Source organism: Phaethon aethereus (genome assembly GCF_964289735.1).
Source record: "Phaethon aethereus genome assembly, chromosome: 3".
Classification (NCBI taxonomy): domain Eukaryota; kingdom Metazoa; phylum Chordata; class Aves; order Phaethontiformes; family Phaethontidae; genus Phaethon; species Phaethon aethereus.
Window position 1 is genome coordinate 73,796,751 of NC_138576.1, and position 71,548 is coordinate 73,868,298.

Sequence of the window (71,548 nt, forward strand, 5' to 3'; positions counted from 1 at the left end):
TAGAGTGTGGAAGCCTTTCCCACTGCAGCTCCTTAGTTAGCCCTCAGCAACTTTACTCTTAGGCATGACTTGGTTTCCTTTAGCTCTGCGAAGGGAGTCAGGGAGGTAGTTGATGGACACTGTTACTCAGATAACTATTATTTGCAATTACTATCAGTAGTTTGTAAATTACCCTTTCACTCCTTGAGGACATACTCCCTTCTCAAGAACCTTCTGGTGCATGGCACCTTGTGCATTTTGCTGTTGAAAGTGATCACATGCTTTGTTTTGTATCACTCCTGTAACGTTTTCATAGAATCCTAATGTGTAAAGAAAAAAAAAAAAGGAAAACAGAAACCCTTAAAGTATTATTTCCCATGCCGCATATAAGTATTTGGTTTGCTTTGCTTAAGCCTTGTAATTGTAAGAAGATCACCAAGAATTAAGAGTACTATTCACTCCTCAGATTTAATTCTGTTTGCTGCACAGGTTGGATTGTCACCAGAAGCCCGAGATCAAATGAGGAAAATGTTGTGCCAGAAAGAGTCTAATTATATTCGTCTAAGAAGAGCTAAAATGGACAAGTCGATGTTTGTAAAAATTAAAACCCTGGGAGTTGGTGCATTTGGAGAAGTTTGCCTAGCAAGAAAAGTGGATACTAATGCACTATATGCAACAAAAACTCTGAGGAAAAAAGATGTTTTGCTTAGAAATCAAGTTGCTCATGTTAAAGCTGAGCGGGATATCCTTGCAGAAGCTGATAATGAATGGGTGGTTCGCCTGTACTATTCATTCCAAGATAAGGACAATTTGTACTTTGTAATGGACTACATTCCAGGAGGTGATATGATGAGTCTCCTAATTAGAATGGGTGTCTTTCCAGAAAATCTGGCACGGTTCTACACAGCAGAACTGACCTGCGCAGTTGAAAGTGTTCATAAAATGGGCTTCATCCACAGAGATATTAAACCTGATAATATCTTAATAGACCGCGATGGTCATATTAAATTGACTGACTTCGGGCTCTGTACAGGTTTTCGATGGACCCATGATTCAAAATACTACCAGAGTGGTAAGAGAAATATTAAAGGTTTCTTTGTTATTTTGTTGACATGTCATTCTTTGTAAGGAATTGAATAATAAATGAGTGGAAAGGTGATACTGCTGATTCCTTTCTGAATAATCATCTAACAATATGTCTGCACACCACTCAAATTATAGAAGGCAATGTTTAGTTAGGGAGAGTTTGTGAGCATTGATTCCTTAAGGGAGAAGGAATGAGCCATGCTGCTGTAAGTTTGCCGCATTAGTGGCTTCTGAAATTTGGAGAGAGAAAATCACCACAGTAGCAGAATAATTAACACAGACAACAGCCCTAACCCTAACAACAGCTAAAAAAAAGTTAGAGCAAAAGAATTGTCATTGTTCTAAGAGTTACAAAATACGTATTTTGCAATAACCTATTTTTAACTTTCAAAAAATCTTCAAAAACATTTTTTAAATTACTTTTGCCTTGTTTTTATCAAAATATCATGTATCTTAGTCCAGACTGTTACACAGTCTCTGGAGAGAAGTTGAAGATTTAAAATCTGATTTTATTTTTTGATTATTTAAATATTGGGGTTTTTCTGTTTACAGAGGAGCAAAACCAATATACACTATGTGCCCCCAATGAGGTTGTTAAGGAAAAACTGAGAAAAGAGCAAACTTGATAACTTCTTATTGTCAAAAATTAACTTAAGCTAATGTCCTCAAAAGTTTGTATTTTATACCATAAGCAAAAAGTCAAAAACCTGATGTTAATGACCTTTTTAGCTCTCAAATTGAGTGTTGAAACAGATTCTGTCTTATGAGAAATCTTAACAGATAATGAAAATTTCGTACTAGTTAAGGACTAAAGTAATCTTCCTCAATTTTGGCATCTTTCTCACTTATAGGTGATCATGCACGCCAAGATAGTATGGATTTCAGCAATGAATGGGGTGACCCAGCAAATTGCAGGTGTGGAGATCGGCTGAAGCCACTTGAACGGAGGGCTGCACGTCAACATCAGCGCTGTCTGGCCCATTCCCTTGTTGGCACACCCAATTATATTGCGCCAGAAGTATTGTTACGAACAGGTAATGTATTTTTGTACTGCAATCTTGCTGCAAAGTAACTAATACTCCAGTAGCTTGCTTCACCTTTCTTACACTGCCACTTTTCCCCAGTATATATTATTTTGGCAAAAAATAAATTGTTGTTAATATGGAAATCTTAAGCAAGTATTGAATAGAATTCTCGTGTGAACCTTTTTTATTCTTAGAAATATAAGGCTAAAATTATACTAAGGCATTGACTACCTTGTTTGGACTTAATTTCAGGTTACACACAGTTGTGTGACTGGTGGAGTGTTGGAGTAATTCTCTTTGAAATGTTAGTGGGGCAGCCTCCATTCCTGGCACAAACACCACTGGAAACACAAATGAAGGTAACTTTAAGAGTCTGGTATTAACAGTCTGAAGAAACAGGCTTGAAACTTACATAGTCTTCCTAATTTGTAATGGAATCAAAGGTGATTTTTTTTTGAGCATGCTGCTCTATCCAAGCATGTTATAAACTAACAAGATTTTAAACTTTACATTACTGTGGCAGTGCACCTAATTTGCAGAGGGACTTCAAGGTTTACGTTCGTATCTTTTATCCAGTCATGCAGTAAACATGCCAGCTAAAAATCATGTTTCACATCTCAGCTGTTCCCTTTCGCTTCTTGCTTCTCCTCTTCCAGCATCTGGATATTCTTTTCCCACCACTTGGCTTCCATGCCTTCTCACCTGCAGAGGATTTCCTTTGGTGATGTATCTGCAGGTGCTCAGCATGCAGAGGTGGAGGAGCAGCAGATGACTGTGGCTGTTCAGGGTGACTGGCAGCTCAGAACCATTGGTCCCTCCCCTCCTGAGCCTCAGCTGTTTCAGAGAAACCACCAGGGCAGTCTTCTACAGGTGCTATTTTTGCAAAACTGCATTCAACTTGCAAGATACTACTTGGCTCAAATATAGTGCAGTATTGTTTTTTGGGGTTTTTTTAAGTTTAAACCTGCTAATCTTTCCAGTGCATCAAATAAATCAGAATTTGTTTGCCTCACCTTGTTTTTAAGATTGTAAGCCATGAGCCTAATCTCAAGTTCCAGGTGCTGGATTTTTATGGTATCCTTGTTGGTTTATAGCAGAGGTAGTCCATGCCAGACTCTTATTTAGATTTGGAATGTGAGTAAACTTTACCTGGATTTTGCCAGATTTCCAGACAAAATACGCCTTGTGTTTCTGAAAGAGCAGCTTCCTGTTTTCCCCTCTATAGTGTGAAAATGTTTACATGTGTTGAATGATTGTTTGTGGCTGTTTTGTTTTGTTTTAATTTTCACTGTGTTCTTTTTATGAAATTGTAAATAGAGTAACACTTCTTTTTGCTTTAAAGGTTATCAACTGGCAAACTGCACTTCATATTCCACCTCAAGCTAAATTGACTCCAGAGGCCTCTGACCTTATTATTAAACTTTGCCGGGGGCCAGAAGATCGTTTAGGCAAAAATGGTGCAGATGAAATAAAGGCTCATCCATTCTTTAAAACAATTGATTTTTCAAGCGATCTACGGCGGCAGTCTGCTTTCTACATTCCCAAAATTGCTCATCCTACGGACACGTCAAACTTTGATCCCGTTGATCCAGATAAATTGTGGAGTGATGATGATAAGGAAGGGAACAGAAATGATACGCTTAATGGGTGGTACAAAAATGGAAAACATCCAGAACATGCTTTTTATGAGTTCACCTTCCGAAGGTTTTTTGATGACAATGGCTACCCATACAACAATCCAAAGCCCATTGAGTATGAGTATGGTAGTTCCCAAAACTCAGAACAGCAGTCAGATGATGATGATGATGATGATGAACAGGCAGGTAGAGGAGTTCAAAATCGTGACCTGGTTTATGTTTAATAGAGGAATAAAGATTAAAAACTAAATAAACTTATTTTACAGCTGCAATTTTTGAAAAGTGTCTTCTCTTAAGAGAATTGAGAGAAGATTAGTAGGGTAAATACATGCACATTTTTTTTTTTTCTAAACACTAAGAAAATTGTGTCTTCTCTTTCCCTCTGTACATTTTGTTTCCCCAGAATACAGGGCAATCCTTCTCAAATATTAATTTATTCCAGCATTGTTAATTGTTTAATTTAGAAGAAATTTGATGTTAGGTGGGGGGGAAAAAAAAATTACTTTTATCATTGGTTCTCTGTACTCTAAAGTACTCAAAATAGAAAATAGTGTTTTGCTTTTGTTTTTTTCCCCCTAAGACAATGCCTGGTATCTATTTGTACATATACTGAATAATTTTAGAAAAGAAATCTCTGCATCAGAATTTTTAATGACAGTTTTTCCTTGCATTGACCAAATATAAAACCTACTTTACACTAGTAAAGCTCTCTGATACATTTTTGAAGGGGGAGGAGGGAAGGCTGCTGTACCTGTGCTTCTCACTGTAATTACTGTAATTATTCACAGTGTTGGAAAAACTGAGCCATCTATCTGGTGAAATGTTTCCAGCTGCTGTGGTAGTGGCATAGTTCTCGGCTTTGGAACAAGAAAGTGTCAGTCTTGGCTATGTTATGATTGTAAAGTGATAAAACATTGGAACTACTATTTTATTAAATAGTAATTGAATTTGACATCAGTAGCGCCGTAACATGTGACTGGTACTCAAAGCAGAAGGACTGCTCATTCAACTTGATTGTCTCCTGTCATCAGTTCTCCTATAGTTATGAGAGGAAAAGAAGCTTTTAAAAAACACTTTCTGAAATCTAGTTTAATTTTTTGACTACAACCAAACTGTAAAGTGTGTACAGCTCTGCTTTAGTTGGAATTTTTAGTTTGAAAAATAAATTTTAGAATACTTTCTTGTATTAAATGTTTGAGATTAGTAATGGGAAAAGATTATAAATTATGGCTTTTGAGACTATTGTGGAGACCAGTTTCACTTGGCTTTAACAGTTTTCGTCCTAGTTACACAGGCAGTGAGGAGAAATGTCATGCACCAGTCCATCTGAGCTGTCGATACAGTTTCAGTGGTCAGTCTTTCACAGCCCAATTCAAAACAGAATTAAGACCTTTCGGCTGTATCTGCTGCCTTCTGCATGACTTTTCATAATTTCCCCCAGCAGGTGAACAGGCATCCCCGTGGGTCTTATGGGTGGGAGGGTATGGAACCTGTTGAGGTTACAGGGAGCAGGGAGGGGGGTGACCCTCTAAGCAGCTTCCCTGAGACAAGACCAGGAGTTACAGGTGAGAGGCAGAAAGAATTACGTGTGTTCTCTCTCATCCTTTCTCCTGAAGCTAACACAGTGGTAAAGAAAATGCACTATTTTTAGTAAACTTCCTGTCTCTTAAAATTCCAATGGATAATCTAATAATGTGCCTGTAAGCATTACTGCTTTCTTAAATTATTATTTGTGCCATTGCACTGGCATTGTGACTATCTAAACATCATAAAATTGGTGTTTATAGCTGTTCTTGCAGCAAACACCAGTTACTAGATTACTTTTTCTTACCAAGCTGGTTTAAGAAATTCTTGTGTGCTACCAGACGCTCGTTCCCTTTCTGTGTTCCAGTTCAGTGTCTCTCTTTGTGCCAGTTCAACTGTCTGTAGTGCTGAGCTAAATACTGGATGAGTGAAAAAACTGCTTGGTGTTTAGTGTTTGGAGGTTTTTTTCTTGTAAGCATGTTCATGTGAGGGATCCAGTTTCCAATGTGGTCCAAAAAATTATTTCCACTGGCGTGACTGAGGAAGGCGTGAACTGCAGTAAAGAGGGTTGGCAGTGGGGAAACTTTACTTAAACGGACTTGATCAGAGAAGAAAACATTTGTGGAAATTCACCCTTCTACTGCGAAGTACTTATTGTGGTTAGAAGATAGTTATGAAAAATTATTTTCTTTTCTCAAACAGGTAGTTACTTTCTATAATGAAAATGGGTTTGTAGCTTAATAAAACAATTCATGTTCTGTCTGCCTGTTCCACAGCTGCTGAAATAGACTAGCTTTTAAAATTTCATTTAGCTTAAATATAAAATGGCTGCAGTGTATAACTCCTCCATTTTATATATTATGTAAAAAAAAGATTGTTTTCCTTGTAAATAAACTTTAAAGATTATCCTCCTTCATAGTAAGTATCCCAGTAAAACTGGTCTACTTGTCTTGGAGTAAAGTATAATATATTACTGTTTAAAGGTAATTTAATCAAGCTTGCCTTACCATTTGTGAAGTGTGCAGAGAAAATGTCAATTCTTCATTAAATTGACTGTTAAAATTGCCTTTTTATCTGAGTATATTTCTCCTCTGCCTGCAGTGTATTATGGTATATTCCTGTTTAACACACCAACTGGTCTTTAGCCAATGTGTTTAAGAAAAAATGAAGGAGGGGGAAAAAAAAAGGTCCTGTAAAGGCACTGTGGTTTTATACAAGCAAAACCCATTGCTTTTATTAAAGGAAATTATTGAGTCTTTTAAGGACGTGCAAATACTGAAATATTAAATATTATGTTACCTTTTTTAAACAAATATAGGAAGAGCTCACATCTTTAGGATTTGGTAGATGCTTCTGGCATTTTCTGTTGTGTTAGAAGTTGTAATATATCTTGTTTGAAATTTGCCACCTATATGCTGCAGTATTATAAATTGCCTTGCAAACATGCAGTGTGTTACAGTCCAAGTTCTCTGAGAAAGTGAGTTATACATAGATGTCACAACTCTCCAACATGCTATGCCTTACCCATGTTTTGAAACTTCATGTTTCATACATAGATTGAGTCTATCGAGATTCTTCATAGCTGCTGCTTAAAACATGGGTGTTTCACTGGTTACCTATGATGGGGATTAGTTTGTACAGGCAATTGAGAAAAGAGGCTCCTAACCAGCAGCTGTGGAATTCTGCAGTAAGCTTTAGTTCAGGTTACTTTCTCTTTGTAAAGCATGAAAGCAAATTTCTTTTATGTGCCCTTGTATACATATTAATTGTATTTATAAAATGTTCTATAATCCTATAACTGTACTGTAAATACTATTTGATATTCAGTGGCATTCTATCCTAGGGCAGGCCCTCTTGCTGTATCTTTTCTATCCTCGATTTGTAATAGAATCTATAGAATATATGGCTAGAAAGTCTCTTTGGGACTAACGTATCTTCTGTTGCAAAGCTGTGATTTATTTAGACTCCTTTTAATATTATTCAGCTAATAGGCAGTGCAGTGGGTGGGTTCTTAGACGATGCTGCTGTCACCCAAGATACTATTAGGCTTTGGCTTCAGATGTCTTTGGTGTTTCAGATCAGACCTTTTTAATCTGTTTGCTTTAATTCAGCCAGAGCAAAAAATAAATTGAGTCAATGTCATAGAAAAATGTTTGAATGCCTTAAGATACTCTTGATAAAGGCACTATTCAAGTTTACTGATTTATATATATCTATATAGATATATTCTCTGTGTGTGTGTATATGTATATATAATGTCTTTTTTGTATTATAAATATCCTTCTGACTGACAGTTCTTTTGGATCTTCCGATTAAATACGTAGACCACCGCACAATTCCGCTTAAGCAAATTATTCATTTATTACATGCCTAGTTAGTAAACTTAACAGTCTTCCATTATCTCACAGCCACAGTAAGTTACTCACCAGTCTCCTGAGTATTCTTCACTTGTCTCTGTCATGACATGGGCATCCCCTTTTGCCAGGTCTCTGCATAGCTGAAGCCCAGCGATGTGGTGTGGTATTGCGGTATCTGAATGCTTACTGGTATGTTTGGGTTTTATAGGGTTACGTGGTGGTGGCATGGACTGTAATCTCCAAGTCTCCCTGATATTGGTATGAAAAGAACATGCATCTTTTATGCTGGCTTTTCCAGTAGGTACCTTGGGGCATCCGTCCCCTTGGTGCAGGAGCACCAGCTTCCCTGTTTGTCTGTGCCCGATAGTTGAGGAGCTCAGGCTTCCTTGCCCCTGCTGAATGAGCTGTTAGTGCAGCCTGCCTGTTTGATCTAGGGGATGCGCATGGATGGTTGCATTGACGCTTATTTAAAAGTTAGTTCAGAATAAGGGAAAGAGTTCCAGCGCTTGTGAACAGTCCACGTGAATTATCAGCTACTGGTAATTGGTGACGTTCCTGAGTTTTACAAACTGTTTCTGTTTTCTCAGAATCGGTTTCTGTAGCGTAACACCTGCTGGGGTAATAAAAAATACAATGAATTTTTGTAAGAAGTGAAAATAACATTCTTGTTTTGGCTAATCAAATATGAAATGTAAACATCAGTTGCCCAAATGCATTTTTCTTCCCTTCTTCACACCCCTCTCCATTGAGTCCCCTTTAGGCTGCAACAGCTTTACCGATTAACAAATTGCATATGTTTAATAGCAGAACTGTTGTGATACTTAGCTGTCATGTCATGTTTGTAACCTGTTCTCCAAAGTATACGTTTTGATGTTCAAGAGTTCAATTTATTGGTTCTCTTTCTCTGTCCTCTGCTCTTTCATCAAAATAATTAAATGTTAATTATTTTATTACGCGGACATTATGTATCGTGGAGCTGTTCCTTGAGAGAGATACGACAACATATCACAGCTTTCATGTTTATTGGGAGGGAAAATGGTCTTTGAGAAAGTCTTCCTAACTTTTAAGTGCACCTCTCAAAGGGCTGGTGCAGGCACTGGTGTCTCTGCAGAGGCTGTACTGTGTCCCAATTCAAACCCCACCTTGGGTTTGGGGGCTGGGGTGGGTGTACAGCACCATTTCTCGTTCATTAGCCGCCTGTAAATGGACTCTTCCAGGACAGGTAATCCCTCCTGCTGTCATCAACCAAGTGATGTGATAGAGTAACCTTAGAATTTTAGAAGCCAGGCAACAGCTTGCTTTGCCTTACCGCTAATGTGGAAATGGTTGTTTTAAATTCAGACACCCGTTGGAGGGATAGACGAAAACTGACAATTTAACAATGTCAAACGGGTAAAAATACAAGCGCACAAGGGTAAGAATGGATGCGATAAATAAATGTAAAGACTACATATGCGGGAGGTCTCTTTAGTTCACCCTAATGGCCGGTCATGAGTTGTGCCTTTAGCTCCCCTTTGTTGCTAAGCAGCCGATTCTCTGTAGGCCGTAGCGGACGCGTTTTCGTGCCCTCATCAACGGCCGTCGCAACGGTTTGAAGGGCCGGAGACGGGCACAAAGCAATGAATACGTGGATAAAAATGGATACGTGCTACTCGCTAGGCAAGACTCCTCTTTGAGAGTTACGGGAAGTAGCTGGAGGAAGAGCCGCCGCTGCGGGCTTTCAAACGGTCGCGGCGGGGCGGACCCGCCCCGCCGCGACCGTTTACAAGCCTGTGGCAGCGCAGGCGCACTCCGCCCTTGTTACCTTCGACTAATGGGGGCGGAAACTGCTCAACGCAGGGGCATTGGTGGTTCAGTGGTAGAATTCTCGCCTGCCACGCGGGAGGCCCGGGTTCGATTCCCGGCCAATGCAGCTGTGGTTTTTGCTTTTTTCCACGCCCTGATTTCTTCATTCTCTCCGCCTTTTTTTTTTGTTGTTGTTGTTGTTCTTCAAATCTAAACCGAAAAAAAAAAGGGCAGCTCAGCGCTGTCACTAATAATGCTAAAACAGGCACCGACGTGGTATCGGCCCTGTTGGGCGGACCTTCAGCTTCGCCGGGCGGGAAGTGACGCAGCCGGATTTGCTTTCAAACTGCCGCCGGCGGCGGCGGTGGGAGGAGGCGGGCAAGGCCGGGGGTGGGGTCAGCGTCGCTGGAGGAGGAAGGGGGCGGAAGAAGCGGAGGGGTCGTGGCTGGCTGGGAGTTGCTGCTTGTTGCTGCTCCTGCTGCGGTGGGGCCGAGCTCTGGAGAGGAGTAAGTGAGAGATGAGCGGGAGGGACCCCCGTTATCTTCCCTCCTTAATGGCGGCCAGACTGCCTGCCCCGCGCCCTCTGCCCCGATGTGGCCGTTGTGGGGTGTCCCCCCCGCCCGGCCTGAGGCGAGGGGTGACGCCCGCGGGCCGCCCTTAGGGGAGCCGGACAGCTCTGCGCCTGGGCGGGAGGAGAGTTCCGGCTCCTCTGTCCCCCGGCCCAGGGACCGAGCGCTCCTTTGGAGAAGTGAGTCGCCCCGATCGCTGCTGTCGTGACATCCGTGACCATTACACCGTGCTTGTCCGCCTTTATGTCACTGCCGTAGCTTACTCATGGGCCCGGAGCCGCACGGGGCATCGCCGTGGCGTCCCTAAAGTCATCGGAAGGCGCCTGCCGGCAGGTGTGTGGCCGCCCCGCCCCCAGCCCCCTTGTTTTCTAAGTCTTTTGAAAGGCTTTGCCTTGAAAACATAAAACCATCCGCCGACAGCGTATTTCTAATTTTTTTTTTTTTTGTGCATTAAACAGCTAGGTATGCTTACGTTCGTGGTTGCTGATGGTTTTTCTTTGCTACCGTTACTGTTAAAGACAATAAGTGGATGCGAACCAGTTTGTTTAGCATCCAGTAAGTCTGACAACTCTTCTATTTCTCAAGTAATTAACACAATCGCTTGTTGATACTGTATGTTGCTAGAAGTGGATGTTATGAAGAAGAGTATTAAAGCTGGAAGGGAGCTCAGAGGTGGTGCAGTCCAATCGCAGGCCATCATGATCAGTAAAAATTGATTCCTGAAAGCTATTACTTTGGGGTTTTTTTCTCTTCTAGCTTGCTGAGAGAACTTTCCGAATTTTGTATGGTTACTTAAATGTCAGAGCCTGTATAGCAGGCTGAAATAAGGGAAACATGTACAGTCTGCCAAAATTCAGGCTCTGCCTTAGTCCAAGCATTAAGGTTGGACTGAAGGACCCTCTGGAAGTTTTTTCCTTGTATGGCTTGTGCTGTTCTCCGAGTCAGCAGAGTAGCTGATGTGTCCCCCATAGTAACTGAGAGACCTCAACTTTAATCATCCCTCCCGACATCTGCATATTGATCTCTTATTTTACTTTTTAAAGTTGTGGGGAATTTCTTTGTGAAACAGGATTGCTACTATGTTCAGTTCCCTATTTCTAATGTATGAATGTGAGCAGAAATTACTTACAGTCATTGCTTATGATAATACTTTAAAGTCATTATGGAAAACATTATTTATCCCCAGTGTTTTCTTGATGATGGTCTTTGAAATAAAATATAAAAATAAGTTCTAAAACCTCTCTCTCAAAAATTGTAGGGATCTTGAACCTTTGTTAGATTTCAACCCCTGCTGCTCTTGGCTGTTCCAAACTCTGGAAGTATTTTAGGTGCTTGGAGCAAATGATAAAAACATGTTCTGTTACTAGGGAAGGGTTAATACGGTGGGTTTCTATTGTGTTAATTTCAGGGAACCATATATACTCACAGGTGGTGTAGAGAGTGAGTATTCTTATTGTGAAGTGTGTATGTTTGTACACAGTGTAGAATTAAACTTGCAAGACAAAGTGCTTATGTTATTTTCCTTATATCCTGTTTGTTGTAAACTTTACAAGCTCATTACTATCTCAGTTGCTGTTGGAACATAGATAACTTCACTGGGCATGATTCATGGAAAGGTCACAGCTGATAAGTGGAGCCTTGCTGCTTTGACAGCCTGTTATGTGATAGTACTAGGTATTTGTAAATACTTTAATAATTATTAAGTGGTGCAGGGTTAGTTTTGTGTTTTGTTTGGTTTTTTTTTTTTAATTCCTTCAGGTCTGGGTTACCTTACCTCCGGATTTCTGTGTATCTATGCTTCTCCTGCATTTGTTTTACACCCTACTGTGAGCTGCCACAGTCTACTATGACTTTCTGCTGCAAACTTTAATCTGGTTTCAGATTAGTACTCTAACTCCGTTTTTTTTTTCCTGTCTTAGAACTGCTTCAGCATCTTCAGTTACGTGTGCAGTAAGCCTATAGACTCGCATTAGTGTATCAGCTCTGACATTGCCTGTGTTCAAGTGGCAGCAGCGGTGGCATGTCCAGGCATAAGCAGAGCCAGCAGCTTTTTCTGCCCCACTTGTACACAAGAACATTGTATTTGGAAGCCACTTCAAGCTCTTCTGCTCTTATGAGTCAACATGAAGCAACAAGTTAAATTGGTTTTCTAGTTTAAATTCTCTTGCATTTTCAGCACTACTGGTGAAAGAGATGGATTCCTGGGTTTTTGTTGGAGTTACTACTTTTGGTTATGTTGGAAGCATTATGAATTTAAGTGAGCGTCTTCTCCTCTCTCCCTCCCCAATGAGATATTGGCTCATTCTTCCGTGTACATTTCGCCTTTCTGTTCGTTCTTTCTCTGTCTTCTCTCACCTGAAAATCACATTTACTCTTTTGTTACGTCATTTTGGTTCCAAGCTTTCATATCTTTTTGACTTAGCCTCTTTAGTTTTGAGGTTTTTTTATTCTTGCTATGTTCACATTTCCAGATGAAAACTGTTCTTACAGGCTGTTTTTTTCTTGGATATTTAAACAGAATTGCTTTTCTGCTTGGATTGCTCTATAGCATTCACTGTAAAAGTTATCTGTGATTTCTCTCTGTGTTTGAAAATCTAGTTTGGCTTTAGTAACTTGCTATTACTTGATTTTTAAAATGCTTATTAGCATCTTGCTCAACTTGTGATTTCAGTTGTGTTAGTCATTGGTTTGAATTCTGAGGACAGGCAAACAGGTGTATCTGGTAGGATGAGCAGGAGTGGAAAAGCTTGCTCCTAAACATAGCAGGGAAAACTTTGGTAGTATCTGTGTGATGATCCATACAGCAGTTGACAAACATCTTCAGGCTCTTTCTCCTGAGGTAAAAACCAACAAAACTCCCAAGTCAAACAGTGTCTCCAAAGCCTAATTAGACTGGGATATGGTAGTCTTTGTAGTTGCTGGTCACATTAACTATATCAGCTCATAGACATCGTTCTGGCCAGCTCAGCAAGTCCCTGGCTGGAGTGAGATTATACAGAGAAGGTTCTTACCTTCTCAACCCGAGTCCCTTCTGTGTGGGTGGGTGTGGGCTGTCAGAGGCCTGTCCAGCTCTGCTGCTGCCAGAATTTGGCTGTTTGGGCTGAAACTTTTCACAGCAGCTATCTGTTTCAAGGGAAACTGGGGAAGGAAGAGCAAGGAAAGAAAAAGAAGACAATGTTGGCTCAGGAACAGATCAGCTGTGTGTCTGTGCATAAAGCTACTCAGGAAGGGGACAGAAGAAGGACTGGGAGTCTTAAAATGTTCGATTGTAGTTAGCAGCCTCTCTTCACTATGGGGAGCTAATACTTTAGCAACAGATTGTCTGGTGTGTGCAAGAGGTGGCTTCTGAAACCTCTGATAATGCATCCGAATTTGACCATGACCTGGTCTTGAAATGTGTTCAGTCTTAAGTCTGTTTATTGCGCATGTGAGTTTAGTACCTCTTACATTCTTTAAATAGTTGATCTGTATCAAGTATGCTTCATCCCAGGGCTTAACTGTAATTGCTTGTCTGCAATTGCTTCTTGCTGGTACTGGGTACAGGTACTGAAATGAGAGCAAGACGACTCTCTTGCAGGTGTGTGTGTTTGATTATTTTAATGTTTTCTGTGCTTGGTTCTAGGAAATTAGGAGGAAAGTGGGGAAATTCTTGGTGTGCAAGAGACAGGAAAAGTGGAGACAGTGCTGGTATCTTAGAGAATAAGGGGGTGGGATGTATAAGCAATGGATAAGACCATAAGATGACTACTATATGGACAGTGGCTTTTCTGTAAAGAATAAGTCTACTGCTTCTACTTATTACTGTATTTGTATAATTAATTAATAGTTCTGTGCTGTTCTAATATAAAAGCACAGATTCTGCTAATGCTGCAAAGTGGAAGTGGTCACAGTCCATGAATTTTGCTCAAAAAACCCAAAAACCTCTCACAGGAGGGGAAAATGAGCGTGGTTTGAACAGTATGTTAAATACATCTAGTGTGTAGCTACCCAGTTTTTAATTGTGACCTTTCCTTACCTTTCACTGATAACCTAGCAGCCTCAAGGTTTTTAAAGAGTCTCTTTTCAGACGTAAAAATGAAGGTGATAGGAAGGTGCAAGCTGGGCACAGAAGGTGATATTCGTTTCGAAGAATCATTAAATAGAACTGAAGAATGGTAAAATCAAACAAATAGAAAAATAGTGTTCTCCACAAGGCAAAATCAGACTGTTAAACTTATTTGCATGGAATGTTAAGGCAAAAAAAAAAAAAAGCATCTGGAAGAAGGGCTTTGGTTTATTGTTTGTTGTTATTTTTAAACCACAGGCCATTATAGTATGGATGATGTTGTAGTGCTAACAGTAAAATACCAGTTTATTTTACAATAGAATACAGAGGGAAGGAGAGCATGCAGTTGTGGCTTGCAACAGTGCATTTAAATGTGCATCTCTTGTGTATGCTTTTCGACAGAATCTTCATTGCATGAAACAATTCTGTGAAGAGTCTCCTTTCTAGTAATAGAGAAACAGTTATCTCTCTGTATGGATGACATTTGTTCTAGGACCTTTTTCTAACCAGTGTATTTCCAGCTTCTGTATTTTGATATGCCAGATGAGTTAATGAGTATATGAAAATAGTTGCAAAAAATTGTTCTGGTCCTGGGATATTTTTTTTCCCCTTAATATTTCCTGTTTTTTTCAGCTTCATGTTGAACATGAGCCTTGTTATGATCAGTGAGAATGTAAAGCTGGCCCGTGAATATGCCCTACTGGGAAATTACGATTCTGCGATGGTCTACTACCAGGGAGTTCTTGACCAAATGAATAAGTACCTCTACTCCGTCAGAGATACGTATCTGCAACAAAAATGGCAACAGGTAAATAGTACTTTTCTGTGACATTTCAAAAAGCATTGAAGTAGCAAAATTTCCTATCTTGTGGTAAACAAAAGTATAAAAATAATTACACCATTCTCTGATAAACTGTAGTGCTGTTATATATAGTTTTCTTCATTATTATATGGACTTATGTAATTATTCTTTATGACTTCTTGCTCTGACAATGACAGAACAGGCAATGGAATACAGCCCTGGGGAGCCAGTGCACTGTCTGGCTTGTCAGCTTCTGGCTGATGAGTGCCCCTGCTGTGCTGAAGGTTTTTAGGCTGCTGCCATTTTGTATAGTCTTATTTCCCTCTCAGTATTTTAATAATGTGACTTACAGATCCTTAATGGAAACTGAGTTGTGGCTACCATGTTAATTTATCTTTAACACAAACCATCATTTTTGTCATTGACATTCAATCTATTAGGTTGCGCTCTTTTCTGTCATACTTGTTTAATATGCAAAATTTGTCAAAAGTCCTTTTGGTGTTAAATCCAAAATCTATTTGTTTTGCTGAGAAAGGCAGAAAAACCTTCTTAATATCTGATGTGCATTTTTCTTGTCTATTGAAGTGGAATCAAGTAGCTTGTGAAACCTCGTGGAATCCATCCAGGCATTACAAGGGCTTGAACAGAGGAGTGTTAGAAACTTACTTGCAGTGTGTTTAATCTACTTTTTTTTACTTTTTTTTCAAATCAGGTTTGGCAGGAGATAAGTGTGGAAGCTAAACATGTGAAAGACATAATGAAAACACTGGAGAGTTTTAAACTAGACAGTACTCCATTAAAAGCTTCACAACAAGAATTGCCAGCTCATGATGCAGAAGTCTGGTCTTTGCCAGTACCTGCTGAACGTAGGTAAGAGGAAACCTGAAGACCTAAATTAACGTTTATCAGAGCAAAGTGTGCTTTGACTTCAGCCTGTTCCTGTGTAATTTTTGTTTTAGAACTCAGATGTGTAACACTTAGACCACCAGCTTGCCACCGTTTGTGGTGGAGACAACGCCATTTTGAGGCAGCCTACTTCAGAATGTTCTGGGGCTTTTATCTTATATAGGCTTGAATAATAGCAAGTTTCTTTTTATTTTTTTCCTCCTGACTTAAGATAAACTTGTCATTCCGTGGAAGCTCAACTCGATTCCTGAACTGATCTTCTCATCAACTTTAAAATGATTCTGCATGTAGCTGATATGAAAAGGGTGAAGAAGTATTATCAGAGTAACAGTAAAATCTAGGAGTGTCCAAGCTCAGTTCCTTTTGTGTATCAAGGTGGTTCCCTGATCTCCTTCATGAACTGGTCAGGCTAGCAGTAAAGCTTAAGTGAAGGGGTGGAAATAAATGTCTGCAGGCAAGCCTGCTTATTTCAGAAGCAGTTTTGAATTATGCTGGGTTAGTGTCTGTGAAACCAAAGGCCTTGTGGTGTGGTTTGACAATGTAGCTGCTGCTGAAAGAGTAGTCCTACTCTCCACAGTTGCCTGTTTTTTTCACTTTTGTCTTTGTTGGTATTGATTAGCTGGTTCAGGATGCTAAACTGGCAAAAAAAAAGACCCTGTTTTGTGGGGCTAGTGGTTTTTTGTTTGGCTTTTAGTTTGTTTGGGTTTTGTTGTTGCTTTTTTTTTTTTTTTCTTCCTGAGATTAGCTGTCTGAACTGGTTAATTGGAGGTTCTAACATATGCCACTGGTAGCATGAAGGAGGAAACAGGAGTGCATGCAAAGCAGACGTAGAACTGTGCATTTTGACAGAAAGTGACTGTTAGATCAGCTTAGCTGTACTGTCAGACTGTTCTTTGAGGCTTTGAACTTACAAGCTGTTTCTTGTAGATGGATAACTTCAGTATTTATGGGTACATTTTTACATTTTATCTATATTTATTGTTTTTATTTACATCATTTATTTATTTATTTATTTTAAGCCTGCTTTCTGAAAGAAATTAGTCTTGTGTGATCACACTGTTTCTATTTATCTCATTTAATAACTTTGGAACACTGAATTTCATTCAGACCTTCTGGAAGAATAGAGTCTGGGAGGTAGAACTTTCCTAATGTTTTGAAGCTTTCTAGAGAAGAGATGCATGAACTTATGTTTCTAAAAAGGGAAAGACTTGAGAGAACTTCCTCCTTTCCATTTTTCTTGCCAACTAGTGAAGTACTGAGTTGTGGTAGTATGAAAAAGCCACAGTGAAAACTTGTGCCATGTTGCATTGGAGTAACCACAGTATACTGAGAACTCACAAATTTAGGTGGAAATTAGATGTATAATCACACTATTCCTTTATTTTGAGCTTTGGGGTGAAATTTAGAGGTGGCTAGGTGTTCATAAATAAAAGTATAGGTTGGTAGATAATTCATTTGGAGAGTCAAAAGACTTTAACGCTTATGATCTTATCACTGGCATATTCATGTTGCCTAATATGCATTTCACCCTGAAGAGATATGTACGGTTCTGACAAACTTGCTGCTGTGAATCAATTATAGACAACTTTTAGGAAGGTACTGGATCCTGATGTATCTTGAATAATATGTCAAAGCACACTTTTTAGTTGGAAGTAAATGCTCTCCAAATCAGAGTCTTTCATCTTCTGTTCTCTAGAAATATCCTTGAACTTAGACTTGACTGATAGCTTATTAATACTGGAATTTTAGGAAGGCCCATAGAAAAAAGTATATCTGTGTGAGAGTAATGGATTTGTATGGGGAAGAAACTGAATTTGAAAAAAGAATTCCATAATACCAGTCATGATACTGTTTTTTTCATATGCGCTTCTAAAAGCAGTCTAGTTTCAATCAACTGGAGGCCTCACATACACATTTGGTTTCCCAAGAAGTGAAAATAAAACTGTCATTCCAAAGAAAACTTTACATTTCTTTGGGTGGGAGAGTGAGGACCATTCTGATAAGGAGAAAATATATTGGGGGAATTTTTTGTTTGGTGTTTGGTTTTTTTCCCCAAGATTCATAGTACTAGGATTACTATTATTTATGGAATATACAAAGCAAGGAGCTTGTTCTAGGCAAATGAGCCCTGAGCTTGTGGCAAAGGGAAAATGGATTTTTAGTGACTATCTAAAAATATCTGCCTTGTTTCTGACATACAGATTTTTATCTTGAGCAAAATGGCTTTTCAGTTTGTAACCACTTGCTTTGGTTATGTAGTGCTCACCAGTGACTTTACACTGAGGCTTTTTGCATATGTTACAACTAATTAGACCTTCGCCAGGACCCAGAAAACGTCAGTCTGCTCAGTGCAGTGATTGCAGAGGTCATAATAATCGTATGAGTGCAGCTGTCAGAGGCCCTCACCGTCCATCCTCTCGAAATCCCAATGATAAAGGGAAGGCAGTCCGCAGCCGGGAAAAAAAGGATCAGCAAAATAAAGGAAAAGAGGAAAAGGTGAGCTTTTTAACTTAACAGTTAACTTCATGAAGTTGAGAAACTCAGTCTTGCTTTCTAAATATTGAGTGTATTATAAAACTAGATGCCTATAAAATGGTTCTTCATTCAAGTTAGCGTGCTGATTTGAACCTTGCCTTGCAAGGCATCTTTGCTTTATGGACAGTCTTGGTTATGGGTTAATAAAAAAACAGCAAACCTTCCTCTCGAAGAAGTGATCTGGTAAATGCAGGCTTGTTTACTGCAACTTGGAGATAGTTGTTGAAAATTATACCACTGAATTACTGACACTGAGCCTGATGGAGCTCATTCAGATGGGATGTCCTTGTGGGTTCTTGTGGAAGCACAAATTGCTTTTGTGTATTTTAGACTGAGATTGACTTGCCTGTTGCAAAGCATTTCAAGACTTAGTTAACCTTAAAGGGAGACCTTTACTTATTTTTTTGTTGACATCTGGTATTAGCTCCAGACTCTTTTCAGTTTAAAGCAAACAAAGCCCTCAGCGTACTTCATGAGAGAGAATGATCTTGTGATCTATTCTTTGCAGTCAGAGTGCTTTAATTTTTGCTTGTGCTCTGGTCTCCATAAATTTAGCTAATGACAAGAGTAAGAGAACATACTGAAGACACTCAATTCATAGTTTTCCAGAGTCTGAATAAATCAAGTGTCCACGTAATAAGAGTTTGTTAGCTTCAGCAACCTAATGTTGTGGCAGGGTGTCATGGCCTGTGTAAATAGTAAATAGTATAAACTACAAGGGTGTAATTGTTTAGCTGTGTAAGCTGTTACTTTCATTAGGAGCCAAACTGCCTTGTCTTTAAGTGATAATCCTCTCTCACTAAGGATATATGTGCACAGAGACACGATAGGTCTTTTTTCTTTTTTACGGTTGTTCTGTCATCACCAGTGCTTGCTGTTAAGTGTATTAAAAATGGGGTATGTCTAGTGCATTTTATTTCCTCTCAGTTGCATGGTCTCTGCTGTTTGAGCCCTTTCAACTGTGTAGCTTCTTTGCTTCTGCTGTGCTGCAGAACTGCTTCTCTGCTGTTCAATTAATTAGCTCTTTTTTACTTCTGTGGTCTTCCTGCAGATCACCTTTGCTCATCCTACATATGGAAGTCCCGCTTAATATTTTTTGTCCCATATGTATGGCATATTTATGACACAGCATTTACTCTAGCTCAGCGTGACACTTTCTGATCCAGCCTCACCTAATTCCCCCTACCCAGTTACTGTCTGAGATTAGTTTTTGATTTCTCTGGGAGAGGAGGTGAACACTGTTATACTGGGATAGGTGTGTGCAGTTTTGCTTACCTACTAAAGCAAAGAAACTGCATCGGTCCAGTATGTTGACTTTGGGGAGAAGGAAACGGGACCAGGGCAGTACAGAATTCTTGATGAACCATATAGATCCTGTAGTGCAGCAGTAATATGAATGCTTTATAATTTTCATGCTGATTTATGTTGCTGCCTTCTAGAAATACGATACTATTGTGGACTTGTTATAAAAATCCATTAGTAGCATAACCATTGTTATGTATTTACATTGTTATATCCTTTCTATGTAGAACAAATCCACATCTGAGATTTCAGAGTCTGAACCCAAGAAATTTGATAGCACTGGATATGATAAAGATTTAGTAGAAGCTTTGGAAAGAGATATAATTTCTCAGAATCCCAACATTCGATGGTAAGTTTGAATACTGCTGCCAGTCTTTCTGAGATGTTGTTTCTTTTTCTTCTGATACAATATGAGAAGAATTAAGTATTTTATCATATGGTTACATAAAAGTACCTGCAGGCTTTCTTTACTCATTAAATAGACAACTAAACTTCTTGTGTAGTGGAATATTTTTAGAACTCTTTTTTTCCTCCTGTAGATTCATAGAGTAGTTGGGGTTGGGGGGACCTTTAAAGATCAGCTAGTCCAATCCCCTGCCACGGGCAGGGACATCTTTCCCAAGATCAGGTTGCTCAAAGCCCTGTACAACCTGACCACAGAAAGCTTTTCAAGCTTTTCTAAGAGTCCTGAAATCAATTTTTGAGATACTCTTTTGCAATGTATAAGATTCTAGCGTCTGCCAGTGTCTCTTCATTTAAAAACCTGTTTTGCTACCCAGGGGCATACCAAGATAGAAAACCAATTAACAGAGAAGGTATGTCAATATAGGAACCCTTTGAAATTTTGCTGGATGTGATGTGACCGCCAGTATAAAATATAACCACGTGTCAGTACCTTTACATAATTGCGTTAAATATTAAACCTTATACAAAGGTTGTTTTGTGTTCCCAATGTTTCCAAGCTTAGGTGATTTTGTGAGGATTAAAACAGCAAAAATCTTCTGGCAAATAAAGTAGGCTTTTAAAAAAAACCTGAACAATCCTACAAAAAACTTTGTGTGCATGCAACTGTGAAGTATTTCAGTTTAATATGTAACTATATGTTCCAGTTTTTATATTGAATCTCAGATTACAACTTCAGATTTGAAACTAATTCTCCATATAGATATGTTTTGAAAACAAAATATTAATTGGGCACGTGCTGTTAAGTGGAATACCCTGGGTTACCCTCAAGAAAATAAGACCAGCCTATAAGGTATCTAAGAATTAATACGTTTGTAACTCTGGAAGAGAATGCTAAAAATTCTTTTTAATTCAGCTCCATTTACTAGTCTTCAGTAAATTATTCTCATAATGATGAAAGATAGTATTCAAGTTTCAGGGATAGCCAGCCTCTCGGCAAAAGAAGAAAGCATCATCTGTAACTAGCATAAGTTTAACCAACTTGCTGTATTCTGCTTACTCTTTCTGTGAATAACAACAGTGCTCTAGGGAAATAGTTAATGTGTCTCTGCTTTTGCATCCAGCTGGAGTCTACTAGCCAGATGTCAACTGTAGTAGTAGGCTTTTGCCACTAGAACGTAAATAAATCCAACTCATTTTCCTGAATTATGGAAGAGCCATTACATAGCAACAAGTTTAATTGCGTATTATTTTGAGCTGTGGATTGATTCTTTTGCAGCCTGAATCTGTCAAACAATTAATTTTTTTTTTTTTTTTTTTTTTTTTTGGCAGGGATGACATTGCTGATTTAGTAGAAGCCAAAAAGTTGCTTAAGGAGGCTGTAGTTTTACCAATGTGGATGCCGGAGTTTTTTAAGGGAATTAGAAGACCATGGAAGGTATGAAAGAATCTGGTCCTGTGATCGTAAGTAAGATTCTGAGGTTGGATCTTGGCAGAACGAGAAATTTCAGATATTTTGCAGTTCATATAAATTCTTTCCACTTTTTAGTAACAAAACTTACGGTAAATAGTACCAAAAAAAATAAAGATGTCAGCCAGATAAATACACTGTCTGCAGCTATATTGTTGCAAGTATGCAAATTACAAATTAGTAATTATTACTTTGAATAACTTTTCAAGGGAAAGTTTACATCTAGCATTTTAATATTAGCTATTAAACAAACTGTGAAATTGTCTCTGTTTTGATTCTTGGCCTAAAAGTGGTTCTTTTTCATTTTAATAGGGTGTGCTGATGGTTGGTCCTCCTGGTACTGGAAAGACCCTCCTGGCAAAAGCTGTAGCCACTGAATGCAAGACTACTTTTTTCAATGTTTCTTCTTCCACACTTACCTCAAAATACAGAGGAGAATCTGAGAAACTTGTTCGTCTGCTGTTTGAAATGGTGATTGAAGTTTCTGAACATAAATATGAGATAATGAAGTAGAATTACTTCTGGAATAGTGAAACCTTGCCAAGATGTAGAACTCGTAGCATACATAAACAGCTCTCCAAGCTTCAAACACTTTAGGACCTTCTGATTTGACCATGTACATTCAAGATCTGGTTGTACCTGAAGAGCTTTATAAAAATGAAAAATTAGGTCGTCTTTATTTTCAGGGTTAGCTTGTTACACTGGAGGTAGCTCACTATAAGCCGATGAGTGCTGTAGAACATACTTGAATGTAAAACTGGAGATAGAATCTAATTGCTTTCTGGGTGGGAACCCTACTTGGGCTTTGTGTGTTTTGTTGTTGTTGTGGATGGTTTTTTTGTTTGTGCTTAAAATAAGTGGACTTCCAAACTGTAGTTGGCTTCAGAGCACATGACACTTGAAATTGGCTCAGAACCATGTAGTCGTTTTCTCATGTGTTACCAGGTTTGCATGCAGTATTTGCTAGGGGCCCCAGTACTGAAGGGGGCAGCAGAGTTGCAATTACAGTAGTCAGAAGAGTCAGGAAATAAAAGATTTCTTACAATATCGTTTGATCATATTAAATGAGTTGATAACATGCCTGTCAATCAAAAATGCATATACATAATGGACAGCATCTCAACTGCTGTAGGACAGTAGCTTTTATCGCAGATCCTTGTCTTTGACCTCAGGTTTTCAGAAAGATTATTTTGCAGTTGACCTGTCTCTTGGACAGGTTCCATATCACAGTGTCCTAGCCTAATGTTCATTTTAGCTTTAACTGAGTTCCTAGTCAAGCATTCTGTGATGACTTTCACAGTTACAAATGTTATTCCTAATGTGTAAAACTGCCTTTAGCTTATTAGACATTTGTTTATAGCTCTAACAATTACAGGACTTTGTCAGAAACTGTTCTGCTCAAATATTATTAATGAATGCACAGCTGCTCTACAGTTGTGTGCAATGGCCAAGGAGAGGGAAGGTTAGGTATTGTTTGATACCTGTAAACAGTTTCATTGGGGTAAATGTGTCATTTTTCAGTTCTGAATATGCTGCGATTTCTTAAATGTGAGTAGACTGCTGTTTCAGTTTTCTGCTTTGTCTTTTGCTTTCTTTAGGCTCGATTTTATGCCCCGACAACTATATTTATTGATGAAATAGACTCTATCTGTAGTCGCAGGGGAACTTCAGAGGAGCATGAAGCTAGCCGACGTGTGAAGGCAGAACTGCTAGTTCAAATGGATGGTAAATAACCTGATCACTGGGAAGTACTGGACTGGAGGCAACTTGGGACAGGGGGAATCAAAACTTCATTCCTCAGAAGCAATTTGTGTGAAAGCCTTACATAAAATTGGGGTAAAAAGATACAAATGCACTATTCCAACTGTCAGTGTGGAAGGGAAAAAGATACCAATTATTTAACAATCTTTTAGCATCTGAGCAATGACCTTATATTACTGGGCCAGAATAATGAAGATTCAGTGGAAAATACAGGATTTCAAAACCGCAGAAGAAGAAATGTATTAATCGTTCCTGTCAAATCTTTACCTAGCATTAGGTTGCTTCTTCTTCACTTACTTCTTCAAAACCAAGTAAAAAGTGGTTCAAAAGACCTTTCACCTGTTCCAATTTAAAGACAACCATTACACTTAACTTCTTTGAGATCTCTTTATTTCCTCCTAAAGATATACATGAAAAGTGAAGACGTTTTTATAGAAGTGGTTGGGAGAGTTTTCTTCTTAAAACTGAGTTCATTACAGCTATTTGTTGATTTGTGAAATATTAACCAAAGTTTAAAAGTAGGTAACACTGTGCAAAGTTGCTATAGAGGCATCCTTTTTATACTCTGGTAAGCAAGGAGAAGGAAAGGAACTGAACTGAACTAAATCTATGGAGTAATTTCTGATAGAATTCCATGAGTCAGAAGATTTGTATATTTATTTCTAGTTCTCTGATGTTGATACCCTTTTATGTTTGACATTAAATAGCAGCAGAGCTGTAATACTGTCCTCGTAACTCAAGTATGTACATAAGCTAGTTTTATTAGTCACAACTATTTGAAGTCCTTTTACTTGAGCGTTCATAAATGGTGTTTTATATGCAAATTTTCAGGCAGACTGGGTACAATGGCTATTCCACAGCCCAATCCTATGGTTATAAGCAAAAACAGTAAATGCAGAGGGTAGCAAGTTTAATGAAACGAACTTCATGTAGCAGCAGTTTCACAGTACTTTAGAGACTGAGGTGTTCTCTCTGCCTTTGAGAAGCTGTGATTCAGTCCACCAAATTTAAACATTCACTTCAGCAGTTAATAAGAATCCATCTCTGTGTGTGAAACATTTGGCCTGAATTCAGAAGTGAAGAAACTTTGTGGGAGAGTAATGCTGCTTTTGCGTGGCTGTTCATGAATGCTGTTGGTGGGGCAGGGTGTCTGTTGGTGTGGTGATGGCTTTGGGTTTTGGAGGGTTGTTTGGTTTTTCCTCACATGCTGTTACAGGATGCTGATGTGAAAATTCAAACACTGTAATGGCAGAAATACAAACAACTCTGCTGTAAAAACGTTCCAGCCATGATAGAGAGGAACTTCCTGATCTGAACTTCCTTATTAAACTGAGTCTCCATTTTTGCTAGCAGGCTGTCTTCTAGATGAAAAATTGAGCTGTATTGTGCTTGGACTCACTAAAGTGCAATAGAGAGCTGCTTGAATATTATAGAATTGTGGATATTGTCCTCTTTATACACAAAATTTCACAAAACACATTTTGCGTTTTACTTTCTCCAATGCAGGTGTTGGAGGGGCTACTGAAAATGATGATCCTTCCAAGATGGTCATGGTACTTGCTGCTACTAATTTTCCTTGGGATATTGATGAAGCCCTGAGACGGAGACTAGAAAAGAGAATTTACATTCCTTTACCATCAGGTATGAAGACTTGGGGAGAGGAGTGGTTGAAAAAACTAAAATCTAAACTTTATCAATATTCCTTTAGTTCTGATCACCTGGCTTAAAAATCTAATTGATACTTGTATGCAAATTTATTTATGAGTTCAGGCCCAGGTTAAATATAACGATTGAACATCTGCCTTTGTAGCAAGTGTAGTGTCCTTTTTCTTATTCTTTCCTCTTATCCTTCTTCAATTCACTATTTATCTTTAGAAAGAAAGTTGTATAGACTCAATTTTCTATTCTTTGATTAGCAAAAGGTAGAGAGGAACTCCTCAGAATAAATCTGCGAGAGCTGGAGCTGGCTGATGATGTTGACCTTGCAAATATAGCTGAGAAAATGGAGGGTTATTCAGGTGCAGACATTACCAACGTATGCAGGTATGTTAACATTGCATCATTTGTGTTACTACTGCTACAAACTCTGAGAAAACTGTTTGTAAAGTAACTAATTTACATGATTAAAGTTGTTGGATAAAAACAGAGAGTAACTTGTCTTTTATGTATGGCTGAAAGGTGAAATACTGCATTAGTATTTACCTAGATTTCCATTTGATATTTTCGTACAACAGTGATAAAGAGCAGTTGCAACATAGTCATTTAAACAAGCTGTGGTTTAGGTAAAATTCTGTGTTCTTTCATGTACACTGGTAGACTTTAATTTGTAGAGTTGCAGTCCACTGAGATTATACTACTTCAGCAGAACATCCATGTGTAAGAGGCAGTAGTGGCAGAAGCCACAATAACTAAAGAAGGAACGCAGAGTGTTCTTCCTTCATGCCACAGAAAAGGTATGCCATGTTGTGTGATGGTGCAAGAACTGTGTACTCTGCACATTGGCTTTAGTGATGAGGCTGACTTAAGTTTTCTTCTATCTCCTCCATCTCCCCTTCTCATCCATACTGTTTGCATACAGTCATTTGTGGGCCTATTCTATAATTTAGATTCCTGAAATAATTGACTAAAAATATCTTTTAACCCTTCCCCCAATCTGTTCTTTCCAAAATTGAAAAGGGAAGGAAAGGATTGCTCTTTTAAGAAGCTAATATCAGTCATCTGGTTTACATCTGAAGATTTGCACTGGCACAGTTGCAATGGTGGCAGTATGGGATGAACCAAAACTTCTTAAGATGATGTTGTCATCTAATAAGGACCTGTGTAACTGTGCCTTCAGGCATTGGAGGTAGCACTAAAGTGTGACAGTGCAAGGCTTGAGCTCCAAGTTGTGCCAGCACAAATGTTGTGGGGCCGTACTTTGAACAGGGTAAGAGAACTGTTCTGGATTAAAAACATCTTCTCATTGCTTTCCTCAAACGCAGATCCATTTCTTGCCTTGATTCCTAGTACAGCTCTGCAAACGCTTGTCAGCACAACTGGGAGGACAGTGGGCTGTGCTGCAGGGATGAATGCGAGTGGCCTGTATGCAAAACTGCCACCAAAGGCTCTTATCAGCAGGGTCACTTGAAGCTGAACTAAGAGTTTGGAGACTCAGTACTGTTTCCTGAGCAAACCTTATCACAGTGTCTGGGAAAAGAATGGTATGCTAGTTGCTGTGAATCGGTGTTGTGCACATTTCTTTCACTTGCAGGTTTGTGAGATGAATTTGTGGTGGTCTTTTGCTCGGTCTTGATGGTTGTGCTTTGAAAGGAGTATGTGCTAATAGACTCTTGTTATAGGAGAGTTTATTTGGCCTGCTTCTCTGTGCATTTTAGCTGCAGTTTGTCTCCTCTGGTCTGTTCAGTGTTCATTATTTGCAATTAATTTTATACTGAATACCAATATACTTGTTTAAAAGTCAGAATACTTGTAATGTTTTTGAGTGAATTTCATATATATAGATATACACACACACGCTGCTGCTTTTTATTGTTTGATCAAAGACCATTTGTACAAATACTACTAAAAACACAAAGCAAAAACAAACAAACAAAAAACCCACAAAGAAACATCCCAGTCTCATATGTGGCCGTCTCCTTAGAGATGACTGAGGTGGCAGCAACCAGAAATCCAGAGAAACTGGGGTTTGGATGTGCATGATTTGAAATTAGTAAGAAAGTACTCATACTGGCCTGTATATTTACACTTGTTAATGGTGTTAGGAAAAATGGATCTTAAACATGATTGTTTCATTTACATTGAGACAAAAAGACATATGGCTCATTTAAAAGTGCTTTTGTATGGTTCAGACATACAGTATATAAACACAGTAAAGTTCACACTTGCAGACTATAACAGTCCTTGCTAGTGACAAACAAGCAAAGTGTAAGAAAAAGTGAGCCAAGAACTCTGGTTTGCTCAAATTCTTCTACCTTAAAGAATTTGAGGTGAAATCCAAAGTTTGCTGAGCCAGAGTGAAAATCAGAGATAACAGTACAGTTCTTAACAGTCAGCATGTAACTATGGAAAATGAAGGCGAAACTTTATTTTAAAAAGACATTCAGGAAATATAAAATGCATCTAAAGTGCATATTAGATGTGAGCATGAACTGCCTTCGTTGTTCTGAGCGGACTGTGAAGGTTGAAAGGCCTTTGGAGAGGAACTGACCCCCGCTATGTGTTCCAGTGGGTGTCTGCTTATTTTTTTAATATAGCTTTGGTGGTTCTCCAGGCACTAAGGGTGCATTTGAGAAAACAGCAAGAGTTGATGTCGGAATGATGGTCAGTAAAATGACTTCACAGAAGGAAGTGGTGGCAGCTGCACTTGAATTTTGTGGCTGTGTTGGGGTATGGTGTGGTTTTTTTTGTTTGGTTTGTTGGGTTGTTTTTGCTGGGAGTGTTTTTGGTAAATTGCTGTCTGGAGGCAAATTAGATGCATGGGATGCTTCCTCCCTCTGCCTTGTGTAACGCTGGCTTTTAGTACACAAATGAGGATATAACAACAAAGCCATTTGACTAAGATGAGTTTCAAGAAGGCAACTTTTTGGAGCTGTTCTGAAATTCTAGTTATTGTATCATGCATTCTAATTGCCAACAATTATTTAGTAAAACCATTAAGTCTGTCAGTTGTGGTTTCCTTTGCAGGGAGGGGGTGGAATTGAAACAGAATACGCTGAAACCATCTTTCTAAATCCTCCTAGAAGACAATGTATAAGTTTTTCTCTTTGATTTTCACCTACTAATATGATATGATAGTAGTGTGATATTGCCAGGATTATCCTTCCATCTTTTTTACTGCTAGACAAAATAAGTAGCATTTTCTTCTTATAATAAGCTATGTAACAATGAATTACCAGGAACTTTAGTCTTTCAGTGTTATTCATTTATCACCTGCTGCTACTGATGTTACTGTTGGAAAACCAGATGCATTCAAACTGAATGCAGCAAGAAAATGACTCACTTGTAAAGACGCTTAATGCTTATTGAGGCCAGAAGTTTGAGGAGCCACAGGCTGAACAGACTTTGTAGTTCAACATTTAGCTGTGAATGTATAGGTTGGAGGTAGATATTGCTGGCCTCTCATGTCTTTGAAGTGGGATTCCTATTTGGACCAGGAAAGATTCAAACCATTCCAGCCACTTCTCCTATACACAGGAGGAGTGAATCCATTACTTTGTCTTGTTCCCATTTAAAAATACTATAAACAGCAGCTACATCATAGGCATTAGATAAATCAGGTAGTCTTTGTCTCTTTTGCCTAGCCTGTGAACAGTAGCTATTCAAAGATCCAGTGAGGATAAATCCATGTATGAAAAATATGGATGGCATGGTATTGTAGGTTGTACAAGCACTTGGAGATCTTCCTGTAAAAGTTTACAATTCTTTATTGTATCTTTTTGAATGCACAGCTTAACTGGAATGCTGTGTTGAGCCTTTCAAACAACTCACTATCCTGTATTGAGTAACAACTTTTTTTTTTCGCCTACTTAATAGAGATGCATCGTTGATGGCTATGAGAAGGCGTATTGAAGGCTTGACACCAGAAGAAATAAGGAATCTTTCCCGAGATGAAATGCACATGCCAACAACTATGGAAGACTTTGAAATAGCTTTGAAGAAAGTTTCTAAATCTGTATCTGCTGCGGACATTGAGAAATATGAGAAATGGATAGTTGAATTTGGATCATGCTGAGTTGTCTTATCTTGAAGAAGCCACCTTATGTCTTAAAACAGCTTTAGAAGTACTAAGTAGTGTGTCAGCGCACTGCGTGCTCTTTTTAACTTTTGTAATTTAAGAGCAACAGATGTCTAAATAAATTTTTTTAAAATGCAAGTTTTGTCTAGCTCCCTTTGAACTAGCTCAAAAGTTACCCGTTTTTTCCTGAATGTGAAACTGATGTTTTTTTAAAGTCTTGATCTTCAGGACTTTAAAACAACTAAATTTAATACTTGACCTCTTGCATCAGAGGGTTTACTCTTGAAAAATAACTATTACACCAAAATCCCCCAAACTAGCTCAGCAAAATGAGTAAGGGATGCTGAGAACTAGAAAATGGGACAGACAACATACAGTTATGTAGATGGGTTTGCTAGCTGATCTTGGAGAATTCTACCCTTAAACTGTTTCTAAGGTATTAATAAAGAACCTGTTATGAAGGCTGAGATTTAGAACAGCAACCCTTGTGCTACTGACAGTCGGTAGATTCAACTGAAGTTTAAGCAAGGTGGGATCATCACTGGTGTACAGTACCTATTAAGTAATATTAAAATACATCCAGCCAGTGTAAACTAATTCTGTGCAGCCAGCAGCGATGTAGAGTCACATGTGTAGTCACCTTCGAGGTCTGAGAGAAAACGAAACCTTTCTGGCATTCTGAATTACGTTTTTCTTCCATGACTGTATGGTACTGTAAGCTTCAAAACTCTGGATGGGTAGGTTGGGCCCATGTTTATTCTGGTAAGGCTGTTCTGAGAAAGCAGAAAGCAGTGTGCGTGTTATGCTAGTGCTCAATCAATTTCTGTTCATAACCCTGACTTTACAACTGATGTAAAATCTAAATTCTCTTTTTGCGTTACTTGACAAGTGGAATGGAGAAGCAGTTCTCTGAGAACGGTTCTACAGTGGCCATTTAGGTCATCATTTTAGATTTTGCTCAACAGTGGTCATTGTAAGGAAAACATCTATCATCTCCATCTATTACTTTAGAAACCCTTCTTCTGCTAGCTCAGCTCAGAGCAGCCAGCTGTAGCTTTGCTTACAGCTAAACTTCATGCTTTCTCTCAAATCAAGTATGTCCAGACTTGTTTCAGCAATGTTTGCTGGTAATCGATTTGTTCAAGATTTGCACCTTTTTTTAATTATTTAATTTCATTAACCTCATGGTAGTATTTCTTTCCTTGTGCTTTGTAACTTTATAGAACACAATACAGCTGAGGACTACTTAGCTCATGGAAGTCAGCCAGGTTGTGAAAGGGTACTAAGGCTTTTTCAGGCTTAACCACTCATTTGCTTCTGTTGCAGCTGTTTAGAATAGAGTTAACTCTCCTTGTTGCTGTGCAGGTGCTTGGTTTCCAGTTTCGTAAGTAGGGAGACAAAGAGCACATGCTAGCAGCTGCTGCATTTCCATCTGCAGTGCGATTCACACTGTGCTTCTGCAGTAAGGAAGAATTGCCATGTTTTGTGTCTACCCTATTCCTTGTTGTTTGTTTTTTTTCCCCAAAGAAGCTAAACTTCAGCCTTATACATCACTTCCATTTGAACTATGTTAATAAAGGGGCCAGGGCTGTGTTCATAAAGTGGAAAGAACATTAATTTCCACGTTCATAGAAGAGGAGTTTGCCAATGGCTGTTTGAAGACCGTGCTGTTCAGTTACCATTCCTGTGCTGGAGTCTTAGCGGTTTCCCATTTAGCCATGGATGATGACAACCCCTCTGTCCTGTGTTTTCTTTCATGGCATCACATTCTTAATTGATGCCTCTGCAGCTTTAGCATCACCTGTGTGGTACATGATTATGGTAGCTCCCTTGCGGTAGTGTCCTGGGAAATGCTGGGACGTCGGTCGCTGCCGCTTGCTCCAGACCAGCAAAGCAGCTGCCCTGCTGCAGCGCTTCCTGCCCGAAGCACCAGCCTTACTCAGCTGGATACCTGGCAAACGTTTGGGATCTCAGGCTCTGGTGACACTGAGCTTGAGGAAATAAATGCAAAGTACAAACCCACAGGGTGCTAGAACAACAACATTTAAAAAATAAAAAAAGAGGAAGTGTGAGCAGTGTCACTGTTACCTTGGACTGATGTATACCACACTGCGCTGCTGGGTTTTGTTTTGTTGGGTTTTGGGTCTTTTTTGCAAGGCAGTTCCGTGCTAGAAATGTTTCTTCTCCCACTGCAGTACTGTCAGTTCAGTGAGACAACTCGAGTTGTTCCTGTCACAGCCCAGCTGTGAGGACACATACCTGAATAACTTGGAGATCTCATTAAACTTACGATAATCTTTCCTTAAGGGTGGAGGGGAAATCATAGCTTTTCTCCCTCACTACAACCACTTAAGCTGAACATTGAGAATTCTGATCACTCAAATGATGACTGTCTAATGCCAGGTAGTTAAGGTTCTTTTTTTATTCCTAGTCATTCTTCTGACAAAAAAGTTTGGTAAATAAGAACAATGAAAAGCTAAAACCCAAACAGTACTCTGCATCTAACACATTTGGCAAACTGCTATTTTATGTAACTAAATATACATGAACACACATGAACACAGTCTAATAAACAATTTAAATGTTTATTTGAAAAATGTTAACAGTACAAATCGGCATGGGTAGACTGGGCCTACCTAGCAATAGTAAGCCAGTACTGTAGAATTTTGTAGAATTTTCTTTTTGATTTTGAGACTTCACATAGCACTGCTGTCACAGATACAAAAAGAACATTGTTTAGAAGTGCTAACAATTTTTATGAGTGGAAGGGGCCATAAAAGTGTAAAGTGCTTGAAATATAAGTCCGCCTTTTTAGTTTTTGTTTTGCACATATAAAATGTCAAATTACTTGAGTAACACAAATGTTTGGTAGTGATATTTTCCTTGCAAGGCACACTCAACCCTAAGAGACCCGAAATCAGGCTGGGCAGCTTTGTTTAAGCTTTCAGACACAACTGATGGTTGTGATACTCCTTCGTCTTTTTCTGAAGAATGCTATCTGGAGACTTCAGGACACCCCGAATGTCATCATCTCGGTGTTCGGGATAGCTGACCTGGTTTATTTATGGGCATGAAGGCAGCCAACATCCTGTCCAAGGTGTGGAAAAGTGACTTCACAGAAGTTAAAACCAACGGTAGCCCTCAGGGTGGAAAGCTGTTTTATTCTTAAGCTTCTGAAAAGGCTGCATGTTTACAGAGAGGCACAGGGAAGTCAGCTCACTTGACTCACAGTCAAGCTCGGCTTGAGTGTCCCTTTACCAATTAATCAACTGACTTAGTTTTCTTAGTAGGAAACAAACAAGGTAATAAGATCAAGTGCCAAATATCAGGTCAACTAAAAATTTGTTTTTAAAAAACAGTAGCTCCAAAGTAAACACAGTATTAAGTACATGCTTTCTCATCTAAATTATTTTTCCTGTCTGGAAAATCTGAAGGCAAGCTGATGGTAATCACAGGTACAAAGCTGACTTGATCCAGGAGAAGGATGCCTCTGAAAGGTAAGATTACCTGGCGTTAGAAACAATACACAAAACAATTCTGTGTTCTAAAAATTAGATTTATTCTTAAACTCCCCAAACTTAGTTTAAATCAATGCACCAAGTAAGTATTAACCTCGTAATACCTCTTTTGTAAAGCTAGAGTGAAAACTTGATGGAAAACTGGTTCCACAATGTACTGGCTGTGGTTTTAGAGGGGTCCCGTCACGCTGTTTCTACATCTGAAATAAGAGCAGTGTAGGCTCTATATGCTCAATTTCATAACAGCCTAAAACTGGCTGCCATCAGGAGCTAGTGTCAGGCTCTTGCACCTAATTCTCCAAGACTAGCTAAAGCCTCTAGTTTTATCAGCATACTGTAAAACGGCATTAAAGACTTGGGACGAGGTCCTGGATCATATCTGCAACTGTGTCATTCACCAAATGAGATCTACTCATTCTTGCTGGGTTAGCATTAAACCTTGAGCACTTTATACAGGTAGCAAGAAAATGACTATGTGGTTTTTGGGGAGGTTTTGGGGGTGCTTTTTTGGTTTGGTGGTGTTTTAGGTTTTTTTTTTTAAAGGCAGGGGACGATGAGCCTTCCAGTGTTAACTATTTCTTGAAGTGCTCTGACAAGCTCAAGCACAAGCTCCATGTTCTCCAATTAGAAGAGAAACTTCTGCAGGCTGGTTCCTCTGCTCTCTGCTGACCTCTGCCATGGACAGGCCATCAGACACTTTACTGAACAGTTTATGCGGATTAGGATCTTTTTCCTAGTTCTACTTAGTTTAAAGTTTCACATGTGGCAGTGTTAAGCTACTTACTACCCTGGGGGTACAAAGTGTTTCTCTTAACAAGTTAGTTACAAGAAGTACTCCAAACTGACAGCATGCTTTGTGAAGCATCGGGGTCTCTTTTGTCACTGCAGTTTCCAACCTTCATGATCTTCCAACTCTCTCCCTTTTCCTAGCTGCCTTAGAAGCACTAAGGCCACTTGCATCCCTGGGTGGATACATAAATTAAGCACACTCAGGGCCACTCAGAAGCACAGCTGGTCAACTGGATTTGAAGACACCAGCTGTGCTTGTGGGTGATGAAGCACACCACACTGTCAGTCACTTCTCCTGAAAGAATGTGTGGTTCCAAGGGTTAGGTCTTCCACAACTGACTTGGGTTCCTTTAAAATGTACATGCTTGCCCATTCCAGTACTAAATCTATACTGATTTCTGAGCTGCAGTTATTAATTCATCTTTTCACCACTTGTTTTGAGAGCTTGCATCTCCAAAAAATATTAGTGTTGCTGGTAACAGACCAATTGAGTGAATAACGCCATCTGCAATCAATCAACTTTATTTTGCCACCAATACTAGCACCAATTGCTATGGCTTGTAAGCTGCCTACATAGATAGCTCCTCCTTGGGGAATTCCCCTACAAATTTGCAAAGCCAAATTTGAGCCTTTCATAACTACTATAATAACTCCAACACAGCAGGGATATGAAAAGGTTTAGAGCTGTTGGAATTGTTTAGCTCTAGCTTCTACCCTTCTCTCTCGGAGCTATGTTAATGATGTCGCACAATGTAGTCCTTAGAAGACTTGATAAAAATTTGGCAGGATGACAGCCAAGCTAAAGACATTTCCAATGAAAGATTTTCCCATGCTCCTCTGAAATGCCTGTGTGTCAAGAGGTCACCTGGAATGGAAAGTTACTGGCGCCTTTTCACCAAATTGCTGCCATCATATTCCTAGAGAATGGGGCTGCTTCTTGAAAGATTTTTTAGCTAATGTTTTGCCTTCATCAGAAAAAAAAAACAGCAAAAATTACTTACTTGTTTTCACAGGAAGGAAAAATCACCTTTAAGACTTTGAGAATAAGAGCTGCTCCAACAACTCCAACTACAATGACTTCCATGAAACTAAAGAAGATGGGTAAAGATCGAAACCAGAATCTGCATAATCCTTTTCTCAAGTCTTCCACCCACTGGCACATCACCTGCAGCCAAATAGGTAAAAATAAAAAGACAGGTTGCAAAACATAGCAAGTACCGTTTTTGTAGCTACTGGTGAATCACATTACATGGTGATAGTTTTACTTGAAATTATGTATGCTTAAGCATACATAAAAGCAGGACGGAATTGACTGGTGACTCAGACCTCTTTTTTCCACAGAGTTTGGAACAGGTGAAGGTTTAGTTCTCTGCTCCTCCTAGCAGAACTCTCTGAAAGGAAAAGACACTTTGGAAAAATAAAGGACACTCCAACAAAGCAGGTGAAGGGTGAGCTATGTGGCCTAGGCGTAGAGCAGCCATGATAGCATGGCAGTGTACAGCAGGGAAAGGGTTACCCACACCTGGGGAGAGGTGTAGCTCCTTCTCTAGCCTACCTGTAACTTTCAGCCTACTACTTTGACCCTTCTGTCTCAGCAGTAAGTTATAAAGTGTTTCCTTCTGCCACAGAAGCAGCCATCAAGCCCATGCCTACCTAACCTGGGACTGAAACTTTTCAAGCCATTCCTGTGTTTCTTATGGCAGGTGTGATCAATGGCCTGTCTCCCAGAGGGGTAAGCACTCAAGCAGAGTCAGGAAAAAATGATGTAATTTAAAGGTAAACAATATTTGAAATTGTTATAAATGCTTAGCTTGGTACAATGTAAATATCACAACTCCCTGTCATGAAGTATCTGTGAGGTCAGGACATTGCAGGATTTAGAAACCCATTTGATTTGTACCAGAGTTAAAAAAAAAAAACAACCTAACAATTTCTCACTGCTAACGGGTAATTTAGGAAGGTTTTCGTTTTTTTAAGTTTCCTAGAGTATGTCTGTAAAAGTCTGTTCTTCTTCGTGGTTGGCTGGGGGGGATTTCTTAGATTTCTGTGGAAGTCAGTTACTGTCAGATACCTCACACAATAGAAAGTCCCAGTCTTTAACAAATACAAATGAGCAAAACAGCACTCTGAGAAGTCAATACTAGGTTAAACAGGAATGGCAATTATCTCTTCCAGAAATGAGTTATTACATACTATGTTGCTTTTCTTTTTTTCCAAATTAAAAATGAAGGACCAAAGACAAAGGCCTAGGAATGTTATATACCTTCTTACTATCTTTAAATGGATATTGTGTTTGGTCTTTACACCAGGAAAAACCATTATCTGAATCCTAACAACGCTGCGTTTGGTTTGTTCTGTAAACATCCACTAGGACGAAAATATAATATTTGTATGTTTCTGTAGATAATACTAAAAGTGGAGAAGGAAGTTTCTTCCCTCAAACTGTAATATTGAATAACAGTCAGCTCTATCTGCAGCATGTCACTACAACTTTTCCTCCTAGAAATGTCACCAAGCTGTATCCATGTAATCTTTGGGGAAACAGGTGAAAAAACAGAGGAAACCTGTTTCTCCTTTTTAGACCAGTCTTTAAAGGAATATACTAATAATTAAAAGAAACAAACAAACAACAAAACTACCTTGTATGATGATGGAGGTTCTATCCTAAGAGGGGTCTCTGGTAACTTGCCAGGTAACGTCTCTTCATCTACTGTAGTTTCTACTTGCCGGATGAGGTACTGACTGGTAGTTTGCAGTGGATCTTGAATATCTGAAGAAAAAAAGCTAGATGTAGTGGGGGGCTTGCTTTTTATTTGACTCATTATTCAGGAAAACAAGGACATGCTGCATTTCTATACTTACAGCACAGTTCTCACAGGTTTACAGTGAGAACACAGAAGGCTGACTTTTTTGGTTTTGACTTGTAGTGAACTTGATAAGAAGCAGAAGCAGTGTTACAGTGCAGCCCTTAGCTGTAAATTTCAGCTGTCGCCAGATTAAAAGGTGATGAACTAGATAAAAATATTCACCTCCTATGAAATCCTTGAGAGTGTTTGATTAAACAAAACTGAAATAAGACTAAGGCATCAAATAACTTCTCTTCCTTTTAAGTTATTCAAATTTAACAACATAAAACTATTCTCTGGTTTGGAAGTGACCCAGACAGGTATTTCCTCTCCAGTTTTCTCCTTCATCCTCAGGAAAAAGAGGGAGATTTAGAGAAACCTCCATCATAGCAACGAGAGAGAAATTTATTCCTGTGAGATGTCTGGGTTGCAGATTTACAAGTACCAAGTGCTTCAAAGGAGAACAGAGTTGAAAACAAACAAAATACCTAGAATGTAGAAGAGTTGAATTTAGGTGCTTCAAAAAAACCAAAAACCAAACCACATAAAGCAAAATACTTCCCTGTTAATGAAGACACCGTTTCACTATGTAAAACACAGGAATAATGATGATCTTGTGCCCTTCTAAAGCAATACATCAACTACGGATAAAAGTATGTAACAGCTAAGAGAGATACCTTTTCCTGAGAGGTTGGGAAGTGTAAATAACATGTCATTGTCCCTTGGTATAGAATACAGCATGCTCTCTTTCAAGGGGACAGTGTAGTTGGAGTGTCGAAGTACTCTCAGGTCCTTTACTAAAATATCTATTTCTGTTACTTCTTCCTGTTGAACCTACGAGAGACGCAAACACGTTGATATTACTGAGTTTAAAGTAAGAGTGAAGTAGGCTGGCAGAGAAAACCAATACATGTCACAAAACTCCAAGCCGTTAAGATTTAGACATAGGGATGTTATAATATGAATTAGTATTATTTATTTTTACTTACCACACTTCTATAGACTATACCACATTAGAAAATATGCTGAGCAGACTAGGGGTCTCTCCCTGCAAAAGCATGTGGTAGTCACTCCAAGGGCTTTTAACCAAGTCTTAAATAGCTCATTACAATCCTCTTTCAAGGAGGCATTTTAGGGCATGGAAAACTCAAGCACATAGTGAAAGAGCACCTGTAAACATTGAAAGTGTTGCTAAGGCAAGACAGACACTTCTGCTTTTGCAGTAAGGTTGTTTTTTTTTCAACAACTTGAAAGAATAGGGTTTTTCTTCCTCTTCCAGTGATGCACTGGACCCATTTCATTTAATAATCGCTGCAGGCGTCGCTTATATAGAACACATTCAGCATAAGTCCTAGTGACTTCAATAACTGTATTGTGAGGCCAAGAACTGACAGAAATCCAGAGTGTTTGTGACCATTACTGTAACTGCTATGTAGAAATATAATTATCAAAAGAGGAATGCAGCATGTGATACAGTTTCACTCATGCTTTCAGAGCCATAGGCTAGCCAATGGTCTCCTTTTGCTTCAAACATGCGCAGAACAGTGCAATGAAACAGATGATCGTTACTGTCAGCTGATAACTAATGAGAACGATTGAAAGCTTCTGACTTAAAGGAACAATTAAGGAAACAGCATTAGCTTTCTGGTTATTCTTACCAGGTCCCTGTGAAAATCTGAAATGCATTTTCATGTCTAGTTTGAAATCTGAAATACAGCACTACTATTGTGTAACAACTTAATCAAACCAGGACATATTCCCCTCCTAGCAGTGGGATAAACACCTCATTAGAAAAGCTTCAAACCTCTCAGTGGGATTTTTCATTAACAAAGTAAAATTTTGACATGATGCAGGTTCCTGTAAAAAATGCTACATGCTAGGCATGCAATTAATTAAGGACCAGTGGTATTATCATCATTTTCCTTTTAAAAAAAAAAAAAAAGGCAGCAGAACATAATCCAGCTTCAAAAGAGTCTGGCATTCAAAAGATGCAGACATATACTGAAATAAAAATTTGACACTTTTGCTGGCTTCAGCAGCTGTAAACATGCCAACCAGACACGTGTGAACATTTTAATCCTTGGTAACTACTTGCCCGTCCTAAATTAAAAACAAGCAGAATGTTTGGGTCTTTTTTTACCTGTTTTCCATCAATTTCTGTCACTTCTTCCTGAATGACAATCAGCTGCAAATCAGAACTGGATGCCAAAGGCCACTCGTGAACCATGATGCGAACGCTGACGGTTCCCAGGCGCTGCTGATCTGCTAAGTTATCCAGGTTTCCATTCTCCACTGTTAACATACAATGTCACTGTTTTCAAAGAGAAGCCACCCCAACCAGAAAGCAGTATTCAGCCGTGGGGCAAACAGTTGCAACTCTGACACAGGTGCCTTTGCACATGTAGCATCTGAATGGAAAAGTCATTACAACTACAGAGGACCACTAGCATCAAACCAGAGACGCCCAAACAGTTGTACGGAAGTCTGTGCTCTGCTGATGTCCTTAACACTTGCAGAAACTGCTATTATAAAGAAGGAGGAATCTGGGCAACAGGTAAAACAGATGCCATGATTTTTTACCAGTATATCACCAGCTCAAACTGGGAGCACGTCTCATGATACAAGACAGCAGACAACAGCAGCACTGTATGATCCCCAGACTGAAGAAGCTTGCAAACAATGCTGCATCCCTGCGTTTGAGGTTTGTATTTAAGCACTCTAAGCAGCACTCTTAAAGCTTCACTATTGTTGTATTCTTATTTTAGTTGTCCAAAGGAGTTCATAGAGTAATGCCACAGCCCTGCCAGCCACCTGGGTAAACATCTTGAGTCGCACAGCATTCCCCTTCCTCTCAATACAGAAACAAATATGCTCTTTTCCCTGCACACTGCATACACTACTCAAGATGAGTGTCATGTTTTCTCTCATACGTGACCGTGACACCTCAAACTCTCTTCCTACCCAAAAGCTTTCAACTATGTCAACAATCTAATTTTCCACAAGCACACAGAGAACTGCCTTCCTACCCTCGCTGTTTTTGCATAGATTTAGTATCCTCTCCTCAGCTACCGTCCCTCTACTGCCGGCGAGGGTGTGCTGGAACTGAAGTGCTGCAGAAGGGCAAGAGTGGCGGCGACAGATCTCTCCAGCAGGTAGCAAGGTACACGAGCTGAGACCGCACTGGTCCTTGTTTCTAAGCCTCTAGTGCTGTGTGTCACTGGCAGAGCTGAGCCTAAGAGGCAACCCGGGGGAATGTCGGACTAGTGTCTTCCAGTTACACAGTAACAACTCAGCATGTTCATTACTTTTATGCAATGACCCCTTTCCTCATAAAGCTATTTTTCTTATTTTAAATATAGAAAAATAATTTTTGGCATCATTTAGCACTATCTTCCATTGTGAAAATACATGGCAGAAGGAGAGAAAGAGGTTAGAGAGAAAGAGAAAGGCTGCCTATAGGTGTGAGCCAGAGCACTAACCTGGTTGCTGAATGTTTTCTGACTTACAGCAGCATGCATACATTAAAGGACCAAAGCCTGAAAGATGCCAAGTTGCTGAAGCTTCCTGTGGTCCCAACCTTTCATGTGTCAGGCTGCTCAATCCCCACAACATTCAACAGGAGTGAAAGACACTTACGCTTCCAAAATTGACATTTGTGGGAACTTCAAGTGGGGATATAGGTGCCAGGCATGGTGTGACAACAGTGTCAAGACAATACCATTCAGGAGACTTGGTCTCTAATATTCAAAAGCATGAATATTTTGCTCAACTTTGGTTTTTACATGCATTCAGAGGTATTCTTCCCCTCTGTTAACAGGTAACAAGTATCTCAATATTCCTTTAGCATTTTACAAACATTATCTGAATCTATCATCGAGGATTTAGTAAGTAAATAGTTTAAACATTACTTTACAGTTAACAGAGAGAGGTACTGTGCTGACGACACGGACCCAAACACGGAGATTGGGAGTTCCAGGTTCCTAGCTCCCAGGTCAAATCAGGTTTTTTCTCACTGTTTCAGATTCACATTCATAACTGTAGTCACTGCAAGCTATACAACTATGATTTGTGAAATTAATAGGAACTACAGTAAAGTGCTCAGTAGCGCTCAGAATTAGTCATTATAATAAATATCTATCTTTCTGGAGTCAATTACCTTGCAGGTAAATGACATTTTGCCATGTTTTTCTACCCTAGGATAGAAAAAATAGAAGCAATAGGAACATAACTGTCCCAGAAAGAGAGAAATTAATTACCGCTCTCCTTCTCCAGAAAAGAAATGTTGTCAGACTAATAATTGATCATGCTTGGGAAAGAAGGGTTCAAGAAACAAAGTCATGGCTCACAGAAGCAGTTTAGAAAAAGCATTAGTACTTTCTAAGTAAACGTCTGATTGCAAGGAGAGGATGACCTCAGAAACCAAGCCAGAGACTGACTGCACCTGATACATCAAGAGATCATTCTGAATACAACAGAAGCTTAAATCAAATGGCCCTTGTTTAATTAATTATACAGTATGCTCTGTGTATCTCAAAAAAAATCACAGTACTTTCTGGTCTTTCACAGAAGATGCAGCATTGAATCAGTGGAAAAAATAGCAGTTTCAAGATAATTCGAAGCCATTAACCACTGTAGGACACTAGCAAAACTGCGGTATTTGTGCTATAATAACCTATCCAGCAGAAACTTGTTTGTCCAATAGATAGAGAAATGAGATAATTAAAACATCTTCCTCACAGTAATTCATACTTTTGTTATTGAATCTCTTCTTGGATATATGCCAACCAACCTAGGGACACAGCCATTAGCAGGGTGGAGTTGCATCCTTCTGTTTACATTGTCTAGATTGTAGTGCAGAACATTCTTTTGAAAAGAGAGGCAGAGTCTGGATTTCAGATGAGACCATTTACATATAAGCATGTGAATGTGACTTGAGAACAAGGCAGCAAAATTTTTTTTCCCACACATTTTAGTAGCAAAATTATCCTACCCTGGGCAATCATTTGTTTCTACAACGCTCAGGTTTGCAGAGTATGCGAACGTGTAGTCATTGTAAGCTTTGGTTACTAGATAACACGGAAGCCAAATACCCCAGGGTGGAGGGTGGGGGAAGAAAAAAAGAGAGAATACTCACGTATTACTGTTTGACACGTTATGTGGGCAACCCCACTTTTCATAGGAAAATCATTTAGATATACCTGTCCATTAACATAGGTGATATTAAAAACAACCTGAAAGACAGACAGACAGAATGACTGTATGGATCCTGGCCTTACGCTACAATTCTGTTCCCAGAGGAACACACTTTGTACTGACTAAAGTCAGACAAAAAAATATATTTGCATCTACATGCAGACTTCATTTCACTGCATATTAATTTGCTGAATAAATAGAAAAACCGGACAAACCTGTCCTTTGTGAAATTCTCCACTGGTTTTCAACACCGTAACATTGACTCTGATCGTTTCCTGGAAGACAACAGTGAGGAGAGATGTAAGTTTCTGAGGGAACTCGGACGCCGCTGTGCAGGCCACAGGCAGCTTTCACACACTGTCCTGGCAGAATAACAACACACAATCCCCAGAGCACGTTCCCAGGCTTTCTACCCAGCAGACAGAGAAAGAGTAATATGATTACTTGTTTCATGTAAGGGTTAGGGGTTTTCTCCCCCCCCTCTCTTTTCAACAGAGAAAGAATGACAGCTGCATCCCCCTATGTATAAAGTTTGGGGTTTTTTTAAATAAAGATAAAATAGTATTTATCAAGCTAAATTCTCAGAAGAACTTGTTTCACATGAATATAATGGAAAAGAAGTCTTTCATATCAGCTGAAAAATAATAGACAATACAAGGTAAAAATCAGATTCTCTGTAAATGTTTTGTAAGCACTCCACTAACTCTTCAAGGTGAAGTATAATGTAATACATGTTAGCCTATACTAAAGAACACTCGGTTTTTTCAGTGTCAGCAACGCTGCTTTCTTTTTTTTGGTTATCATTCCCAAATTACTCCACACAGGACACCTCCAAGCTCACATCTAATGGGGATTTGCTTCCTTCTTTCAAATCCTAATTGCTGTAACTTATCAACTCACTCATTCTGTCCTCTCATTTCACCTTGTCATTTCAGGGGCTCTTTTGCAGACGGGACCTTAAATCTCCCAGGCCTGCCCCTGACAAAACCTACATACAAAAGCCAAACCTCTCTTAGACATAGCCAAAAGTAATGATTGCCACACTGCTTTCCTGAGTCACCTCTTCAAAAATAATGTTAAGCTCCTTATTTGCCTTTGGGGAGCCTTAAATAATTCTAATCGCATTTCATTTTCCTCTGGAAAACTTCTCCATACCTTCAGCACCGTCTTTAGCTCTGTGTTTGAGTCATGGTTTCACAATGAACAGCTAAAAAGTGAGTCATGTCTCAATAGAAAGTTGAACTTGTGCAGAATTCAACATAAATTTTAAAAATTTAATGTAAATATGTTTGAGATTTTTATAAAACACCAAATTTTCAGGCATACCCAGTACCTAGCACAATATAGTCACAATTCACGAACAGAGAGCTTCTGAAGCGTGACTATAATGCAAAAAAATTCCTTAAAACAACAGGTGTTAATCAGTATATGCAGGTAGCCAGGATTACCAAAACCTGAAAAACAACATCCAAATCTGATCCAGTAGACATCTGGCACCATGAGAAGCATGGTTTAAAATCTAACACAGATAACCTTGGGGTTGGAAATTACTTGTCATTGATGCTTCTGATACATTTGTCAACTCTCTAGCCACTGAGACCAAAGAGAAATCTCTTTCTCGATGCCCTTTCTAGGAAACAGGTGTTTATACTGACTTTTCTTCAAAACTTAAATCCTAGCTATTCAAAGTAAATGAAAATTACCAAATTACTTATGAGAGCTGGAAGTCTACTACTGAAAATATAAACCAGATTAATAACATAATCATAGGATGTAACCTATTCTGTCATCCTGTAACTTCCTCAAACCACTTTTCTTCTCAAGATTTAAGAATGCTGTATATTAAAAATAAAAAACCACTGAACTTTCAGCTCTTTATCTAGCATTCAGAGCTGTATTTCTCTTACATCGTCAAACTACTGAACAGATTACCAAAACCTTCTGTCATGAATTCCCAGGTTTTTCTGTTGTCTGGGAGTTCAAAGGGCCCAAAAGATGGATTTTCCAGGCAGTCTTAATATTCCTTCAGTTTTTAAGCCTCAAATGAAATTTGAGTTCCTTTACATAGAAAGTATTTTGCAATCTTTTTTCAACAAAGTGACTCACTGAGAATACAAGAAAAAGGAAATGACTTATAGCCCGTAACTGCTGAAAAAAAGGAACACCCCCGCTACATTTCTTTTCTTATAAATCAAATGCTTTATTTGAAAACGGAGCACATGGGGCAAGTTAGATGTGCTCAGCAATTGAGCGTTAAATGTACAAAGTGAGCTATATATGCGATGATTAATTTTCTTCACAACTGTCAATTCTGTTGACATAGTATCCACAAGCACAGTCATGAATTCTGGTACATAAAACTCGCACTTGAAGAGCATGTTACATGTTTAAGAGATTAAAATACTTCAGGGGATCACTTCCGTGCTGTCAACATTACAAAAAATAGATCATAGTGTGCAGACACGTAAGACCGCTTAACAGCTCGCTGCCTCTGCCGCTACAAGAGAGTATAGGTATCTCCTCTCCTGCACATCATCCTTCCCCTTCATTTGTGCCAAGCCAGCGAGCCAATTTAGCTCATCAAATTGTCGGGAAAACTTTCCCTTTTTTTGATGGACTGTTTTTCTGTCAGTTCAACAAGCAAGGAAGAGCCACAGAAGGACGAGAGATGCAAGCACGCAGCTGGGAGGACGGAGCTGGGCTACTTGCTCTGACGGCCACAGGCTGTTGGACTGGCTCTGCCGCATGGTCTGCCTGTCCTCGCAGCAGCTCCCTCTGATCAGAAGCAAGGCAACGGGACATCCTCTCAACGGCACTGCTCAATAACCTAGAGCAATGATTAATACTGCACTACAGCAGCTACACCACGACCCTTGCAATTTTGTGTTCACAAACAACAGAGAACTCATAGTCTTGCTATTCCCATCACTAGTCAGCTCACATCCAGATCCAATAAGTTCTTCTATTGCTGACTCCCCATGTTGTGTACATCCATTCTCCTGAGTTGTCATATTTTGCCTCTTCACTAAGCAGTCTCAAAGACTTTGTGCCAGTCTTGCTAAGAAACATTTCAAATAGATCTCACAGATTTGGTGCTAACAAATTATCAGTTTTCAATTGTTCTTGCTCCAAATGTTCTCCAACTGATACAGAAACATCTCGAGGACCAGAGGAAGACCAACTTTTCCAGAGTCAGAATCAACTATACTGATGTCATTCCTGACAGATGTTAATTTAACTCATTCTTAAAGCTCTTCAGTGATGTCCAAAAATTTCACACTCTCCTCAACTACTATTTAGTGCTCAGCTAGCTCTAACATTAAGTTTTCCTAATGTCTAACCTGAAGCTTCCTTGCTGCAATTCATGAACAGGTCTTTCATTACTCTTCACAGTATCTTCCCATGGAAAATAACAGTCCTCCATCTCAGTCCTCCTGATTTTATGCTAATGCTCCCAGCTCACATAATCCTTCCTTGGAGGTAAGTTCCTCAACTGCTGTCTTCCCACGGCTTCTCACAGGTCTTTCCTGCAGTGCCGCACCCAAAACTCAACGGGTCCTGCTGTGTCCAATGTTCGTGACCCTACACACCCCATACCAAAATCTACATGAAGGCAAGAACCACAAGACACATGCCAAACACAATGAAAAGCTGGGCAGGAGGGCTAGGGGGAAAGATGAAGGAATTATTGCAAGCAGCTCACAGGAGAGCAGAGCTCCATCCCAGCTGACCCACTTTCATCCACAGCAGGGAATGGGTGATGCACGGCATTCCCCTGTTAACAGAACACCAGCTGGTACCCCCCTTGATATCTGCTTGTGAAAAAGTGCTCAAGAGCCGTAAGTTGTTACTGCTTGTAAACTGGGAGGGAAACAGACTGGGCAGGCCAACAGCTCTTGTACCATGCTTTCATGATGAAATCCCAGGCCTGACAAGCCATATGTGCTAGAAGGTGCTCCAGCGACAACTCAAATACCCATCCTTCCAATCCTGTGGGTGAAGACTCACAGATTACAAACCATCCTTTAATTTCAACAGAGAAAAAATACTTTTTTACGTTATCATAACAAAACCCACTACTTAGGAAAAATAAAAAAAGAAAAATAAAAAAGTGCTTATAGTTATATAGCTATGTCTTATGGCTATACACTTCAGTACTAAGAAAATGAAATAACCCCACATCACTTATTTTGTGTATTAAAAGCACAGTAAGCCAATCCTGTAGCAACAAAGTCACTAGGAGCAGGACATGGGTCCTCTGCAGTAATCCATAATATCGCACTGCCAAGCTCTGAAGAAGGCTGAGCTGTGAGTATAAAGCTTGTTTGTACAATTTACAGTACACTTTTCAGTGTTAATAATATAATGAAAGTTCACATCAATTTCAGACAGTCCTGTAATTTAAAAGGTCCTGAATTCACTGGAATATTTGAGAAAGCTGCACTTTGACAGAATGAGAATCAAAGGACAGAGCCAAGAAATTCAGGTCACTCAGGAATCAGGTTGTGCTTTCAGCTTACCATTGACACCCATTCCATCATTCACAGCACCTTATCCCTTCCTGTGCTGGTGAATGCCTTCACACACAACTCTCCAATTTACACTAAAAATGGCCCCATCATTCTTGATGCTGTTATAGGATGTAGATGTCTCTCCTGAGTTTTGCTACAATTTCTCATCACTGTTTCAGTGCTCCAGCAGCGATATTTACAGTGGTAATGGCCACAGCACCTGTAAAGAGGGCAGCACTTCTACCACAAATGTATGTCATTCTGTTCTAGGACAGCTAGGTAACAGCAGTAACAGTGAAGCAACACATATTACAGTGAACTAGTGAATTTTTGTGAACCTGCATCAATAGACATAAGAAGGTAGTGATCATTTTCTAATCCTTTCACCATGTGCTGCAACAGAACCCAGGAGTGTTAACTGGGGCAGTTATAATCACAGTAGTAGCAGAAGAGCAAGATGGGGAAAAGATGGCAGAAAAGACTATAAAGCATCTGGCATAAATTAAAAGGGAATATTCATTAATTCTTAAAGACTCTCCATTCCAATGCCACACAAATCTGCAGAGAACATTTCACCTAATCTTAGCCTTTTATGAAAAATGCTGCACAAGACAAAGCTGTTGGGTCTAATCACACAGGAACTTCAAACAGATCAGATTACAGAATCACGGAAGAACTTCCTCCACAGGCAGTGGGAAGAACCTGACAGGGTGCACCATACACTTTCTCCCAGAACAGGGTAACTGTTAAGTCCTATGCAGCTGCATTAGTCACAGAAACCCCATCTCGGTTCAGCCACTCGCAGCCAGCCCACTTCAAGCACAGCTGTTCTTGGCTGAGGCTCTCCAAACAAGGCTCTTTCTGCACTAGAAGGCTCGTGGGAAGCAGAGCGGGCAGCGCTAAGAACAGATGGCACAGTGCCTTGCAAGATGGCCAGCTGTACAGAGGCTTGGAAGACAGACAATCCCCTCGCAGCGATTACGCAGGCACTATTGGGATATCCTGTTTGAGATAGGAAAATATAAAGTCCAATGAAGGTTGCCAAACAGATAAGAAATAGTCAAAACTAGTAACTTGTTTCTAAATTTGAAAAGAAGTTACAGGAAAAAAGTGTTTGAACAGACAAACAGAACTGCCACCCAATTTCATACCATTTGAGTCCTGACACCCACATGGACAACTGGCTCCAAACAGTGTAACTGTATATTTGCAACCCAAGGCTCTGTGATCTGTGCTTCTCCTAATTCTTCCACCGAACTCAAAACAGAGCGATGTTGTAGGATGAGTCTTAACTGCAATCAGGCATAACTGAGTTGAGAAATAATCATGGTACAAGTCAAGTCAAACTTGTCATGTCAAACAAGTTGGCAGGACGATAATTAGTCCCTGACATTTTATAAAATTGTAGTACAAAATCTCCAATTAGGTTTGGCATTATTAAACTGCATGACAATATTTAGGGTAAGATAATGAAATCCAGTATTCGCTTAAGTAACTAAAGCTGACCTATCTTTGTTAATATAAAAATCTTTTTATAAAAGTAAAGCTTTTGCTTTTCTTTTCTGAACAAGCACACTTATATTCTTTCCTTGCTTTGCAATGGTTCTTAGTATAATATTGCTTACCCTTTCCTTTGCCCTACATATGTTACTAGAATTAATCGCCTTTGCTTTCTCCCTATTAAATCAACTCATACTGTGAATATTTTATCAGGATTTTAAAAGGTAAATATTTTAGTCTCACATCACCAGCACATGGTTGCACCATACTGCTTTAATTTAATCAAATATACATGGAAAGATGATGTCAAATCTTTTAAGCATAAAGTTCAGTGCCAGAAGGTTAATAGAGAAGCTGGCATAAAGCGATGAAAGAAATATTTCAGCATGTCACATAGCGACAAGCTGCTGCTTTGATTAAAATCTGCATACATACACAAATGGTCGATGTAGTGAAGATTACTTTCTTCTGCTGTGAAATAATCTAGCCACACAGAGGTTTCTTGCAGCCAAAAAATAATCTGAAAACAATGTTTTTCAGGCAACTAAACTAAACAAAAAAAACTCTGCTAGGCAAGTAAGCCATTTAGAAAGAATACTGCAAAACCTAAATTATTAAGAGGCAAACAGAGTAGGCAAACAACATAGCATTAGCATTCAGTCCACTGTGCTTTTAGCCAGTTCCTATCAGCACATTAAAAAAATACTCCAAAACACAAAACCTAATTCTTGACTTTGCACCAGAAAAACGAGTTACTTTAACGCAAAGGTCAGTTGTCTTGTTGCATCACTCCCTGCCTTTTTTTTTATTTTATCTAATATCAATCAACTGTAATCCCATTTTGCTCATCCAAATTTCAAGAGAAGAAAGAAAAATCAAAACACATATGCTAATGTTTTTTATTAAAAAAAAAAAAAACAGATTTCAAAACAGCTTATTTAAGAAATGACAAGCATTGCACAACAACGGAGGCGTTCACATTCCGCAGCTGAACAAAAGCGTTTCAGCCTTACAAAACGTTATTCCAATATTTCAAGGTTTTTCCTCAGTCCTCCCACTATGATTTCTGTGACGTCATGGCCATCAGCCTGGAGGTAAACCTTAATACCACATACAAGAATTACAAACTGTGAAGCTATCGGTAGCACGCTGCCAGTGGGCTCAGAATTGCAGAGAGCACAGTCGTCGTATCCAGTCAAAGAAAAGCTGAACATGTTGATGCTGCCTGCTCCCAACCAGTCTGCAGTCCCAAGCCATTCTGAGGAAACATCCCAATTATTGTGACCCCATCGCCCACTGTCGTTAAGCTCGTGGCTTCTGAAGCCAACCTGACAGTGCGGCGCTCCCGCTCTGCCTATTCCCACTGCCTAGGCCCTTTCATTCCTGTCAGGCCACCATAAACTAGCTCACACTCAAAAACCAGCAATTCTTCTACTCAAAACTTTCTCAAGATGTGTTGTTCCTTCTACATAAAAAATGATCTAGTATGTAGAAAAAGAAATAGTGCAGGAGGAAACACAAGTTTTTATTTTTTTAAGTTTAGTATTTTTTTCTTTTTAAATCTCAAAGTAAAAACGTGTATGCTCCCTTTTTGGCTCTTAAAAGAGCTTTTCTGCGTATACTTATGCCACCACACCAGTATAAAGCTGAAAAAGTGCAGACACTTCCAACTAGCAAAAGCGGAGCTGACAGACCACCTAAGCAGTACGGCACAAACGGACAAACTCAACCCTACAAACAGTACAGCTATGCTCATAAGGCATTACACCCCAGTTACTAAGCCAAGCCTTATCAGCACTCTAAAACCTACCTATTTTATTTCAGACCCCAAGCTGGCTTCCACAGGACCCCCTCTGGCACCCTGCACCGTACTCACTCACGCTTTCAGATCCAAAGATAGCACGTGCAGATGTGCCTCCACATTTTGTACAATTGCCAGTTGTGACAAACAACTTTAATGCTATTAAGTTGACGTTTTGCTGTGAAATTGTGATAGTTTCTAGGGAAACGGTAAGCAAGAGCGTAGGTCTATATTCCGTTGTCACTTCATGTGTCTCCTGGCAAATTCAAGCTAGCACTCCCTTTCTCAGAGGGATAAGCAAAGTACCTGAGAACTGAGCAAGCTCTGCTCCCTTTAGAGCACCCGACTTCAAGCACAGCTGCACTTTTATAGGTGTCTGAAGATCTAGATCCCCATTTTGAAATCAGAGCTAAGCAGATCTCTCTCAAAAAGTTCATATAGAGAAGCAGAAACCAGGAAACCCAGGAATCCTGCTTTGTAGCACAGGATGTGCCAGTGCAGAGCCTCTGTCAAGCTTTCTTGGAAACGTTTTACTTAAATGAAAAAACACACCCAACCACCAAACTGTAGAGAGAAAAAAAAGCCATAATAAATTTACTCCCATGACAGCAACTTCACACTGACTAGAAAAATAACTACAAACCCAACACAGCGATCCCTCTTTGCGATCTCACACTTCTGGAGATCACGATTACAACAATTAGAGGATGTCTTTTGTCATGATTCAAGTACTGACAGAAGTACCCAGTTCTCGTCTGTAATTGTAGCAGTCAAAGCTCACCAGTATCATGGCACATCTTTTATTCCCACTAAGAAGATCTCCTAAGTAGTACCCCAAAAATTCCTTCCGCTCTTTAAAAAGCCACCAAATTTAATTTAAAACTAATCTTACCAAGGTATAAGTATAGGTACCAAGGTATAAGAGTAGGTAAGCATAAGTACCAGAACAGAAAAGCAGACAGCATAATGCCCTGTAATACATGAAATCAAAAATACCTTTTCTTGCTACAATTCAAGAGTACAGAAATCACTAGGAGCAAACGTGGACCTAATGCACTGCGTAATTCTATAGCACTGAACCATCAAGATGTGGGTTGACAAGCACAAAACCAAAATATAAATACATCTACATTACATAGAAGTAACTTTCGCCCCTCTCAACCTGTCAGATACTTATTTCGGCATATCAAATCCCATATAAATCATTCTTTAAAGGGGAGGGCGAACATTACACGGACCGAGTTTGTGGCAGACGCATAACTGGGTCCTTTTATACCATTTTTGTACATTCTAGACAGAAATGTACTCGTGCAGCAGGTCAAGCATTGTAAGCGGAGGTAGCAGACCTTACGCTGCCAAGCGCTACAGCCGGAAAAAAAAAAAACAACCCGCCGTACACCCGGCACACCGCCCTTCGGTGCCACCGGCTTCCCCCGCTTTCCCAGCCGCGCCGGCGGCTCCCACCAGCGGTGCCGCCCGCCCAGCCGCGCCAGCCTGCGGCCAGCGCCCCGGCGGGGTCCGGCTGCCCCCTCGGAGGCTGAGGGACAGGGGCTGGGGCTGACACCACCGCGCCCCGGCCCCCGCCCCGTCGGTACCTGGCCCAACTGCAGCGGCGCGGCCGGGCCCAGCAGCGCGGCGGCCAACGACAGCAGCAGCAGCAGCGGCGGCTCTCGCCGTCCCAGCGCCGCCTCCATCTTGCGACCCGGGAATTAAAACAAAGTGAAACATCAACAAGCGGCGGCGGCGGCGGCAGGGGCGGGGCCGGGAGGAAACGGGGGAGGTAGCGGGAGGGGGCTGGGCCGGGCCGGGCCGGGCCGAGTCCCCGGCGGCCTGCGCCGGGCCGCTTCTTTCCCCCCCCCGCCCGCCGGCGGCCGTGGGCCGCAACACCAGTTTATTCTCTAGAAGGGGCCGCGCCTCCCTGCAAGCTCCCCGTTGAGGGCGGGTGTCGGCGCGGGAATGCCCTTTCTTTTGGAAGAGGGGCAAAAGCTTAGCGAGAGAAACAGATGAATTTGTGCTCTCCTGAGACAGCTGCCGGGTGCGGGGCTGGCCCGGCCCTGGCCCGGCCTGGCCCTGGCCCCGCCGCAGCTGGAAGATCCCGAATTGGGCGTTGCAGAATAACGCGTGGACGGCTGCCTGTCCGTTACCGTTAATAGACGATTACAGCCTTTGGAAGCACGTTGCATAAGACGACAATTTCCCACGTAGCTGATGTGAGCAATTACGACTCCTATTTATGAAAATGGCCAACACGTGGTCATCAACCAACCTACGTCCTTGCTCCTGTAAGCAGCTGCGGGTGTCCACCTGCTCTGCAGGGTTCTCTGGCAGCAGTAATCCTGGGCTGAGTCCTGAGCATCACACCTCAAGAAAGGTTTCTTGAAAGCAAAAGCAGGCAGCGTACTCCAGGGGAAAGCAGAAGATACCCCTGGAAACATTCCCACCCTTGTAAACATTCGAGGTCAGGTTGGACAGGGCTCTGAGGAACCTGGTCTAGTTGAAGATGTCCCTGCTCATTGCAGGAGGTTGGACTAGATGGCCTTAAAAGGTCTCTTCCAACCCAAACTATTCTATGATAAAGATTTAAAGAGCTAGAGGTCTTCATCCTAGAGAAGAGAAAAGGGAGGAAAACTTAATAGCAGCAGGTAAAACCGTGGAAATCTCTGGCAAAGAGAAAGGAAACAACCTGGATCTCCAAGTCCTTGGCAGATATGAAGACAAAAACACTTTATTTGCAACAAGAAAGATTGTCGTTATCTGTTAGCAAAAAGCTTTCTAACGGTAAGGGTGGCAAACATCCTAACAACTTTTCTAGGGAGGTTTTAACATAACCAGGGCAGGGCAATAAATTAACTGTCCCGCTGAAGCAATCTGTAGCCTAATTGTATATTGCTCTATGACTCCTGCCTTGTTGATAGTGAACGTAAACCATAAAACCCACAGAAACTTAGCGTTTTGCGTGCAGTTTGCATTCCTGAGACACTGGTGTAAACATCTGGCACAAGATACAGGGCACTGGAAAATGAGGCCTAAGAGAGTCATATATTGTGAAGTATATTTCACAACATATTATGTGAAAACCTCAAATATTTCATCACTAAATACATTTAGTATCAGTAGTTAGTACTATTATAGAGATTATAAAAAATAAAGCTGATTATCTTCTCTGTAATCACGCAAGTCAGTAACAGGAGAAGGGATAAAAACTCTGACGTCTTAATTACCACCATCTCTCTTTACTATCACCTAGTTTACCTGGTTTCTCTTAGACCCATCCTTAAGATTTTTTTTAAACCGTTGTGTCTGGTAAAGTGAAAGAAATAGGTAAAGGGTCTGTTCACTGTGCAGTCTCATGAGGCAGAAAACTATGTGGTAACAAGATGTTTTGCTGAATCTTGTAAGGGGTGTCTAAGAGTCTTCAGGGATAGGATGGTGAATACAAGAACGCAGCTCTTGTCGGTACTTGCAGTCATTTGCATGTGCTGGTGGGAGGAAGCTTAAATTACCTAAATTCCTAACTATAAGTTGCACTCTGGGGGTAAATCAGAGTGGGGGTTACGTCCCAACAGGACTGGTGATTCGTAGATGAGCAAAAGCGAGCTACAGTACTACAGTGTTTTGTGTATTAGATTCATGATTAAAACATTTACAAAATGTACCAGAGGGATAATAATTAATGGTATCAGAGTATGTAAAAATATAGGGAAGCAAGGATCCCTGACTTGCAGAATTTATAGATTCAGTGAAGTTCAGGCTGGGTTCTCAGCTGACATCAAGGAATTCAGCATCTCACTGAAATGCAATAGGAGATGAATGCCTGTTCCTTTTTGACTGCTTTTGCAAGTGTCCAGGTAAACTACCTATCAAGTAATGCTTTCCTTCTGTTTTTTTTTTCTTTGTTCTTTGCTTGTCTCCCAATCTTTTGCACCCCCTTTTCTTCAGTCCTCTTTCTTCCTTTCTTTTTATTCTCTTGGAACTTAATTAAAACTGCAAAAAATATGCACTAAAGATGCGTTCAACATACTTCTGTTTTCCCTAATTTCAAACCTTTCATTAGTCTCATAGTACAACGATGTCATCCTTGCAATAACGAAGTAACTAGTGATCAAGTTTCACAAGTGATCTCTCCTTGGGTGATTCAATAACTACTCAGTGCTGGGACAGGCTGGGAGCGCAAAAGGGGTTTCCCCTTTTGGCTCAGGCAAATGCCCCCTAGGCTCCTCTAGTCTGCTGGTGAACATGTCCTGACATTTGTAACTATTAAAATGTGTAACATTTTAAAGTATTTTGTACTGAGACTGACTACTCAGCTCGACCTGCTGAGTGTGCCAGAAGTGCTGTATTTCAGCAGTTTTATACTTCACCAGGAAGTGGTGTTTCTGGCATTTTAAAGTGATCATGAAAAGCCATTTTTATTTTGAACATTCATTAGAGCCGTGGGTTACTAGAAGGCAAAAGCCTGTATAAAGAGTAAGAAAATTACTATTTAATTTCTTTTATGACTAAAACCAGTGATAAAAGTCTGGCCTAAGTACGTGGGATGCTTTCTTACGAAAGTGCAAAGTATGAGTTTTTGAAGTAGCAAGTAAATAGTTAAACGTCAGTCTGCACAGACTTGCATAAAACTGATGTACTGTTTACATCCCGCTTAAAGTTTCAGAGTAATAAATGTAATGTGTGCTACAGTGCTTTCTCCTACCAATAACCACCATACAGGATGGCTTAAAAACAGCCTTGAATCAATTCAGGATTGATGTACAGACTGGGAATAAGCTCACGAAACTAATACAACACTGCAAAATGCTTGATGATAGCACAAACAGCTTTGAAGACTAGCACACTATGGAGGCAGAATACAACTCTCTGCAGTGCAGATCTTGGTCCCAGGACCAGCCTGCTATGTCTGCAGCACCATTGTGCAGCAGGATAGCAAGGAACAGAAAAGTGGGTAAATTCCCTGCTGGGCTATTTGTAAAGGTGCAGTTATATAATGTGGTGATCTGATACTACTTTTGCTGCTTCTTAAAGAGGAGATCCTGCTCTTACCAACCTACATGCACCTCTTTGTACTGCCAGCTGTGCGTTCCTGCTCCCCCCCCTTCCCCTTCTCTGGTTCCCTTTTACTGTATGGCAAGTCAATTCAGGTCACTAGTCTGGCAGGAAGCAAATTCAGCAATAAAAATTAAATTGTTTTACCAACAGATTAGTGACTTAAATCGACTCATGGTGTGACAAGTACCAGAGGGTGATCTGGAAAGAGGTGAAGACAGCGTAGCCTGAAGCAGAAGCTCTCTGCGCAGGGGAGCAGGGTCCCTTGCTTTGCAGATGACGAGCCTTTAGATGAGCACAGCTGTAACACGTTAGCCCAGGAACAACCCTGCTACTATAGTATTGCTTGGAAGGGAATAAATTCTGTTGGCTTGTCTGGTTTTTCAGTGTTGCCCTCTACTACAAGCTGTGTTGTAGCAGTGTGCTTCAGGCAAATACTGGGACTGCTAATCACTTTATAATCCTCTAATAACTGTGAGGTAAAAGTGGGTTTCTTTAGCTATGTAGAATAAGGACACACACCCCAGTGAGCACCACTCTGGAAAGCTGCACAATCAGCCTCAAAACGCCTACTTTGCCAGAGGAGGTTGCCCCTGGGGGTCTCCCATTTTCTCCCATCCCCTTCAGGAAGGGCTCCCTGGCAGCCTTACCCCCGCCCTGTCCCCGCCGGAGGGGAGAGGCGTAGGAGCGCAGCCCCTGGCCTTGCGAGAGCGGGAGAGACGGGCGCGCCTGTTGGCCGAGGAAGAGTGCAGCACGGAGGCGGGCAGCTGCGAGGGCCAGCTCGGCCCCGGGGGCTCGTCCCACTGCGGGGCCGACGCGCTTGTGGAGGCATCCCAGCTCCTCCTCCTCCACGCCGGCAGAGGGCGCTCCAGCGTCGGCGGGCCGCGCCGCCGTGCGGAGGCGGGTGGCGGCCATGGCCGTGCTGCTGGAGACCACGCTGGGCGACCTGGTGATCGACCTGTACACGGAGGAGCGGCCCCGCGGTAGGAGCGCGGCGGGCCGGGGCCGGGGGAAGCTGAGGCGATCGTGGCCAGGGACGGGTGGGGTTTTTGCCCTTTTGCGCGGGCAGGTGGAAGCCCTGAATAAAGCTGCGGGTGGGCTAGGGGCCGCTGGGCCGTTGGGCTCCCCGCGGCGCGGCAAGCCGGACCCTTTGCTGGGGCTGCGCAACCGAAGGTTTGGCCGCCGGCGCGGCCTCCTCAGGCTAGCAGTCTTCAGACGTGTGGTTTGAAGTCAACAACGCACCTTCGCCCACCCCGGCTTTGGCCTGTCCTGTCGGGCTGCACTCCTGGGGTTAGATCCGAATGAGTGCCAGGGTTTCCGTGGCCGTCAGCGGTCCCCGCGGGCTGGTATATATGTGCTTGAAGTGCTTGCAAGCATCAAGTGCAGTTGGGAAGTTCGGAATTTTTTTTAAATTTTATTACGCGTTTATTATACACGTAATGCACATTTATTCAAAAAACTGACAAAAGGTAATATATTCTAAATCAAAAGGCAACTGTGTTCTTCTTTCTTAGGTGTTTGTAAAAAAAATGGGGAGAAGAAATATGTATTACTGTATATGCCGCTGTATTTAGGGTTCTCTGAATCACTAGAGGTAGACGTTAGGAAGGGAGGAAGTGTTACCTCTTAAAGTACTTCTCACAGCGTTTATAGGTTGTACGTTGGTTAAATCCTAACACGATCTGCTCCAAAACCACTTTTCTACACATTGGAGTGGATATCTGTTATATCTATACTTACTATATCCGTGGTTTTCTTTAGTAAATGTTGGTATAATTTCTTACAGCTTGTCTGAATTTTCTGAAGCTCTGCAAAGTCAAGTACTACAACTATTGTCTTATTTATAATGTGCAGGTGCGTATTCTCAATTCCTTATTTTTGTTGGTTTAAATTCACAAACGTGAAAGCAATACCTTACGTATTCTGCTTTGTGACAGAGGGATTTTATTATACAAACCGGTGACCCCATGGGAACTGGCCGCGGAGGGGAATCCATATTTTGGTAAGTAAAACTTCTGTGTTACTGATTTGACGGAGAAGTTGTGTAGGAGGATAGGGGTTCCGATTAGGTTGTCTTCAGCTCTCTTGGGACAGAATTACTGATGGGAAGTAAAAACGTTGATGCGTAAGCTTCTTTGGTTGTCATACCTGAATAGGTTTTTAACTCCTATGCTGCCTTTGGCCATTCAGGTTTTTTTTTTCTGGACAGTATGCTATCTCTGACTTTAGAAACGAAGTTACAACTAACAAGTTGTACATAAATTTCTGTTTATTTAAAAGTTAGCAAATAACTGTAAGTTTGGGTTTTTAAGAGAATTATCATAACTAAGTGCTCTGTAGAAGGCAAAATCATTAGCAGTTTGTTACTACTTTTATTTTTGTAACAAAATGTATTTAATTGAGTGGGAGGGGAATATAGGGGCTGTACTTAATTTCCTCTCAGTATGAGAAAGTAATCCTGTTGCTCTAAAAATTTACTTGTGTTCATTTTAGTCGTGTTGAATGTGTATAAGGAAATCACTTCTCTTCCTTGTTTAAGATGCTTTCAGCAGTCGTGCACTTAAAAGTTGGAAGAAGTCATTCAAACAGCTAGGATTGAAGTTAGCGAAGTGCATATGTTCTATATGATTCCTTTGAAATAGTTATTAAAAGTAGAATTAAAATTGCAGAGCAGAACTAAACCTGGAGTGCTGGGGAATGCAGTATACAGAGATAAATAGTTCAGTTTGAATGGAGATAATGTTGGTAGACCAATATTTTTTGTAAGTAATACTTTTGCTAGTCTGTCAGAGCCTCTTAAATACAAGACCTTGAAAACCTGGATACATGGATCACCACTTTGGTGATCCTGTGGAAGTCCTGGAAGCAGTATAATTGTGCTAAGCAGAGGCAAGTCTAGGTAGGCAAAGTTGCCAGATGTGAGCTGTCTCTGTGCACGGGTAGATGAAATTTATTTTGATAGTCTGCCCTTTTATAAGGAGTGGTCTTCTGAGGCTCTTTGGTATGGCAGACAGGGAAGTGCAGTGTAATGAGAGAGTGGCAGATACAGTTCTGCCACTAGCATGGAGAATGGCACTTTGTCTTTTCTACCTGTTCATTACTGCTGAAGTCCATGAAATTGGAGTTTCTGTTCTTGCTACCCAGGAAACTAGTGCAGACAGAGTTTAGTTTGAATCCTCTCTTCATAGAGGCTTATACCTGCTTAGCAAAATGAGTTCAAACAGAACTCTGTCCTTAAATTTGGGCAAATGTGTGTATTGAACATGCCTTTGTCAGTTATGGAGTGAGACAAAATGAGTGATATCAGGGTTAGACTTAAAAAAATGAAAATAATTTAACAACTTGCCATATCCTGTGTATCTCAAATTACTATATGCAGTCCCATCTGTGTGAGGAACTAAGTTTACACATAGATTTAGTGGCTTTCCATTTATCTTGGAAGAGAAATCTGTGACATAAATTATTATGTTTTTACAGTGTGGATTCACTTATTTTTACAGAACCTACTTATCAAAGTACATATTTGCTTCATGCCTTAGAAAAATGTTATATACTGCATTTAAAAACATACAGGTACTGCCCTCCCCCCCCCAAAACCGGCAGTGAAATGCCTCAGAGAAAAATCTATTGTTCCCTGTAATATAAAGTGAATCATGTAATTGTACAAGTCCATAAAAATGTGCATGGATGCAATGTAAATTCTGGTTTTGTTTGAATGCCAATGTAAAAATTTTTAAGATGTTTTATTAATGTGTCACAACATTTTTTAATCTAATTTTTTAAAATTTCTTTGTCTTGTAACATATTTGTTACATATATTTTCAGTCAACTGTACGGTGATCAAGCTAGATTTTTTGAAGCAGAAAAAGTGCCAAGAATAAAGCACAAGAAAAAGGGAACTGTGTCAATGGTGAACAATGGCAATGATCAGCATGGATCACAGGTCAGCATGCAGTGTTGGAAAGCCTTGGTCTGCGTCTAAGTAACTAAAATGAAAATTCCTTGAATTTACAAAAGAGGCATAACAATGACAGTGTCCTCTCAATAGCATCATCTTGTAATATGGTCAAAAGGCTTGTAAAAAAATGGCCGTAAATGAATAAAGTATTTTGCATGGTGTCCCAGCTGCCAATGGATATTTGATTTCAGACAAGAAAGAGGTTAAAATGCTCAGATTCAAATCCTGCCCTAGATAAATTTTATTTGTTAGAATTCAGTCCTCTATTTTTTGCCTTTGTTTATTCATTTCTGTTTATACCTTGATGTGATTTTGCTAATTTATAGAATGGGCAGGATAAAATCCTGTAGTTAAATGGAAGTGAAAAGTAAGGAAATTGGGTTTTAAAACAACCTTAAAACTTTCTGGTTATAGCTTCATGTTAGTTTGGAAACTGAAATCATACCACAGTTTCCTCTGTATAGTTACATGAAAGTGTGCATTAATAATACAATGTAAGTTTACAGTTTTATCCCAGTACTGATATAAAACGATTTTTGAAAGTATTGTTTTTTCCTTTGCTGTTCCCTGTTCATGTGCACAAAGTTTTTGCTGTAGGTATATTTAAAGCTCTAATATCATGAAATGGTATTATTTCTAAATTATTATTTTAGATGCACTGTCACTTTTATATATTAAAATGCCTCACTTGTAATATGTTTTAATTTTTAATAATGGAGGAGCACTTTTAAAAAAAATATGGTTTATCCCAGCTAGAGCTCGTAATAATGTGGATTTAATATTGCTGCTTCCTTGCATTGTGTGTATAAAATCGTTTGGGTGGGTGGGGTGTTTAGGAAGAAGAGATGACATATATATTTGCATTTAAGAATGCAGCCTGCTAGCATATACACAGGCATATGGGAATGAATGCAGTTCCCAGGAACATTATTGCAGCTTCCTCCTTGGAAAAGACAAATTCCAGTAAGCAATTATGTGGAGTTGGTTTACAAATAAAATGTAGCTTAGCACAACCTGTACCAGATACTAACCAGTCTTAACTGTGTTGCAGAGAATGAGGGGTGAGATGTTACCAGTCAGATAGTAAAGCGTGGATGTAATGGTTGTGTTCTGTTATTTGTGCATATCTGCTTCTCTCTCCTTTGTTCGTTACCAAGTGTCCTCCATCTTTAATTTGTTACCCAGTGTTCCATTACTATCAATTTTCATAGCTTCAGTTCTGCCCTACAGTGGAACACCTGGTTTGTGTTAGGATACATTTCAGCGCTGGTTCAAGCTGGTCTAAGTCAGTGCTACTGTGTTCTAGTTCTCTCAGTGCTACTGCATCCTGTTTTTTGGGAGAGAAGTGTTTGTGATAAGAGGGAAGGAAGAAAAAGAAGTCTGGATAGAAGCAGGTTAAGGTAGAAGTGTGGAAGCTTTTGCCAAAATTGTGAAAATGCACCCGCTGAATGCGGTTTGATGAACAGGTGGTTTGAGCATGGCTCACTGCTGCCTGGAGGGGTAGACTTGCTCTTTTGTCCTTTCCCTTTCATCAGCTGTGATGCCTGTCACATCCTTTGCTGATCTTGCTCAACAAACCTACCTGGCAGATAACTATCTGCTCTTCCTGTGCTGGTTGGGCTTTCTGCCAGGTTACTGAGTCATGTCAATTTACAGAAGGGTGAAATGAGCCAGAGCTGCAAGGTTGTGCAGAGGGAGACTTGTATGAGAGAGCCTCTCTTCCTCAGGCAGTGGCTGTGAGCTGTAGGTTGGCTCACCATGTTCTCAGAGCTGATGGAAGACTAATCTTCTCCTGCGAAAGTCAGGAGAAGGGTTTCCCCCCGCCCCGATTTCAGTGAGAGTTGTATCTCTCCTAAGGTAAAACTCAAGCCCTGAATTTTACTGTTAACTGTTAACTGGTTTTGTATCTTCTTTTCTAGTTTCTTATTACTACAGGGGAAAACCTGGATTACCTTGATGGTGTGCATACAGTATTTGGAGAAGTGACAGAAGGCATGGATGTATTGAAAACAATTAATGAAACTTTCGTAGATAAGGATTTTATCCCATATCAAGATATCAGGTGCGACTGCTTTTAACTTCCCTTTCTGAGAAATACATTATAATTAAACAAGTTAATAGTTTTTTTGAAACTAGATTAATATAGTGATGTCAGGTGACCTGTACATGATATCTTAAATACTCTTTTATTCCAGTATTATTGGTAAAATAAACAAGTACTAAAATAAACAGGAAAACATGCAACTGTGTTGCCTTTACAAAAGCATCAGTACCAGTATTTACAAGCATGCAGTATATTTGGCTGTTTGGGATATAACTGAGACTCAGTGGGGCTGGTTTCCTGTTACTTGGTTAAAGAGATTTTTATTTGCATGTGACTGATGCTGGTCTTGACTTTGTTTTTCATAAGGATAAATCATACAGTAATTTTAGATGATCCATTTGAAGATCCACCTGGCTTGTCTGTTCCTGATCGCTCACCAGAACCAACTAAGGAACAGCTAGATGTGAGTGTTTATGATAGCTTCTTGGGGAAAGGTTGGAAGAAATAAATAAATAAACTTATCCCTATTAGTGGCCAGCACAGACTTGGTCAAAATAAGAGTTATGTCTTTAAGACTTTGTCCGTCGAATCTATATCCTAAAAGAACTACACATTTTTAGCGTAGGAGCAGAAGAGATGCTCTTCTACACCAGCTTGAGTTCTGATATGTCAGATACTCGTCTGTTATTTGGGGCTGTTGCTGTGTTTAATCAAATACAGCTGCTAAATCTTTCAGGAAAAGGATAAAAGGGTGACTTGGGTGTTCTCCCTTGTGACTATGGTGGAGTTAGGTCGGAAGGCCATGTTTTAGATTTCTAATTACAGCGCAGTTAAGCAGAACATTCAGAATATTCACCTTTGGCATTACTGGGTTTTTGTATGCCCTGGTGGAAGACAAAATATAATATTTATTAATACTGAAGTGCTTACTGCTGTTTTCCTTTTAAATAGTCTGTGTTTCAGTGGAAGTAATCTCGGTCGTTCTTGTGACTTATATCTGCAAGCATGCATACTGTTGTGGTGTATGTGATCAAATAGAAGGATTTTGCTGAAAATATGATAGTAATTATTCATGACTGACTCATAGCATGCAGTTATGGAAGTTGTTATGTAAGATTATCTCCTGGTATGGAAACACTTGTTTCAAGCAATTAATAAATTGACTAGAGAGACTATTGCTTATTTTTAAGCTTAGTAGATCTAATTACAAGTTTGGAATTAGACTTTCATAGTACACCTGCACTGTGGTTAATCCGTGATGTACCTTCACATGTGTTAAATGGTATAAGGAGTTTAATAACTCACTGCCAACTGCATAGAGATTTGAAAGCTTATACTTAGTTTTCTTCTCCCATAGCCTGTCTGAAGATATACCTTTTGGTGTAGAAATTTCTGTAAAGGGAAGCATTCTAGAGATGCTGATGAGGAGAAAAAATTAAACCTCAAATCCTGCCTAGATGTAGATCTGTAAAAATTCTTGTTGTGATATACTATATTTAATGTTTGAGTCTTATTAGACACCACAGATATTTGCAGTATTCCTTATCTTAATTTCTGGTAGAAGCTATCTAGATTAGAAATGAGTTGACACTTGTGGTGAGATGTTGAGTATGAGATGGGAGTATAAAAGAATTTAGAATATCTAAATGAATATGGTTCAGATTGGGCCTGAAAGTTCATACATAGTTCATAGTGCCTGAAACACATGAGTAGGATAACTTCTCTCACTCGTGCTCTTTTTTTTTTTTTTTTTTTAAACTAAGTGGGAAGAACAGAGTGAAAGCCCGGTTCTGCAGAGATACAGTGCTTAAGCATTTGTCGTGTCTTGGAGGGTGAGAGAGGAGGTCATCCAGGTCATATTTGGAAAGTTAGAAAGAATTTTTGGCCATGGCTTAGTAATAAATACCTTTTTCCTTCATTTTTCAGAGTGGCAGAATAGGAGCAGATGAAGAAATCGATGACTTGAAAGGACGGTCTGCAGATGAAATAGAAGAAGTTCAGGCAGAAAAAGAAGCAAAAACTCGTGCCATTCTTCTGGAAATGGTGAACACCTTTCTGTATTTACCTTTTAGATGTTATTCCATGTGTTTGCATGTTATATTAAGTTTAGGAGGATATGTACTATTTATCTTGAAATTGCTTATCTGATGATGATGTCATGGCTCAGAATCTGTCTGTGGTACCATGGAAAGGACTGAGCATGAGCACTGGAGGTGGTTTCCTGATAAAACTGGTGGTATTTCATTTTCAAAGCCAGGATTAAAAGTGGACCAATGGAAGCGTTATAAAAACTCGCTAGAAATGCATCCAATTAAAAAACGTAACATACATAATATGCTGCTGAATATCACTAATCCTGGAAAAAGTTTAGCATGTGTGGGGGAGAGCTGAGCTAATTTGAGGTAATCTCTTCTTAGTGCATGTAGTGGCACTGAGATTGCATTATTCATATACATAACGGTTGTCTTCCTTTTGTGGGATTAGTTGAATTTAACATTGGTTAACTTCATGTTCTTCCTTCTTAAATATAATGTTTGGTAACTGTTGGCAGTTGTAAACTCCATATAGTAACAAAAATTGTGAATAGGCTTTGAAGTCTTTTTCTTTTTTTCTTTAAAAAAACCCCAACATACGCGCTGTTTAAGGGTGGGTGAATCCATCATACTTCTTTATAACTACCAAATTCAAATTTATGGTGAATAGTTTGCACCAGAGACTAATGCATACCAAGGTCAGTCTAGATGTGGTCACAGTGTTGCAGAAGATCTGCAGATGTGGGCTCTTGTTTTGCAGCAGCAGTGGGGCAGATCACCTGTTTTCCAGCTAAAGTTAAGGTTAGCTACAAAAGGCAAGTGGGGTATGAGAGCCAATGCAGTCATTTTCTGTGAGTATTGCTGGGTAGTATGCAATAGGGAGCTATAAGCTATATAAGCTGAAGAGATGAAAAACTAAGTGTACTGCTAGTTTCACCAATTTGGAAAAAAACCAACTAGTAGTTCCATTGTTCTTTAGTCAAAACAGTAAACTTCTCTGAGAGGGTCATGTGCCTAAACTCCTTCTGTGTTCTTTTTCGTGGAATCTGCTTCTTACTTGTGTTGTTTTGCTTCTTTCTGCTATCAAACTAATATGCTTTACCTTTTTATTAGCATATGATGTAAAAGAGATAAATTGTTTAAACATCACTAGTCTTTTGTTCAGGTTTTAAAAAGAAGTGCTACAATTCAACAGGAGGAGGTGTGTGTATTTGCATTTTCCTCTGTAACTTAATTTGCTAGTTTGAGGTTGGGAATTTTGATCAAAGGTTGCAAATGTTGAAGCTGTGTGTGCTGGAAGCAAGTGTTGTTTCTTAGGAAGCATGAATGGTTTCTTCCTTCTGTCTGTCTGAACAAAGTTGTATAATTGTAACTTCTCATCCTCATTAAGCTATCTTAAATTTAAGCTTATCCAAGCTGTTGACAGATTTCAAGGAAAGGAATGGATCCAGTCCATTTTTATTTTTATAGCAGAGTGGCTCTACAAGTACGCTTCCACTTTTTAGAACTGTGCGTTTGTTGTGTTATGAACAGGGAGAGCAAGGTAGAAGGTATTTGTGACTTTCATGAAGTCCTGGTGGTGGAATTGCAAATAGATAATAATTGCTAGGTGCTGTGGAAACCACTTTTTTTGTGTTGAGTAGAAAAAAAATATTTTATTAATTTTTGATTTTTTGATAGGAGTGTGTCTGAGATCATCCAAAAGATGTGTTGCCAGTGTGCTTGTGGCAATAAAATGTAGAGAACTTTAGACAGAAGTGATGAAAATCTTTTTCTGTGTGCCACAGGTGGGAGACTTACCAGATGCAGAGGTCAAGCCACCAGAAAATGTGCTGTTTGTTTGTAAGCTGAATCCTGTGACCACAGATGAAGACCTAGAGATAATATTTTCACGTTTTGGTCCCATTAAAAGGTAATTACTGTAAAATAAAAAAAGAAAGCCTCCTTTGTTGAAACTGAACTTAATTCCCACCAATCTCTAGGTTTGGCTGTTCAGTAGTATTGTGGCATCTCTGGAGATTTATCCTGTGCCTGTGTATATTTGGATAGAGACCGCAACAATGGTGATACAAAGTCAGTTCTGGCTAGATGAGTATCCTTTCCCTTAGGCTTTCACTTAAAACCACTGCCAGGACGTGTAGGAAGAAGGAGAGCATGTGATACTCTCCCCAGCCCCCTGTCCTCTCCCTCCTTTCAGCAGTTTTATCTCAGATGCTACATGAGCTAGATACGGTCTCTGGGATTTTCTTTTTCATGGGAATATGTATGGTTTTGAGATAAAGCAACAAACATTTCTGGCATCTGATATACTTGTTAAGGTGTTCCTCATGCCTGGTGGCTTTTTCAGTTTTGAACATGGCTCCTAGTTTCAGTTGATTCCTCTTAGTACTGGTATCAAAAGGCATGATGGGCAGTGAAATCTGCTTTCCTACGCCTCTCTAGCCTATACCCCAAAGACATCTTTTTTTCTTGCTAAGAGCACTAGCCTTACATACTCATGCTTTGTAGAGGAATTTTCCTTACCTTGTTTCCTTTTTCTCAACTTTTTTCTGTTTTTCTGTTTTCATCTCAACATGAGAGGACCAGAACTGCACATACATTAAAGAAATTACAAATTTACAGTGGCACAGTGGTATTCTCTGCCTTGATCTCAACTCCTTTTCTAGTTAATGCTAAAGTTTTTTTTACAGTGCACAATTAGGATTCCTGCCTCCATGCTCCTCTTGTTGCATTTATCTACACTGGACATCATTTGCCATCTTGTTTGGTTGGTCTCCTAAGAACTTTCTGCATTTTTTTCAGTCTTTATTCTTGACACCTTTAACAATTTAGTATAATCAGCAAACTCCACTGCTGACCTCTTTACTTCCGCAGTGAGAAATGACTGTTCACTCTTACCTGGTCTTTCATGTTTATCAATGCAAAGATGTTTCTTACGCCATTGCTGCTTAGTTTCCCCAAAAGTTTATTAGAATTTCCAGAGGGATTTCAAAAGACTGTATCAAATAGATCATCATCACACCTAAGCATATTGACTTTCAGAGGACTTCACTTAGGTTTATTCAGATGGTCCTGAGTAGGTCCTTTGTATTCAGATGAACGCTAACTCTGTTCTGTGTTGAGTTTCTAGCAGTTTGTGCAGTATCAGCATAGTGGCCTGCAGAATGCCAGATCCTTCACTAGACTGTGTGTGTGAGTGACATTGGCATCGTGTTTGCCACTCTTAGAACTCCAGCATGATTTCTGGATGTCCTAGGGATTTGTTACACTTTTTTTTTTTTTCCCCCCCTCTGTCACTTTGTTCAGTACCTCTTCTGTAGTTCTCCTGCTTTCTGACAGATTGTCTGAATAATCCACAAAGGAAGTTTTGGCACAAGAGTGTCCTGCCTACTTCTTTGCTGATGGCTGTTGCAAAGAATTCATATAGCTTGTCTGAATAGCCTTGTTGTCTTGTCTGTCTTTTTTCCTTTTTTTTTTTTTTTGATCTTGATCATTTTTTGGATTGTGTTTCCTAGTCCTGATTTGTCATTTCCTCAGTATACCTGGGGGAGATCTCACCTTATTAAATCTCACCTTAATACCACATTTCCTGCCCTTGTTGCCTGTCTGACCTCCTTCTGTAATCAGAATTCTCATGTCGTATACAAGAGTTTGGTAATACCGATGCTATATGGTATTATTCCCATTTTGAGTCTACTGATTGAATAGTTTAGGCTTCTTATTTTTGCCCAGTGAACTGCCTGGTAGAAGATGGTTGCTAAAGAGGTGCTTGCTAAGAAGAGAGAGTTTGTCATGTGATGTCTGTTTAAACTTTCCTTAAAATGACTGAGAAAACACAATGTGAAGTTTCTTGTCTTGCATTAGTGAAATGCAAAAAATCAATAGCAAACAGTAGCATTGGAAAACAAATTCTGTTTCATTAATCAGAAATTCATCCCTAGTTCTACACTTCATGTTAACCACTTGTGAGTTGTGTAATAATTACTCAAGTAATGCCACATGCATTTTTTTCTGTGAAGAAACCCCCACATCAGAAGGGGTCTCTGAATCAAGTGTTATAATACCCTCAAAGTTTTTTTTGTGTTTGGTTTGTTTTTTTTTTAAACTGTTATTCTGCCTTTTAAGCATTGCTTGCCTATCTTATCTTGTAATTGACATTTTAATTTCATACCAATTTTTCAGCTGTGAAGTGATTAGAGACTGGAAGACTGGTGAATCTCTTTGTTATGCTTTCATTGAGTTTGAAAAGGTAGGTTATTTAGGTATACTGTATGTAGATTCTGCTTATAAAAGTTCATTTTTGGCATACTTCTAATAAGGAAAAACAATAAAATCTTCAGGTGTGGGCTGGCTAATATATTCTCTTACTGACTTAGTTATAGAAGCTATAGGTCCTAAATGAGGCAGACGTTTAAGACTTTTTCTATTCAACCAAGCAATACAAACAGGTTCTTCTTAGGTTGTCTTGAAACCAGTGGGAGGAGAGCGTTTCACACACCCCCCCCCCCCGCCCCGAGCACATTAGGACTTTGAGGAGTTAAAGAAGGGAATGCTAGGATAAGGCGGCATGCTGCATAAAGAGAGGAGGGTATATGAAAGAAGGTAGATCGGTGTGTAAAATAGTGTCCTATATTGGGCTTGTAAATGATGCTTGCTTTATCAACATGCTGCTCTTACTGTGAGATTGATAGTAAAAGCTCTCTTGATGGTGCGTAGTTTGTTGTTCCTATCTACTAATCTCTTTAATCTGGAGGGAAACTGGAAAACACTGGAAAAATGTTCTCACTTTTCTTTAGCCTACTTAAGTACTTAAAATGGAGCTTTTATGAGTTGTTGCCCTTTTTTCCCTTGTTTTTCTACATGTATTACATGTGCCAAACACAGAGCTGGATTGGCAAATTTTTAAAGTAGTGAAATGAACTGAAGAAATGGAATTTGAAATGTTTACATTCGGACAAAGCATAACTATTTCTTGTGAAATGGCATAATGCAAGAACTGCTGTGCTTTATGCAATTTTAGAAAAAAATGTATGCCATTAAGCAGTTGAATTGGTGTTTGAGCTCTTCATTGAATATTCCTATGAAATAATAATGACTCAGAATTTTCTGGAAATATTAATATCAGGAGGAAGACTGTGAGAAAGCCTACTTCAAAATGGACAATGTGCTGATAGATGACAGGCGGATACATGTGGATTTTAGCCAGTCTGTTGCGAAGATTAAGTGGAAGGGAAAAGGTAGGTACACCCGTGATTCTTCAACCCTCATAACTGAATAAGCTATGACTTCGAAGCTCTAAATATTATATAAAGAGAAGCAATTGTTATGAACTTAAATCATCTCATCTTCAGGCATATAAATTTTCCTGGTACTATAGTAAATAGAGCAATGTGGTTGCTAGCTCTTCTTTTCACTTGTTCCACAGGAAAGATTAGAAGGGTTTTCTACTTTTATATTAACCACAATTATTGTAATAACCATAATTAACCATAATAATCCATTGCCATGGATTGCATTTTTATCAGATGTATTTTTGCCAGTAAATAATTTATTCCTTTCAAGCTTTAAAAGTGATGTTTTTTGATATTACTTCTGAGCAAAATAATATGGCAATACATTGTTACTTTCTAGTTTCGTTTCTTTATTCACTGTATGACAGTTGGGTGTATATAAGAAAAAGTCAGTATTCAGGTCAGGGATTTCCCCTCTTCACCTCCTGTAGGTCAAGCATATTGTACAGCAGGCTATATGTTATAAAATCCAATTTCAGATGTTTGAGGATGTTCTGGGAGGAAAAAGATGGTGGGAGAGGTGAATACAGTGATTATTTAGTTGTTGGGGACATCAGGAAAACACTGGACTTGGAGAGGTGACTGTGCATGGCAGTGGTAATGTTTTTGTGTGTCTTCGCCTAAAAATGCAGTCAGCTCTTAATTGTTTGCATATGATTTCTCGAGGCTGAGGGCTGGTCGTGGACACTGAGGTACTAGAACTTGTCCTGCACAGAGCTGAGATGACTTTGTAATCTATACCATGCACTGCAGTGAATTCTGTGCTAAATGACTACATGGAAAACTTTTCTTTTTCTGGGTAACTTTGGTCTAAATTGTCCTAAATATTGGAAAGCTAAATGCACTGTCATCTTGTGCTTATATGGCACCCTGAAAATGACCTAGGGGAGGTGTTGTGCTTCCACCTTCAGTAGCTGGCTAGGTGGTCAGAAACAGTTAATATTGCAGTTTTAAGCATGACCGTGAGATGGCAGCACGTTGCTGTAGAATAATTTATTAATCTGTGAACTTGTACTTTCAAGTCGATGGAAAATGAAATCTATCACGCCCCTCTTTAAATCAAGACATGACAATTTTTTTATAGTTTTACGTTTGAATTCCTAAGCTGTAGCTGTTTCAGGGGTCTCCCTTCGTGCAACCCAGAGCAAAAAGTCATTTAATAATGAGAATAGTCTGTAGGCTTTCATGGTAACAGAATTTTAAGTAGTGTGACATGGGACCTGTAATCAAAAGTGGGTCTAGTTGCTAAATCCTGCTTTGTGATCCTGTTCATATGTTGTCTGCGCTGAACATGAGTGAGGAGAAAGCCATATGTTGTTTAATGGGATCTGCAAGCAAGGGAAGGACAGACGATCACATCTTGTCCTACTCTTTTCTTTTTTTTCTAGCCAGTTAATATTGCAGTTTTCTACCTAGACATCAGTGTTGTTTCTGGAACTGTATCCTTCTGTGAATATCTGTATGGTTAAATTCATAAGCCGAACTTAGTGATAGGTGTTGATCTTGGTTGTTTTTTTAGTTGGAGTGAATTGAATATATTTTTCTATGGGCAGGTGGGCGGTATACCAAGGAAGATTTCAAAGAGTATGAAAAGGAATGTGACAAACCGTCAAAACTTGCTCTGAAAGAGAAGGTAAAACCAAAGCAGGAGTATCCTTTTCTGGTCAAACGTGGTTTTACACTAAGTACAGTTTATGAAGACAGCCCAGAAAATACTTTTTATTCTTAAAGCTTGCCAAATGGGTGTTTTGCTGCTGCTCCATATAAGGATTTGGTGTTTGAGACAGAATTAAACATTTTGCATTTTTCATTTGATGACTTTGATAAATTTAGTCAAATCAGAATGTGCTGTTTCACTTCCATGTTGTGTGCAGGTAAATGATGTTCCCAAGTCCTGGAACAACATGTGGCATAACAGAGTTTTAAGTAGTTTCACAAGGGATGTGCTGCATCCAAAATGAGACCATGGTGGTAACTAAATCATGCTCTGTGATTCTACTTTGCTTGTGGTGAGCATGCAAGAAGATAAGACCGTAGCTTGTTCAGATACTCACAAGCAGAAAAGAAAGGAAAATTCGGACCTGGCTGTACTGTTTGACAGAACAGAATTTAGTCATTTTAGCACAGCTGATTTCAGCTGTGTGTATGATCCTGCTCTGACTGAAATACATAGTAAGTCTTGGTAAACCCTGGTCTGATAAACAGGGGTTTGTTTGCTTTGTGAGCTTTTATGTTCTGCTATTTACTGGTACTAAGTAACAGATCTGTCCTTAACGAACACTGTCAGTGCCAATTATGACCTTGTGCTAGATGAGGATATAGAAGAGTCTCGAACAAGTCAGTCACACTTGGCTAAAAAACAAAAAAAGAAAAAGCACCACCACTCTGAAGATGAAGAGGATGACAAGAGGACCAAAAAATCTAAGGTACTAACCTCATTGCGCATTAACTTTATACCTGTTTATTGTTCTTCTAATAACAGAAGCCAGGAAAAAAAAAGTCTGATATTGAACTGAGGACATGGCATGCAATGTCCTGTAAAATAACAGCAGTTTTAAACTTAAAGAAGGCTGATACTAGTATTTGGTTGTGGAAGAGGCTTTCCAAATCTTCCTGGACTTTTGAAGCCTGGCATGTCTGAATGGCTTTTTGCCAAAACATCCTAAAGAGGCAATGTAGCCTCTCATAAAGTAGGAGATCTTCAGCACTTTGAACCCATTGTTAACATATTCCCAGTCATAAACTAGTAGCTAATCATATTTCATGAATACAAGCTATTTCTCATTTTCTTGCCAGATCAGTATGTGGCTTTTTCCCATATGGAGTCAGAAACACAGTCTCTTTGCATTATCTGTTTTTATTTTTCCTTAACTGTTTTGGAAGCATTTTTGTAAAATCTGTATGCATCTGTATTGTGCAAGCATACGGTGCTGTAAGACTCAAACTGTGGAGGAGATCATCAGAAGACAGTAGTTCTGTCTTTAGTTCCACTGCAGCCTGTCAGGTCAGCATTCTCACATTTCTGTGTACTTGGTATAGTCAACATATTGATGTTTCATGGAAACAATGTCTGTGATGATAAAGTGGAGGGTTAACCACTGTTGAAGTGTGAGCATTAGGGAGAATTGAGCTAAGCTGAAAAAAACCCCGAACCCCAGTATTTTAACAATGCAAGCTTTATGAGTGAGAACAAAGCTGTCTTCTAGCAATTTTGCAGAAAGTGGTAAGTTTCCAGCCACAGTAAATAAACCCATTGTCCTGGCATGAGTTCCGATTACTGCCTTAAGTTCTGTGTACAGAGAGTATACATAATATACATAATTGGTTGTTCCATTGCATCACTTCTTGTTGTGATGCTAAAAATAACTTTTCTCATGAATGTTAGCAAGTAATTTTTTTCAGTGCCACCAGTAAGCCATATCGCTCCTTCATGGTACAAGTCTTGTTGTCACTGTATACCAATTCAGTTGGGATCCTTTAGGTGGAGGAGAAGGACCTGTTCAGATAACTGGAGTCTCGATCAGAGCATATACATGTAAGAGGTCTAAACTAATGCTGGTTTAGACTTTTCTCCTGTCTTTTTGGCTGATTGACATTGTTGCTTTAACATTCTTGAAACAGATTGTGGAAGTAGTCTCTGTTGTTGATGATTCAGAAGTTACATGTGTGGAACTGGTTGGTGATGCGTTATTAGCAGAGAACATTTTTGCATCATTCAGATGTCTCCACCCCTGCAGGTGGTACAGCAAATGCTGGCACCAATAGGCTGTTAACCTCTGTATGTCATAATTATTACAGGGGGACCACAAGACACATTAGCCATGGATTTCATAGCCCGAAAACATGAGGACAGACAGATTCCTGGTGCTATTTCCAGGTTCTGGAAAATAGTATTTTCTAGTGCTTGACTCTGATCTCTTCTGTGTTTCTATATCTTTTTGTGATACAGTCACATGCTCCTGTTGTGGTTTGTTCCTCTATCAACTGCTTCTGTATTCTGGTATCTTCTTCTTTCCCACTGCTTTCCTCTCTGTTGCTCACCTTTAACCATTTCAGTGTAAACAGCTTAGCCTTCTTATGCCCAAAACTACAGGTTGG

At 39.7% G+C, this 71,548-nt stretch overlaps 4 protein-coding genes across 5 annotated transcripts in view; 3 read left to right on the forward strand and 1 right to left on the reverse strand.

The window, feature by feature from the left end:
- LATS1 (large tumor suppressor kinase 1) overlaps window positions 1-4,103 on the forward strand; it is a gene marked incomplete at its 5' end in the record, with an annotated part of 17,084 nt that extends 12,981 nt beyond the window's left edge. For both annotated transcript variants that reach the window (XM_081998286.1, XM_081998287.1), the window contains 4 exons: window positions 469-1,051; window positions 1,917-2,099; window positions 2,343-2,449; window positions 3,433-4,103. In XM_081998286.1, the coding sequence (XP_081854412.1) occupies window positions 469-1,051; window positions 1,917-2,099; window positions 2,343-2,449; window positions 3,433-3,951 (1,392 nt within the window). In that variant the 3' untranslated portion in view covers window positions 3,952-4,103. The remainder of the gene's footprint in view (window positions 1-468; window positions 1,052-1,916; window positions 2,100-2,342; window positions 2,450-3,432) is intronic.
- A 10,541-nt stretch (window positions 4,104-14,644) lies between these two features.
- Window positions 14,645-28,917, forward strand: KATNA1 (katanin catalytic subunit A1; the record flags this gene model as incomplete). The annotated part of the gene is made up of 10 exons (XM_081997558.1): window positions 14,645-14,815; window positions 15,522-15,679; window positions 18,028-18,211; window positions 19,780-19,901; window positions 21,287-21,392; window positions 21,738-21,896; window positions 23,024-23,150; window positions 24,693-24,827; window positions 25,103-25,229; window positions 28,719-28,917. The coding sequence occupies 10 exons, from the start codon at window positions 14,645-14,647 to the stop codon at window positions 28,915-28,917; spliced, it is 1,488 nt and encodes a 495-aa protein (XP_081853684.1).
- Window positions 28,918-32,301: 3,384 nt separating this feature from the next.
- Window positions 32,302-51,129, reverse strand: GINM1 (glycosylated integral membrane protein 1; the record flags this gene model as incomplete). Its single annotated transcript, XM_081998349.1, has 8 exons — window positions 50,674-51,129; window positions 41,482-41,541; window positions 41,208-41,304; window positions 38,214-38,365; window positions 36,751-36,907; window positions 35,867-35,997; window positions 34,229-34,392; window positions 32,302-32,410 (listed from the first exon to the last, which is right to left on the reverse strand). Exons 1-8 carry the CDS (start codon window positions 50,770-50,772, stop codon window positions 32,302-32,304), a joined length of 969 nt encoding a protein of 322 aa, XP_081854475.1. The 5' UTR covers window positions 50,773-51,129.
- A 3,908-nt stretch (window positions 51,130-55,037) lies between these two features.
- The window catches only part of PPIL4 (peptidylprolyl isomerase like 4), a gene marked incomplete at both ends in the record, with an annotated part of 21,141 nt that continues 4,630 nt past the window's right edge, over window positions 55,038-71,548 (forward strand). The window contains 12 exons of the mRNA XM_081997354.1: window positions 55,038-55,107; window positions 55,911-55,978; window positions 56,062-56,126; window positions 57,950-58,067; window positions 60,002-60,144; window positions 60,493-60,589; window positions 62,053-62,169; window positions 63,947-64,071; window positions 66,342-66,408; window positions 67,285-67,396; window positions 69,004-69,100; window positions 69,738-69,876. Of these exons, the coding sequence (XP_081853480.1) occupies window positions 55,038-55,107; window positions 55,911-55,978; window positions 56,062-56,126; window positions 57,950-58,067; window positions 60,002-60,144; window positions 60,493-60,589; window positions 62,053-62,169; window positions 63,947-64,071; window positions 66,342-66,408; window positions 67,285-67,396; window positions 69,004-69,100; window positions 69,738-69,876 (1,218 nt within the window). The remainder of the gene's footprint in view (window positions 55,108-55,910; window positions 55,979-56,061; window positions 56,127-57,949; window positions 58,068-60,001; window positions 60,145-60,492; window positions 60,590-62,052; window positions 62,170-63,946; window positions 64,072-66,341; window positions 66,409-67,284; window positions 67,397-69,003; window positions 69,101-69,737; window positions 69,877-71,548) is intronic.